This window comes from Xiphophorus couchianus, chromosome 18, assembly GCF_001444195.1.
Source record: "Xiphophorus couchianus chromosome 18, X_couchianus-1.0, whole genome shotgun sequence".
Classification (NCBI taxonomy): Eukaryota; Metazoa; Chordata; class Actinopteri; order Cyprinodontiformes; family Poeciliidae; genus Xiphophorus; species Xiphophorus couchianus.
The window spans coordinates 13,382,035-13,454,123 of record NC_040245.1 but is presented as its reverse complement, the minus strand read 5'-3'; the positions used below and the strand labels follow the sequence as shown (position 1 = coordinate 13,454,123).

At 38.7% G+C, this 72,089-nt stretch overlaps 1 protein-coding gene across 6 annotated transcripts; it reads right to left on the bottom strand.

Moving 5' to 3' along the window:
- Window positions 1-25,285: 25,285 nt before the first annotated feature.
- ets1 (v-ets avian erythroblastosis virus E26 oncogene homolog 1) lies at window positions 25,286-68,605 on the bottom strand. 6 transcript variants are annotated; one of them, XM_028045511.1, is made up of 10 exons: window positions 68,503-68,605; window positions 67,197-67,298; window positions 63,078-63,225; window positions 38,871-38,990; window positions 38,148-38,348; window positions 37,800-37,877; window positions 37,227-37,424; window positions 34,364-34,624; window positions 30,019-30,137; window positions 25,286-28,282 (listed from the first exon to the last, which is right to left on the bottom strand). In XM_028045511.1, exons 2-10 carry the CDS (start codon window positions 67,263-67,265, stop codon window positions 28,067-28,069), a joined length of 1,410 nt encoding a protein of 469 aa, XP_027901312.1. In that variant the 5' UTR covers window positions 67,266-67,298; window positions 68,503-68,605; the 3' UTR covers window positions 25,286-28,066. The 6 variants fall into 6 exon arrangements, with proteins under 6 accessions (XP_027901312.1, XP_027901311.1, XP_027901309.1 ...); XM_028045508.1 differs by having other exon boundaries at window positions 28,067-28,282; window positions 37,227-37,472; XM_028045509.1 differs by having other exon boundaries at window positions 28,067-28,282; window positions 37,227-37,472; window positions 67,197-67,273.
- Between the last annotated feature and the right edge of the window lie 3,484 nt (window positions 68,606-72,089).

Here is a 72,089-nt window from a genome sequence, read left to right as displayed (position 1 = left end):
AAAGACTAAATAATTAAACCTTGCAATTCATCTTCTCTCTTTGATTTTTACATAAGTATAACTTAATCTATACCTTTAAATGATCATTGATCTCAACTTTTAATGATTTTCTTTTGTTCAGCAAATGTCATAAATATCTTTGATTAGTAATGCATACAAATAAATAAATAATCCTATGCTAAATTCTAAAACCACCTGAAAAGGCATGTTTTCATTTTCTTTCTGAATAACTTTTCTCTAACTTTTTCATGTCACCCAGGGCCCATTATTTATCAGTTTATAAAGATCCGGGCTGGTGATGTGCATTTGCTTCTGATTGCAGAACAATCTGTGAGTTCCTCTTCTGATCTTCTCCCAAGAGGGACCTTTTTATAGTTTAACAGGAACCAAGCCTCCCTTGTGTATTGCATTCATCTGTGCGAATAACACAGTTTTCTTCATAATTTATCTCTGTTATTTTCTCTCTCTGTTTTATGTTCCTCACGCAGAGTAATCAGTGGCCAGAAGGAGGGGGAGTGGGCTCTTTTTGAGACGATGGTTAGGCAAAGACTTGAAAACTAGAACACAATGATACTTTCCATGTTGAATTCTTCTGTAAAATTCCGTCCATACACAGCTATTACAATTTGGTACCATGTTGTTTGTTTTCAAAAACTGTGGCCATCCATATTTGGATGAGCGATTGAAAATTTACAATGCATTTTCACACTAACATGCAAACAATCTCCACAACTATGGGCATTACAAATGAATGGGTGGCCATTTATGCTTACCTCATTTTGTTAAATCTATGGGAGGATGTGATGTAAAAGGTGACCTGGAGAGGCAAAAACATTGTATAGAGGGAGTCTCATGAGAGTCTGGTTGACAATGGATCAAAATGAGCCTAAGAACAATGGAACAAAAGTTACCAACAACATTCACAGCATCAACCAGATGCTAGTGTGAGAAAAGGGCTGTTGGAGTTTGATTATTTAGACCTTTAAGCTGTTGGGGAATGACTACAGCCCACCTGGACATTACAAAGACTCATCATACAGAGATGGGAGGCTAAACTCTAACTTTTGGGCTCTTATCTCATTCCGACATCTGTTTGCACTAGGTCTTCCAGATGTTTCCTGCTTGGCTTCTGCTGATTCTTAGTAGAGCCAAGGGCTTGTGCACTTGCCTGTCCTCCCAGCTAAGTGCTGCTGCTAGACCTTTGGGTCCCATTAAATGTGCTTACCTAAGGCCCCACACTGATAGTAACTTGGCGACAAGGCTAAATCATGCTACAAATGTCATCATCTGTGGGAGAGGCCAGTTATTTTTAATGCAGGGCAAGTGGTTTGACCTTCAAAAAGTACAAATGGGGGATATTTGTTTTTTGTCTGAGAAATCTCTTTGCCAAAAGTTATTATTTTCACTTTATTGCCGTGTTTTGTACAAATGAGAAAAATGTGACAATCAGCCAATCAATGTTTGGTCAGTAAAGCCTACGTGACATTTCCCACTGCTAATTCAGAAGCGCATGTAATTGTCTTTGTTCTGTTTAACAAGTAATTTGGCTGACTGCCTAAATCATCGTTGTTCTAAGTGCAAGTCCAGACTGAACTCTGGAAAATTACTTCATCGCTATATTGTTGTAATATTACAGACAAAACCACCGGAGCCCAGACACGTACGCAGGGGTGGTTATTATGCTTCAAAGTAGCATCATCAGCACTATTGAACCCATGCTATGGAAGCAGCCTCAACCTGAAATCTGATTTGATTCTAAAAATTGTAAAGGGGCAGTATTATATTCCATTTACAGCTGTTACTGTAAGTAAGTTATTACTAAAATGATATATAGAAGTTTAGCTAAGGATTGCAGCTCCATGGAACTTTTTGTGTAAATTGTGGGCGCTTTGTGGTAGCAAGTGCTTAGGCAACCCTGAGTGGCTGCCACGCAAGACTCAAGTATTTCTCAAACAAGAATAAAAGAATCAAAGCAACACTCAAGGTTTGTTTTTGATGAGGGAATACAATTATGACATGATATAAAGCTAAAAAAATAAAATTATATAATTTTATTGATTTTTAGAAACCCATTTAAAAACCAATAAAGTATCTCACCTACGGTATACAACCCACAAAGTTGATTTTTTTATGCCGTCATTTTCTAAGCTAGTTGGCACTAATAAACTTTACTTCACATACCAGGTTAGTTGATATGTTTCTTAGACATAAGTCAGTGTATTGCTGCCAGATACTTCAAGACAAGTTTTAAAATACAAAATGTGGAAGCTGATATCTCGAGGTTTCTTACATAAAAAAAGTTTAACTTTCGGTGAGACAGATCTCTAAAATTTACCATTAAAGTATCTTGAAAGAGACTGAACTTCATCCACAAGATTGTCCACATATAGAGGATTTACCATGTCTGCACAAACCTCAGCCATTACTTAGTTCATAACATCTTGGACTTTACATGGGAGGAACTCAAAGCTGTCCCTTGGGTTATCCAGTGAACAGATGCATAGCTAAGCTGCATTCCAGCTTGAAAGGTTTAGACCAAGAGTTTTTTTTTGCTCTGAAGGTAAGTTCAGTATTGGAGTATAAGTTTCAACAAAGTACCACAATACTGCATTTAAGCTGAAATGCAGTATTGTGATCCAAATGATCCTCACTTTGCTTGCTTGACATACATTGTTAAAATATAAATAACCAATGTGACTAAAACACATCTAAACAAAAGGGGAGTGCACTAATGTTAGCAATAATATAATGCAATAATGTAATAATGTAATGTAACTAGTGTTTTTCATGAGACCATGAAAAACACTAGTATCATTAACACATTCATCAGTATGCCACCTTTATCCCTCCCTCCACCCTCGCCCCACCATCAACATGTTTATGTACAGTATGAGAATATAAATATTAATTAGTAAATGTTTTAGACAATTTCATTATACCCTAGAGATTGTTTTTACAAGATTGCAGTAAATGTTTGTGAAAATACTAATACATTGTGGTTTTCTACACTGAAAGGTTTTGCATTGACACTTATAACAGACTGTGGTATTAAATGCCGCAGCCTGACAAATTTAGACTTTTGCTACCTATCACACAGTTCATATAACATTTGATAGAACCACACAATAAGTACTAATTACCTAAGTAAAGAAAGTGAAACTTTGGCATAACATAATTTGACAGCAATATTTGTTGACATAGTTTGTGCTGTCAACACTGATAAAAGCACATCATTTAACTGAATAAAATGCATCTACAAATGTAGCTTTGAATTTCATTGATAACATTGGTGGCAGAAGAAAGAAATATAAAAGGATTGTATCTCAACAATGCAGAGACCAGTTGTTTTCTACTGTTAGATAACAGTAGGAGACAGACTCCTGCAAGCAGTCAAGTAGCTCCGTCATCTCTGACAGCAGTGGAGACTGGCTGCTTATCTTCTGTCTCATCCTCGTAATTCCTGATATAGTTCTTTTCCCAACTCTCCATCAAGCCCTACATCAAATTAAATCATTCTAAAACTGGTCATAATCCCATTCCTTAAAGATTTCTTCCTTCTTTATATGCTTCTTGTCTTACACAAGAAGGATACGTGCAAGAAGCCTGTTCTTATCTAAATGGTCTTCTTATTTAATAACACGTTTTTTGACTGTATCACCATTAGCAAACCTAACTACTAATTCTGAGCATAAAAACAACACCTGCATTGCAAGATCTTAGAAGGTGATGCAAAATTTCCTTTTAGGAAAACCATTACATTATATATTATGCAACAAACATTGCAGATACATTGTTTGATAGTTTGATATATGTGTCACTGTTCTCCACCCTCACATACAAACAAACCCAGTTTAAACATTGTGGTATGTGCACATACGTCCCTACTGTTGACTTCAAGATTTGCAATTAATTTCAAGTGAAAACCTATTTTAGAGTGAAAACTCTATAGAAATTTGTTATAACGTTGGTGTAGATGTTTTCACTTTTAAGTCATGGGTGTGAAAGTTTTGCATAGCTCTTCTCTTCTTGGGTTTTGTGGGTTTTCTTACTTGCGTTGCTGTGATACCAAGTTACTTTATGTCACATTTTCCAGTGTACTCATTTGAATCAGTTTCAAAAGAAAGAGAACTTTGCAGTCACTAGAGAAATACCCTGAATGTACCTGTTCAGTGTGCAAAGATCTGAGGGGATGTAACACTTTGACCACAAAAACAACAAAGAAGAAAGAAATAGACCCATTATCAGTTCAGATTTATTATGAATGCACACCAACACCGGATGTGTTACTATGTTGAAAATTTTGGCAGATATTTATTGGTTTTAAGAAAACAAGATCCATTTAATGTCCTCCTACATTTCATTTGAAATATGAAGATCTGAGCTTATTTATGGGTTGTACTGCCAAAATATCTGATTCTTTCCAGACCGTTTGGCACAAGGTTTTGTGAAGTGCCCTACAGATGGGTTTTTTATTCACCTTATCTGTCTTTTTAAATTTCTTGTATTTTTCTTTCATAAAATTCTTTGGCTTAGTCTTTAAAAAAAAAAGAAAAAAAAGGGAAAAGGAAATGCATCAGATCTGTAGTGGTGCACACCATATCTCTGGCCTCATAAATTATACATTCCTCAAAGTAACAGGAAGAAGAGGCCTAAAAGGGTGTATCCTCCAGGTTTCCTGTTAGGTTAACCTATTGGGTCTAGGGTATTCTACATTGCCAGCAAATAATTTGACCCCCTGTTACCTCACTGTTTGAAATGAATGAGGTAATAGAATAGAACAGAAATATTCTTTGTTGTCCCACACTGGGTACATTCTGGTGTAACAGTAGCATTGAGATGTAGGTTCATACAAAAAATCGAAAAGTATTAGAACGCTTATATAAAACTATCCATCCATTTTCTGTACACCCTTGTCCGTTGTGGGGTCAAGGGGTGCTGGTGCCTATCTCCAGCAAACTTTTCGGGCGAGAGGCGGGGTACACCCTGGACAGGTCACCAGTCTGTCGTAATATATAAAACTAAATTAACAATAATAATAATAAAATGCATACGATTATAATATCATAACGTACTGTGCAATTTGTCAGAAATAGAAATATCTTACTCATAATCCAAGAGATGTGTAACTAATACTATGTAATGTACTAACATCTTTGAAATCCATAAATTCTATTCCAGCAAATAAATCCAACCAATGTACATAAACTTAGTATTCTACAGTAAAAAATAAATTTCATTAACAGAGAAGACTTTCATCTTTTTTTTTCATTGGTGAGCTGCTGGTTTCACTCAGTCACAGATTAATAGCTTAGTGTTTCATCACTTTATTAGGTCAGTTTTCCTATCATGTTCCTGCTTTGAGAAGTTTTTCTCCTAAAAACAATATGAGGCTTTCAAGGCACAGAGTCATATCTGAAATTCAAGCTTTCAGCTGTAAAATAGAAGAAGTAAAGATTCTCTGTGTTTCCTTGTCTGTTAATCTTTTTATGTTAATCATTTGTCTTACGTACACAGCATCTATATCAAAACCATATTACATACAGTAGATATCATGTGATATCTATATCATTTTATATCATAACAATAGATCAGATATGGTGGTATAGATCATTATTTCTCAGTGGTATAACTGTTTTGACTCAACATTGCTGCATTTCAGGTAAACTTCTTAATCTAACACTGGGGACGAAATTAAACTCCTTACACTGCTCATCATTTGGCAGCAAACCAGTATTGGTTGTGCTGGACAGACTCACTGAAGCCTCTGGCAGTTGTAGTGCGTACAGCTACAGCTACCCCAGTCAGGGTTCCAACAGTGAAAGATGCTACACTAAACTGGAAGCAAAGAAAGTCCAATTCACATGAGAAAGGGAGAAAAAACTACTCACCACCGATTCTTCAAATAGGATTAACTGATATGTGGGACTAAACATATCTTTGATGTAAACTTACAAGCTTCTGTTAATTTTAACAATTATTTGGAAAGTGTCCATGGACTGACTTTTTGATTTTCTGAGGCTATTGCTGTTTGTATGGTTGTCAGAGCATTGGTTCTAGGCCTTTGAACTCAAAAACGCAACCCCCCGTCTGCATCCCTCAACTCTCTTTGGTGCCTTTTTACAGATAAAATGCTCAGATAGGACATGTTGAAAGGATGTTTCCAATTTGACTTGTGCCATCCCTTTCAGCCTCCTCCCCCATCATGTTTCTCGCTATCTCCCTATGTCTGCCTCCCTGTCTGCCCCGCTGCATGTGTCAGACAAATGATTAATTCTCCACAATAGAGGGTGAGCCCAAGAGAGTGGGAAATATAAAAGGTGAACAAATAAATCATCTTGTTATTCATTCGTATGTAAATAAATACATCTGAAAGAAACACACACTGTGCCAACAAATACAAGCATTGACCTTATGACATTCACAGATGCTCTACAATAATCTCTTGCTCACCTCTTTGTGCCACTAATTTATTAACAGCTCCTACGTGCAAATTCATGGGATGACTCTAGGGATACTCATTTTGTTTTATTTGCTGTCTGAATACATGCTAACAGCATCATCTAAACAAAACAAACAAACAAATAAAACCGTTTTTTAAAAATATCGGAGGTAATTTGTACATGGCTACTAACCTGAAACACAAATATTACTTATACAAAGTGTATGAATTTTAAACTTATTCAGGGTCACTGATGCTTTATGAAATTGAAAACAGATTTTTCTTTAATCTTTACTATTAGAGAATGTCATCACACAAATATGTCAAGAGGGAAAGTATTATGTACTTTTAGGCACATGGTGTCATTTTATATCACATTTTAGTAACTATATTACCCTCAGCAGCCTGCAGTTTAGCAGGGGAGACCCACTCCATTCCATTTGCACTTTGCAATGGAATCAAACATAAGCAAAGATGCTGGTGGTTCAGTTCTGGATTAAATATTATGCAAATGTAGTTTTTTATGTTGTTCAATGTTTGTTTTTTTTAGCCAAAACTGTTGTACAAGGATAAAATACCTGTTTGATTATACAGCCTCCGTGTCCTATTTAATGATAAATAAGGTGGATAAAATAATATTTAAGGGACATCCTCGATATGTTGTTTTGCTCTTCTTGTTTTAAATGTATTTGAAGTATCAGAATGGGACTCTGTACTTTCCAAAATTTCCCAAATTCAACGGACTCAGACAAAAAAAAGGAGATCTGATCAGGGAATCTCTACCCCCAAATAGCTGCAAAAGGAAATTCAAAGATTTCTCAAACATGCATGGAGCAAGAATCAAAACAACTCTCCTATATTTTTAATTAGAAAAAGACATCATAATATCATATAAAGCCCAAAAATTAATTTTACATAATGCCGCCCTACACCCCTTGTTAAGAATTCCACTAGACACTATTGAAAGACGAAACAACAAATACTTTTACAGTTCCTGTCATTATTTTCTATTCTAGATTCATAATTCTGCTTTTCCAACTCCAGTTGACGCTCTGATTATTACTCATTATTTCAACCTATGTGTGACTGTAATGAAAGCCTTTTGTGCAATTTTGTTGCTGTGAAGGTTGTGTCAGTTATTTATAACAAGGCATGAAATGCTGGAATAATAAAGATTCATGTTGCTGTAAGTTGTAGGCAATTAGAAACGCCTAGCAAAATTTGCAGTTAACTGTTATTTATCTTTCTCTCCAATTTGGTGATTTTTCAAAGAAAAATAAATAAATAAATAAATAGGAAAGAAAAAATAGATAAAAGAAGAACCATTAACAAAATAAAAACAAATAAAACATTTAGTTTGTTTTCCAGCTTCCTCACTAAACTTTGTATAGGAAGTAAAACACAAGGTAGCAATTACATTGTATATTCATGCCCAGTTTTGTTGTCAACGAACGAATCCTAGACAGACTTCTAGTAAATATCAGGGTCAATGTAGAGACACAAAGGAAAAATGAAAACATTTGGATTGGTGGAGGATGGTGGAGTACCCTGAGAAAACCAGAGAACATTTTGCTATGACAGAGTTGTATTTCACACCACACATTCTGCAGGTTAGTTCTTATTGGTTTTAATGAGCCACACCATCTTGCATTACCTTGTCATCTGGATGTACTCAAGCAGAAATGTAGCTCCTTGATAAAAAAAAAACAAAACGTGCTACTTCCTGATTTTTATGGTGGGTGACAGACCTATGTTGTAGTCAGAGGTGGCTTTTGTAATGATGACTTTATCTGAAACTGACTGTAGCGGAAACTGTAACACAAGCTCTTACAGAAAAATAAGAAAACACAATACTTTTCTTTAAAGTGCAGTTATCCTTCCAAAGTCCCATCCAGTTGATGTATTGACAACTGTCTTGTAAAGTAAGTGTATTGTGACAGCCTTGTTTTGAAGGTGCTTTAAAGTTTACACAGTGACTGCATGTTTGAAAATCCTCTTTAGAAATAGGCAGGAATGGTTCTTGAGCTGTCCTGTTAAGTCAGGGAGTTGATCGCCATCAATTTTTAAATTGTATATGTGGCAACATTTGAGGCACTGGCTTAATTCTGCATTGATTACAAAGTATCTTAAGCATAGTTTGTTATTTCTAAACAGTTATTTCTGAAAAAGTAAACAAATAAGTTTCTTGCTGAGACAAGACAATGGTAATCAGTCTTCTACTAAGCAGCCTTGTAAACATCTCACTATTTAGTTTTTAGAAAGTAGACAGGTTTTAATTCTCTACCAGTCAGATTATTATGTTTATGTCTAATGTATATTAGAGTAAGCTCTGCCACCTGACCTGTATGGTGAGCGGCAAACCAATACTGTGGTTAAAGGTGCCTAATGACTGTTGCTGATATTAAGCAGCGAATATCTAAAGATGCTTTTGAGAAAGGCGTCCTTTTCTCAAAAGCATGCCAAAGGGCATGTTTGTGGTGTAGGTGGAGACGTGCTCTTTGAAGATGTTTATTGTTCTTTTAGACCATCTCATAGATCATATATGATCTATGAGATCATAGATCATATATGCTGGCCAGTATCTCTATTGAGATACTGGCCAGCATTCATCATCAGTAGGCGCTTAATTTTGCATTTATATGATCTCAGTCGTATTGGATTCTCCTTCTCAGTGCTAGTTAATTTGGGGGGATTTTTTTTTTTAAAATCACAGTTAGGTAGCCATAGACTTATACATGCATCTTTACCTTTCAAAATTTACTTAATGGCCTAAAACAAAAAGCAAATTCAGACAGAATCTGTTTGTGAGCTAATACTATAGCACTGCTTCTGTCATGTTCTGTGTTTTCTGTGTATTTATTTAGAGTTTTCTGTGTCCCCGAGTCTTCGTGTTGTCCTGTCTTCCCCTTGATTGTTTCCCAGGTGTGTCTCGTTTCTGTGATTACCCTCCCGTGTATTTAATGTCACCTGTGTCTCAGCGTCTCTGTTGGGTCCTCGTCTAATGTGCGTTCAGTCCTCCGTGTTATCCAGTCGTTTTAACGGTTGCTACCGGCGTCGAGCCCTGGCTTCCGCTCGGCCGTGCTGCCCGTTGCTGGACTGTGTTTTTCTTTATTAAAATCACTTATTCATCTTACCTGGGTCTACAGCGTCTGCCTCACCACCTCACACACCGCACCGATTCATGACAGCTTCTAAATTTGTTTGCAATACATGTAAATTAGCAGAGCATTGCAAAGTCCTCTAACTGCTTTTGTGCATATGCTTTCAATTTTCTGTTTTATCTATCTTTATTTACCCCAGTATGATCTTTAAAAATTAAAAAATAAATGTGTAAATAAAAAAATAGATATTAAAAAATATTTGACAAACTGGACAAAATAAATATATTTTGGTATAAAACTCATTCTATTCGGGAAGATGTCTTTTTGTTTTTTCTTTGATCTGTTGACACAAATATTGTTTTCAAGAAAAACAATTGTGTGAAAAAGTACAAAGAACTAGGTGTATTTAGCAATATTTAGGGTATTACAAGGAAAAACAACTTTCACGATAGAATTGGGATGCTTGCAAAACTGTAATTAATGCCTCATTAAGTAAAATGCATTGTGTTAAATAAGAAATAAGTTCAGAGTTGAAAACAAAATAAAATGTTAAAGCTAACTTTACCGAATTTCTTTGTATACAAAACATAGAACAATTTATGCATTTATAATGTGCTATTCTGATATAATTAGGTCAAGGGGAATTTCAATGTGGTTAGGACAGAAAAACTGAAAGATGTTCTAAGTTAGGTAACCCAAATCTAACTGCAATCTGTGTGTGCAACAATGATTCTGTTTATTATAAATTGTGTAGATACCATTGTTGCAGCTGAATAAGGCTGATGCACATTTTAAGCTCGTCTTTAACCTAGTCTTCTGGTCACAGCTAGTCTGACCAAATTAATTAGTATATATCTGCAACAAAAGTTTGATGAATCTTTTTAGCCTTATGGATGTCTGCCATGAAAATAAGCACTTAATTTGCTAGCTAGGATTTAAAAAATGCAGCTGCACAAAAAGTATAATCTAACAAAATTCATTATGAAAGTTCTGTTATAAATTACTTTTGAGGAAAGAAACCCTTAAGCCTTTTATTCAGCCTGTATATCCATCAATCAAAAAATAAACTACTACCGCTATTTAGTTAAAATAACATTTCACCTCTTTGATGTAAGTTTCTTTTTTAATTCACCAAGGTTCATTTAAACATGCAATGTGCTGTTTTCATCTGAGCAATTGTTTCAAGGAGGTTTGTGGTACATAGCCGTTACAGTGCTGATATTTTAGTTCAAACTAGCTGAAGGCGTTCGAGCCTTGCGGGTGCAGCAAAAAATTACTTCTGGGGTGGAGTTTCTGATAAAGGTGGTTTCCTGTATATGCTTCTTTTAGTGTGGGCGTGTGTGTGTGTGTGTGCGTGTGTGTGTGAGAGAGAGAGAGAGAGAGAGATCTATTGAAAAAAAAGCAGTCCAAGCTAAACACAGAGTGGAAAGAATTGTCAAATCAGCAAAGTATGAAGTATCTTCTTGGTCATTCCAGTCTATGCGTGCTTATATAGGGGTGTGTGTGTGTGTGTGTGTGTGTGTGTATGTTGGCCTGGCCATAAATGGGAGTACATGTGCAAGCTGATATAATTGTGCGACCACTCCACCGTCAGTGCTTTGTGTTTGCGACCATACAGCAAGTTGCTAATTTTTGCCTGGTCAATGACCCTCAAAGCAAACCGGTTTCCTCCATCCCCTTCTGCTCACCAAGGCTTATCGCTGTTGCCTCTGCCACCCACTCTTTCTCATCAGCGATAGTGGGGGGGAAGACTGAGTGTGCAGAAGCTGAAAGTGTGACAAGAAACACACATTTCTGCTTCCATTTCGCAACAATTTCAGAGGTAACACTGTCTTCATCTAATGCAATAAGTCAATTTTGAAACTACCTCCAATGATCATTGTTTGTTTCACATTTATAACATTGAAGTGATTTGATTTGACTGTGCATGCTAGGAGACAGTTAGCAATGAAAAAGTAATTTTTTGCTTCGGAACAATGATGTACTCATGATTAAACACCGGTTTCAAACTATGTGCGTACATGATTAAGTGAGGTTTTGTTGATTGCAGGAGAGGATTAGTTCCTTAAGCTAATGGCAATGTTGTTTCAGATATGCACAAAGTATTGGATACATGTTGTTCCTGGTTGGTTTGTACAACTGTTATTGGTTTGTAATTCCTTATTTGCCAGTGTAATTGCACATTTCTTCCGTTCAAAGAGTTGGAGCAAAAAAATAGAGAAATGTTTGATGATTCCCCTTTGCACAACCTTTTGAGATCACTATAGTCCTTGGTCTTCTTATATACATTCTGCTCCTCGGATAACATAAAGGTTTCTAGTCAACATACCTTTTCTGTTCTCCCTAGTCAGTCACTCATGGTTTTGCCCGCAGAACTCCATTCGTCCATGACTATTCTTGCAATAGCCATGAGGGGGGCTAATCTCTATCAACCTTGGTAACTCCTGGGAAGGTTCTGGAGGTTTAAAAAATCCCACCCGGCTCGAGTCCATAGAAAATGTGTCCAAACCTGATGCCACATGAATAAACTCGTATCAGAGGCCAAAACCCAAAGTAAACTCAACAAAGGAGTTTACTTTGTTGAGTGCCACATGCACTGCACTCCATGAAGCCAGTAAAGAGTGTGCAAAACAGGGGTAATAGATTCATGTCTCCCTGCTTTTTTCAGCAAAATGTCCTCAAGTTAAATGTTTACACATCATTATAATGGGTAAAAACATGAGTGGAAAGTGATCGAAAATAATCTTTACTTTTTGTAAGACTAAGGTTTGATATAAATGAAGACCAAGAACAGTTTTATAAATGAGAATCTACCAGTATATTTTATCCCAATAAAGGAGAAATCAGACCATCTGATGTAAAAATTAACGCATATTTTGACTGGGTTAAGAGTGTTTGTAACACAATCAAAAAACGCTGGTGCGCCTGAATGTAAAAGGTCGATTTAAGTTTCCTTTCTTGTATGTCAATATGAATACAGTGAACCCCTGCCTATTTGTAGTTCAGTATTCACACATTCACCTATTCGGTAGAATGTAAATCCAAATTATTAGCAGAGTTTTTCATGGACCATACTTAAAATATTAAAAAGAAAATCTAGCTTGGGAAGGTCTGACCTAGATGCAGAGCTATTTGTTTGGTCTTTGCAAAGCAGCCAATCCAGGAGTTCCAGTCATAATTTTATCACTAATTGGCTGTACCCAAAAGAGCATAGTTAAGGAAAACTGTGGATGTTCTTCTGTACTAGTGCAAGACAGTTTTCACTGTGTGTATTAATGCATACTACAGCATATTTTCTGTTAAAATAAAATTTTAAAAAGGCAGAAGTGTTTTAAAGGGAGTCTCAAGAATTCCCAGATTTCTCCTATTTGCACTATTTGTTTTAATAGCATTAAGAGCCATAGTTACATTAGACTGTACATAACAATGATTTTGAAGAAATGTTAAATTATTATCTATAAAGAATAAAGCTCAGTAATGAAACCCTAAAACAAATTCAAATGACCTTTAGATTTTACTAAACTGTGACCTACCCATAACTGTTTCTCTGTGATTTTTTAAAAATTAATCTAACTGTAAGGGAAAACTAATTGGAAAAAAAGTGAACAAGATACTTGATCTGCAAAATAAAACTAAAAGAAGCCCTTTAATATATGGACTGGAGTTTAGTGGTTAAATTAGCGGTATTCCTGTGATAGTTTACATGCAAAACAAAACATTGCTAGTTTTCCACTTGTAATAAGCTGAAGTAAACAGCGCAAAATCTTCAGTTAAACAACACCTCTCTTAGGACGCAGGCTGTAATGCTAAAATGTAAGCATGAGGTCCACATGCTGCACAGGCATGTTCAGTTGTTAATGTTACGCACTCATCTGATGAATTATTAGAAATTGTTGACTTCAGCTCACATTGCTCTCAAAGCGTAAACTCTCCAAAAAACAAAACAAAAAAAAGCATCTACACAAATGTATTTCCCCAAACCTCCATACGATTTCACAGTGAAAATTTAACTAAAAGTCATGAGCCTTGCCACTTTAAGAATTTCTCCTTTGACCCCCATTCTTACTTCCACTGCTGAGTCTGTGACTACAGGGGGAGATGGTGAGAACAGTGGGCTGCAGTCTTTCCCAGCCACAACCCAGAAGATTGGAGCAAGGAGCCCACCTCTCGCCTCAGCCCCCCACCGGCCCCCAGTGATGTGGGAAAAGGCCGGGAGGGTGTCCCACTGAGTGTGCTGAGGCGGCTGTCCCATGGCTCCAAACCTATCACTGCAGTCCTGTCAGCGGCAGCATTAGTCAGGCCAAGCCAAGGTTGTTAAAGATAGCTTGCCTTGTGAGCATTTGCCATGTTGTTTCACCTTGCCTTAGCCCAAACAGAAATGCCACACAAGTAGCACTGGGAATCAGTGAGGTTGAGCTGCACTAGTCAGACAGGATTTCTTGCTTTAAAAAGAAAATAATTGTGAGTTCCTGTCATAAATATGTTGTTATGTTGCATCTCTTTTCACTTTTGTGATTGTAAAACTCCTGCTGCTTTATGATGTAACCTCATGGCTAAGATTTAAGAATTAGATGTCCAGAGGGAGCAAAAGCAGCTAGACTCAGGCTAGTTCTCTTGTATCAGTGATAAAGAGCAGAAGGGTCTGTGAAGTGTCAAACCCTATAACAATCCAAACACAGGCACAAGCACATGCACACGCATACACTGATAAAGCAACTTTGCACAACTCCAAAGATAAGTTGTCCAAAGCAGGAGGGAAACGAAAGTTACTTGCTAGGGATGCAAAAACTATGTGTAATTATTCTAGGACATGTCTATGCTCCATGTTCTTGCCATGGCCGTGTGAAGGACAATGCACCACCTCTCACCGAGTTTGTGCTCTTCCAACCAGCCTGTTGCACTGATTCAGCTTCCATTTGTGAAGGAGGAGATCTTTGCATGGGAAACTCTGTGATCTGAGGCATGCTTGCCTCCTGCAGCGTGTGAACAACCACCATCACTCCTTCATTTTCCCTACACTCTCCGTACACCCTCCTTTGCATCTCTACCAAATGTGACATTATGTTTTTTCTCTCATGATCTTTCAGCTTTATTGTTTCAGTAAAGAAATGACTGCTGGTAGCCACCTTGTACTTGTTCATCAACAGAGCTCTGAGGACTGTGACAGAGAAAAGGATGCTTGGGAAAACGTCCACGTGAAATTTGACTCTCATGTTCCTTATGCAAAAGCAGCATATCAAGGGCAGCAACATAAGCAAGGAGTGAGACAGGCAGTGTGTAATATGGCAATGGGAGTTGGTTTGTGGTTAAGTGAACAAGATATTTTTTGGTACACTGTCACATGACCATACCAGGAACACGCAAAGTAAGGGGAAAAAAGGAACACCAAGTGTTTTGTAATGGTAAAGTATTACTGTTGCAGAGTCACAGTAAACATATGATCACAAGGCAACCACAGACCATTTTTAGCCATATGTAAATATGAGTGAGATGTAAATAACCGGTGGTTTCCAGAAGATTCGCTGCTTGTTTAAAATTGCTGAGCTGATGTTGTTCTTTGGGTATGATTAAAGCAGAAGTAATGTGCATTGCAACATCATTTATACACATGAAACTCATTTAAATTCTGTCACATTACAACAACCACAAACCATGATGTACATTGTTATATATGTATGTATGTATGTATGTATGTATGTATATCTCAGAGGTCGTGCTAGACTTTTTTATTCTCTGTATTCTCGACCGACAGCATTAAAAAAATCGGTCATTTACTATTTTTACCCGTAAAGGTACATTAACATTTAGCCACATTTTTTAGTTTAGTTAATATTAACCTAGTTGAACCGTGAATCCAGATCCCATAACACATAAAGCAAATGAACTCATCTAACCTGTTCTCCGTGACAAAAAACACTGACTGTGGCCGAAATAACTCATAATAAATGAAATTAAACGACTTCACTTAAATTACCAGCACTTCTCCCGCTGGGGTCTGAAGGCACAGCCTCACAAATTTCTCCTGGTCGCATCTACAAAGAAATCTGCTCTAGTTCATCGGTCAGTTGGATCTGTCTGATCCAAACCAATCAATTGAACTTTTTTTTTACCCTGTGCGCGGTCCGGGCATGCGCTCTTACGATGATTTATTTATTTATTTTATTTTATTTTATTTTATTTTTGTGCGTAGTTTCGCTTTCCCGAAACGGACAGATGTTACGCCTGCCGCGCTGCTTCTTGCGCAGAGGGCGGAGGAGCTGCGTCAGCATTGGTTGTGCAGCGCACTGAGCGTGTTACGGTCTAATCAACTTCTGCCCCTTTATTTATTTCCTCAATATAAACTACCGGTTCCTCTGTTTAGACTATAAATGAATAAGTTCAACGTTGCATTCTCTTTAGTTTTCTCTGTTCTGTATGTGACGGAGACTGAAATTAAACGCGCCATTTCAACCAAAGGTTTGGAATGCATTTCTGAACCAGACGCTCCAAAGCATTAGGTCCATAACTCTTCAACACGCTGTCAGCTTCCGGTCAGAAAGTCGCATTTAGTTCAGTGTTCATGAGATGATATTCAGAAAGGATTTTTTTATTGAATGATTTCAGTTGCCACTGCGATGAACTCTTGGCGTAAAGTCTATAATGTCTGCCTCTGTGCACCAGTCAAGGGTGTGAATTAGATCCTGTCAAATGACCGACAGCTTCAAATTTCCCCTTCCTTTAAAAAAATAACCGGTCAAATACGGAAAATATTCCATTAACCTCTGATATATATATACATGCAAAGACTTTACCGTTGGCTTACTCTAGCTAAAATGGACAATATGTCTCCCCCTTTTTTTTTTAGCAGAACAGATGTTTGACCTTCAAAACACACCCAACGCTGTCATGACATGCCATTTATCTCATGTAAAGAAACCAAACTTAAAGATCACTCCTCCCAACATTTTGTTTTATTCCACAGTAGGTTAAAAGGAACAAGAGAAATACTGGCAATTGGGGGCTGAACAAACTAAGCCACTTGGTGCATGATATGAATGTTATGGAACAGACAGTTAATATAGAAATTTACAAAAAGATGTGTAATTCAGGCCTGTACATATTGCTTGAATTCATTGTTTATAACCTACTGTGTGGTGATGATGAAAAAGTGGAACTTCTGCTTTTTTAATCTCTTAAGCTCCTCTGTTCTTAAAAATCATGTGTTGTCAAACATTGAGGATGAATTTGATCTTTTTCTTGCACTCTCACCCCAAGGTTGAAGTTTTTTCAAGTCGCTAATCTCCTCCCTCTATCCACAATGGTTTCAATATTTCTTGTGATTTGTCGTGTTATCTTCTCCTTCTTTTTTTTCTAGAGCCACTTTCTGCATGAGTACAGAGTGGATCTGCTCTTCTCTTTTCTTGAGCCAGCTCTCATGGGTCATGGTTTTTAGGAAATGTTTGGAAAGAGTAAAGGCACTGACATACATCAACAAGAATAGTTCATTAACGTCACACACAGGTTTCTGCATGGATTTTAAGTTTCTGTTCTTTCCTCAAAAACTCTTTTTCACAAGTACCACAGGTTGAAACAATAATACTCACTGGTGGCCTGTGTGGAGAAATAATCATATTTTTCTAGTTTCAGTATGATAATAACATATTTTTCCTTTCGTTTTTGTTTTCAGTTTATTTGGTGAAAATCACAATTAGTGGTTTAAAACAGTTACCCAAAATCTATTATAAATAAGCAAAAACATGGCATGCATGTGATGAGGCATCATCAGGCAGTTCTCATGACTCAGTGCAAACAATGCGACAGCTGGAGCTGATTCTGTTCTCTACATGGAATTAAATCACCTCTTTAATGCAACTAAAACATACTTCAAAAACTTTGACCTGAGTGAGGAAGAATAAAGAAATGAAAGTTTAAAATATCCCAAAGTAACTCATGTTACAAATATAAGTCAAAAATAAGAGCAGATTGAAACACCATTCTTTATTTATTATTCTTTTTCTTTCCATGTACTCTTTAAACATTTTGTGCGAGGAAAACTTAGCCGTGCCAGGGATTTAATGGAAACTGAGCAGACAGCTACATAAAAGCTGAGAATTATTATAATTTGTCTCATGATTTTAATCTATGCAATTGACCACAACTGCCAGGCTTTGATATGAAATCACCTCTTCCCAAGTTTTTTTTTCCTTTTCTTTTGCTGTTCTTCACTTTAGGGTATAATTTTGCAAACATTTTCCATGATTATGCTGGATATCAAAAGGTTTGCTTTTTGTCACAGCACTGTCACTTCAATAATACACACAACATGTGAAAAATAGAAAATTCTTAACATTTAATTGAGTGGAAAAACATTCCCATGATCATTTGCAACAGAATGTATTAGAAAGAAAAACATTTATACTCTGTAATAGTTATTACAGTGCTTTGCTAAGATATTTTTCACATTTCAACATGTTTCAAACAGGCTATAAGGTCTTAGGATTGTATGTATTAACCAACTAAAAAGTTGGTTAATGCAACTTTTTGTATTAACAAAATTCTTTACTCAATATCTGAAAAAAGTGTGTAAAGAAAAGAAATGTACAGTATTTATTAGCAATGTTTTTCTCAAACAAACACAATCAATTAAGATCAGAATTTAGGAAAGGATTACAGAGGCAGTACAATGAAACACAAGAACTTTCTTCTGGAGGGGCACAAGACAGATTTATTGGTGATGTTTGACCCACATTTGTGTTTTAAGGCCAGGAGGCTCTACTGCTCTGTAAATTAGGATGTGCCCAGCTGGAGCTGGACCATGAAGTCAAAGGTCAAAGGGAGGCAGCTTGAAAACAGGCAGCCACCAATAATAACTATATCTGCTTTGGAGGCAGGCATTCTTGTATGAAAAGCAATTTTCCGAAATAATTTTCACTCTGTTGATGAGCGCCCGTGAGACGGGGTCTACAAAATATTTTGAATTATTTGTATTATTTTGTGCTTGCTGGCTCTGTTTTATTTCTATCTGGGTTTAAATTTGTTTGTGGCAAACATTCACACATAGACCCAGTTTCTTTTTCCACAGAACTAAACACACTAACTCCTAAATTCAACCAGCACTGTACTCTCCAAGTTATTTCTCCCATAATTGTTTTGCCATGGGGGCCAAAACCTCTGGAACAATTTGCTGGCAGAAACAACACAGGCACCATAACTAATTGCAAGGCAAAAGCTGTAGTTGCTATCACTTACATTATGAGATTTACTTTGGTTGCAGTGCAAAATTGTGCTCATTTCCCAATGTCTGTAGACAGGACCTGCTATACTGAAAGTCATTAATAACAACAGTAATGACCAAATAGCATGACCAAAATAGGTGGGCAAAATGGTTAGCGAAAAAAAGTAAAACACACAAGTGCAACTTGCACAGGCACTTGTGGTAAAGCATGTTGACCTTTTGTAATAGTTTCTCATGAACATGGTGGCTTGAAGTGTGAGAGCAGCAGTTAAAGCACGTACGCTGTTTAAGCTTTCGCCTACTGACTTTGCTGACATTCACTCCAGTCAGATTTCATTCAGAAACTAAATAACAGTGAAGCATGTTTTGTGATACTGCTAATGCTAATTTCACCATGGCGCATTTAATTGTCATTTACAGGTCAAAAGTTTGTAAAACAGTTATCCTGACAAAGTATTTATACCCCTTCAAGCTTTTCACATTTTGTCCTGTACAAAACTCAAACATTAATAGATTTCACTGTGAATTTTTGTAACCCATGCTGCAACGTGACATAGTTATGACCACTCTTTATTCCTGGGCAGATTGTGAGCAGGACATACACTGTATATGAGCATAATTGACAGTGCAAAGACACACCTTTACGATTTAATTTTTTGGTTTTGTATTTCTGCAGTCGGCATAGGACCAGAGGGAGAATATAGAGAAATATGATTGCTTTTCACAGATTATATGCCTCATATTAGGAAATAGAGACAGTTTTAAGAAACATGTAAAAGACATATCGTTGTAAAAGTTACCTACAGCAGCTTCAACAGACAAAAAAAAGTAGTACTGAACTGTGAAGAGGAAGAACAATGATTCTTTCTTTCAACCATTTCAAATGAATACAAATCCAAAAAGTGTGGCATTCATATGTTTTCAGCCCATTTTACCCCTAAAGAAAAGTGCAAGCAATTGCTTTGAAACCAACCGAGTCATAAACAGAGTCCACTTGGGTTTAATTTAACCTCTCTGGAGGAGCTGCAGAGATCCACAGTTCAGGCCGAAGAATCAACAGTTACTTGTCGAAAGGAGGAAGATTAGCAGTGCTTGCTAACAAATGATGCTGTCATTGCATATGACTGTGGAATTGTATTTCTGCTTCCTGCATATTGAGCTGTTAGCATGTCATGTTAGTCATGAGATTCTACAGTCTACAGTCAGAAGTTTCTAAAGATTTGTTACAAGACTCTTATTGAAGATCTATTCTTCCCACTACATAACTCTCCACAGCAACTCTTTGAAGATATTTGGATGACGTGAGTTACAACATTTAATTTCCCTTTGGAATAAAGAGTATTTTTGAATTCAATTGAATAATGTGATAATGTTATCCATTATAAGGGAAAAGGAAAGTAGTCAGATTTGAAAATTGCACTTCTGGAAGAAATTCTTAGAGACTGAGGACAACCTATACAATGATATGGCTTTGATCAAACCACATTTATTTGCAAGAATGGGTTCACTCAGAGTCCAATTCACAAAAACTTCTCATCCAATATTAGATTGTTTGAAAGGAGGAATTCAAGAAAATGTACATCTCTAGATGTGCCAAGCTTGTAAAGATCTGTAACCCTTCCTAGTTTGGCACATCTGAAAGGTGCTTCTACAAAGTATCATTTATTTGAGTTTGAGTATAAATTAAGGTCACACTTTTGAGATTTTTTTTTGCTAAATATTTTAATCATATTCTATCCACTTCACAACTATTTATTGCTTTATTTTGCTCACTCACAATATAAACCTGTACATCTGATTTTCATGTAAGTCTAGGTCACACAGCAGGAAAAAAAAGGCAAAGCAGTGACTCTCGTTGATTGAAAGCAGATGCTGCTGAAAGCCAAGACGAAGAAGAAAATGTTTCGGAAAATTCTCAGGGCTCAGCCGTCCTTTTCTGGGTTCTGGTCCGGGTGGGCCAATCACGGCACAGCCCCCACAGGTCTTAGTTGTAAATGAAGCTCTTCCATTGGACAAGGACAAAAACGTGGGCGTTAGGAGCAGATGTCCTGGGAAAGTTGTTGAATCCCACTTGACTCAAAGTGAAATAAAAGTGAAAACATCTACTTGTTTAACTGGACAGTAACCAAAGGCTGTTTTAATCCGGCTCACACTGTTTCTCCCTTATGCTGCCATGCCTGTTCAAAACGAGGTTGCGTCTGAATGCTGCAGCTGTGGATATTGAATTACATCTTGAATGAATTGGCTTTTAAAGAGTTTTTTGGCTTCTTTACAAGACCCAAGAATATTACAAGCTCACTTAAAGATTCTTCTCTTTTCTGCTGTCTGTCATCTCACTTGGAGACAGTGTTTGAAATGAAAGTCTTTCAGCACCTCAACACCTTTGCCATCTCTCACCACTCGTCTCCTCATCCCTTCACACCTCGAAACCCTCCACTGCTCCTTTGCTCCTTTTCACCTCCTAACCTTCACCCTCCCACATTCAGCTTTCTATTCCATCTCTCATCTCTCTTTGTCTCCAAAATTCTTGCTCGCGCCCCCGCCCCCATCATCTGCTCTCTGATTCAGTCTCACTCTAGTTTGCATGTGGCCTCACCTGCTCACAAAGCATCATCACTCTCCTCTATTCTATGGTTCTATTTCCTATTCACAGAAACAGTACAACACAAATCAATCATCTTTTCCTAATGGAAAGTCCACATTAACATGAGAGGACACTCCATTTCCGCCCAAGAATGCCAGGTCGAATGGTACCCGAACTCCAGCCAATGTAGATCCAGGGGCCAGCAGGCACTCTCATTTCGGGTGGGATAGTAAGGTGATGCAGTGTGGTCCAGGGGTGGCTCAGGAAGTCAATGGTGTATTAAGTGAGGATGTGACAGCGGCAATAAAAATGCAAATTAGCAGCCAAAGCAGGAGATGCCCTGAATCTGCCCTCTATAAACCTGGATAATACAACCACCACACCTGCCAAGACAAGTAGTTCAACACTTTGTAGACACAACAATACCATAAATGCCACAGAAAAAGAGAAAGAGTGGGTATGACTATACAGAGACCGCGCTTTGAAATAACACTTTTTACAAATTCCTGATGAGCTTGTAAATAGTCTGTTTAGTTTGTAGTGGGTTCAACAGGAAAATCCTTGTGTCTTATGTAAAAGGATGGGTTCATTAAATCTCTTATGAGTTTTTTTATGCACTTTAGGACTCTTTAGGACAGCTATGGCCAATTCTAGTCCTTAGTGGGTCAGTGTCCTGCTTGTTTCAGATGCTATATACACACACCTGACTAGTGCATGAGGACAACTCAGATTCTAGAGTTCCCCAATAAGATCCATTTTCCTATGGGTCAGTTTGCAAAGTCCTTGTTGGACTAGTCCCTATAAAAACAGTTCCAAATTTCCAAAACTGAAAAGACCATTTATGTGTGTATCTTATACCGAATTAAACACTAAAAAGTAGACCTTACAATGATTACTAATGAAGTGAATGCTTTATTCTAGAAATTATTAGATCTTGTGAATTCTTCATAGAATCTTAAGTATACTGCATACTTAAATATGTTTGTGCTTTTTAATAAGTAACAGATACTTTAAAACACCACTTAAAGTAGCTTAACAATGATAAATGTTATTTTGAGAAATTATTAAATTATTTGAATTGGGTGTGTACATTGCCCACTTCTGACCTAGGAACCCAAACAAGTGGGTCAGATTTGCATTTAATATGCTACTATTATTTTCAGTTAGAATAAAAATAAAAAACAAACTATAATTATAACGTTATATGATGGATTGCCACAAAAACATTGAAACCAGCTGCTCATTAAACATTTATTATTTTCAAACCTGACCTCAATTTCAATGAGAGCAAAACACCTCTGATGCATACCTTAATTCCAGACATAATATTTGGTTTGACAGAAATTGGGGCAAGCCAACAACACCATTATACATTAGTTTTATTAAGGGAACTGCTATTTTGTTAAATATGCCAGTTTCCTAACCAAGGAGTTTTCAGTTAACATGGTATAAAGTGCATTTTTTCAATTCAGTTCAATTCAATTCAATCCAATCCAATAAGTTTTTCTTCACTCAAATTCTATTTTATTTGGTGAATAAAAAAGGGCTAATGGAGTGTATGAAAACTCAATGGATGTAGGTTTTGAAGTCAGATTAAAGAAATCTGTCTAGTTAATAAACACGAAGAAAAAAAAAACAGATTATTTGCTCCTTTCAAACTCGGTACACATTTGAGAGTAATGCTAAACCAAACTCTTAATCCCCTGACATCACTGGAGTCTAAATTGACCCTACCCTCCTTAAGGGCCTTCTGAGACACGTTGTCCATATTTCACAACATGTCTGCGTAATGGAACCACAGACTTTGTCTCTTGTGCGTCACAAAGATAGTCTTTTGATGAGTAGGACAGTAATTTAAGGCAGTGAAAATAGATGTACTCCTGTTCCCTGAATAAGAGTGTAAGGCCCTGAATTTTAACCTGTATTCCTTTACAATATGGTTACAGTAAGTTTTGTCTGTTCAAGTGGTGCTATACATACAGAAAACATACATAACTTGGGAAGACCCTTTCGCTAAATATTTAACTTTGAAATCTGACAAACGAGATGCAGTCAGCCATCCGGAGGTCTGTGGATGGATGAACATGGAGGAGGATCCTTTTGGACGGAGCTCAAGATGTTATCTGTAATTTTTCTGTGACTGTCAGTTGTGACTGTTCTCACTTTCTGCTTAGACTTCCTCTGCTCTTTGCAGCCCTCCATCTTAAAGCTCTTGTTAAATTGGTGGAAGATTTAAGCGCGGCTACAAAGGCAGACAGGGTGGGGATGTGGATTCTTCATGACCCAGCTTTGAATCTGTGTTTGGATGTGGAGCTGGTGGGCATGAGTGGTATCACAATGGACTGTTAGAGCTCGCACTGTCTGGAAGGGTATTTTAAAACCTGCCCAACAGTTATGTCTGGTTTCAATCATCAGCCCAGTCAGAGCGAGGAGGTGGAATAGGAGAAGAACCACCTGGTAACCTCAGCGTACCCTCAGCCAAGAAAAGAACTGAGAAGAGAATATTGGGAATGAAGGCAACACTGTTGTTCTAATATACATACACACATAGAATACTGAATTAATTAATATATTTTCTGAAGTATGTGAACTTGTCTTTAACTAAACACACATCTTAGTCTTTAAAATATTGACTCTGCTTTGTCCTTTTCATTCATAACAAAGATACGGTGATCTGAATCTCGACTATTCTAATGTGTTTCTACTCGGCTGCAGAAGGGCCAAAACATCTGTGCAGTCTGAGGCAGCAGGCCATGGCTCTGCATGTTTTCTATCTTTGGTGGAATTTATATGAGGGGTTGCTAGAACATGAATGAGTCCCAATGTGTCGGCTTCATTTTTTACATGACCTTATCAACACGTAAGAAACACTTGTTAAAACTGGGACACTCTGCGGTCGGCTTATGTTTCAAAATCGTCCTACAGAACTCTGGAGCCACAGCTTCAGCTGGTTCAAGTTATTACTATTGTGCTTCTTGTTACAATGATATGTTCTGGTTGGAACCTCGAATGTTCAAATTTATAATGGATATATCTGACAGACATCTGATAAATCTGCAAACAAGTACAACCATCACAAAATAAATTGAAATGGATAGAGAAGAAAAAGTGAACATATTTCTAAAATACTAATGAGTTTGAACAAGAATAGCTTAAGAAAAGGCATTTTTATTGTCACGAAGACACCCAACCCATTGAACACAACTGCCAGATTTGTGGGTAGCACAAAGTGAAGAATTGCCAACTTAGTGACAAAGTCTGTATATTTAGTGAGTTTTCAAACACTTTTCAAAAAAAGTAACAAGCAACAAAGCTAACAACTTTATCTTATTTAATATTTTTAGAGACACTGATGTGAAACTATACAATTAAAAAAAAGAAACACCAGTTAAAGGGACATTTGGTCCATCAGCTTGTCCCCACTAAACCAGTATAATAAAATTGATAAGAGGTCTCCTTATTTTCATCCATAATCATATTGTTGTGCCACCTCTCTCAAAGAACCTAAATTGGATCTCAGCAGGTGCCTTGGATATTACTGATGGGGAACAACAGCTGTTGTTCAGCCTGGAAGTCTACCTTTGGACTGGCCAGTAGTCAGTAAATCAGGAGGAGAAAGAAGGGTGAGACATGCATTAAATGGTCTGAAGCCAGGAATAACAATCACATCAAGGACTACAGCCTCGGCACATGACTTCATCAACTGAGTTGCCCAGGGCCCTATTTGATATTATCTTAAAGTTGATGCACCATAAATTGATTCAAAACTAAAACTTACAAGATCGTTTTCAAATGCACACACTTTCACACTGTATGTAAGATAATGTAGATACAGCATATGTCAAAAATAATCTCATTCCCCAAAAAAACACCTGATCGCAAAGTTCCAAACCTTGCCTATGCAAGATGAATGACGAATAAATTAAATAACACACCACACAGAATGCTAAAGTCTTTCTTCACATATATTTTATAACATTTTGAAGTACATTAAGTACATTTTAGAAATAGAAGCTACAGTTTATAAAACCTTTCCAGCAGAAATCATTGATGGGCCAGCATCAGCCTTTTTTTCCTCAAGCAGACAGGACTATTTTCGATATAAAAAAGAACAAAAAAACAAAACAGACAATTGGAAATAAAATCCGCTACATTATTTTTGTCCTGCGCTACCTTTAAATTCCCATGAAAGCACCAGCTGTCTGCGTCTCTCGTCTTTTATAAAATATAAATTATTGAAAAATATTCAAATGTTTGTGAACTAAATACAATAAAAATGATCTCATAACAAAAATACAAAGACACTATAAAATATACAGAAAAGAATAACATCCATAAAAAAACAATAAGGCTTTCCTTCTAAAATCCATTTTGAGATATGCATATGCCACAAAATATTGGTGTGTATGTTCTTGTCACTGCTAACACAAGTCCTGCAGTAGATTGTAGTCTCCCACATTGAACAACAGAATGGTTCCTGACAAAACACATTTTAAAAAAAATATTAACATTATAGGCATTAAAGTTGTCCTTTGTTATGAACATCATGGCAAAAAAAAAACAAAAAAAAAAACACAAAATAATAAACACCGTTTTGAAACAACATGTAGAAAGAAAATAACATACAGTGCAGTTTAATACATTTTTAGGATCCAATTCTCTGTTGTAACAGCAACACAGGTTTGAGAGTCAGTGCTTGATATCGGAGCTTTTTACCAGTTAGACAAGAAGAACAAATACAGCATCTCTTCTCTGCACTCAGTGGGGAAACCCGAAATGGCAAAGACTTTGTCCAAAAACTGTCTGCTTAACAAATATAAAAATAATTTTAAAAAAAAGATAAAAGACAACACTTTCCAAATACATGAGAAATTTCTGCTCTGTGTCAAACGTTGTAGACACCCAAAGCACCGTAGCCAAAAGACCTCACGAGTTTTGGTTATTATTCCTGCTTTGTCTCCTGATTATTTGTGTAATCCGGGTCTCAGTAAAGCATTATGAAATACAATCTGTACAAATAGACATCTCTAAAGCTATTTTCATCCATATGGGTAACATTCAGCCACTGTAAACAATAACATAGTATTTTAGGATAATATTCAACTTTGGCATTTCCCAGTGTACCGACACTGTTCCCATTGTTTGGGGAGGAAACCGCTGCCAATTTGCCTAAAATGTAGCCAGTGAATTGTTATAAATGTGCTCTTAGAATACGACACTCTCTGAGACATATATTATTTTGATCATTGATAAAAACGCACATAAACTACAATCTGAATAGTCTGCCATCAGCCATGCAAGAGCCACACAAATCAGCTTGTGTCCCTTCTGTTGTCTAAGTGATAATTCACCTGCACTATCCATGTACTTCTTTCCATGACCTTCATTCATAACAAACAGGTTCCCATTCTCTAAAGTCCACATTTGTCTATTACCTTTCTGTTTTCTTTCATTATACCTTCACACTACTCTAGTTACTTTCTTATGGACAAAATGTTCTGCATAACAAACAAAAATTGACCCACATTTGACATTCTTATGGTTATGTAAAAACCCGCCAATCACTATAATAACCTTTACAGGACAGACAGACAGGACCATTAAAACATCATTAAAATGATTGGTTGATGTGGACAGTGAACTGACAAGATTGTTCATCTAATTTGCACCAACGTCTACTGATTCTCCCCACATAGATTGTCTACAGTTTGCTAATACTGGAGGCATTATGCAAAAATGCATACGTTTCAGTCACAGAATGTGTCCCTAACAAGATGTCGACATGTACATAAAGGTGAAAGCGTCAGTTTCAAAAGTAACGGCTTCTTTCGGTTGTCTTGCAGACCTCTTTGGGTATGAGTAATCTTCAACAGGCTCTTCAAACCTGACAGCGCACAGGGCCAGTGTGTCTATAGTGTTGTCTGACTCAAATCGGCACATTTCTGCTATGGGCTCCATGAGAACAGAACAGTGTAACTTGGCATTCAATGATGAAGTCTAATTTGAAACACTTAAAGACAAAAATACTCTGCCCAGTAATCGGACTGGTGGACTTAAATTGGGTGCTCTAACAATATAATACTGGCACAAGCATATGGTCCTCAAACATCAAATCCTACATTACACTTTTTTGGTCCTTGCTGAAAACACTCTCCTTGCAGGAGAGAAACAGTGATAATGGTTGTAAATATCAGTTCAGTTTTGACATTTTGGCAACTGTTATCTCAGCAGAAACCTTTCACCTGCTTGTTGCTTACCTCAAAAATGAAACAAGTTACTTTAAAAAGGCTCCTTCTCGACTTCGTTCATTCACACCTTGTATCGCAGAGCTCTCGCCTCCCCCTCTTTGCTACTTAAACAGAACACAAGATAACCTGATAATTCTACCCAGTAGCATCTCATTTACCTTGAGCTGCTAAATAATACCAGTATTATGTCAGATGCGCGCACAATCCCACACTCACTCACACATTCATGCACACTCGTCAATTCCAACAGGTTGTGAATACAGGTTTTTTTTGGCTTCTGCCTTCCTTTTGAAACGTGGTCTCAAAGACTGGAGCTCAAATCCAACAAAGACCACACCGAGTCATTAAAAACTTTTCGGTCCCCCCAGAAAAATGGATAATCAACTCTTATCAAACAGTTAAGACAACTTTATGAGCTTCAGTCCCAGTAGCTCAACTTTTGTCCTAAGTTTGTTTTTGCTCTTTTCACCAGTTCTGCTTTCACTCGTCTATATCAGGCTTTACGTCCAACATTGCGTGCAGCTCTTCGGGTGTGTAGCCCAGCAAGCTTTTCAAGTCACAGACAAAGCGGTAGACATAGCGCTTCCCAGATGTCTTGTGGATGATATTCTTGTCATAATAATAGCGCAGGCCACGGCTTAGTTTCTCATAATTCATCTTGGGTTTGTTTTTCCTTTTGCCCCACCTCCGGGCAACCTGCACAGAGAGAACGAAAGAGCACATCAAAATAAAAATAAAAATTAAAATGACTTATGTAAAAAAAGTTCAGATTTTGCTACCTTACAATCACAAATCTCTGTATTTGATAAAGATTTTATATGATAGATCGACACAAGGTAGCACATCATTGTAAAATGGAAGAAAAACTACATACTGTTCTCAATTGCTTTTTACAAGTAAAATTACTAGAAGCTGGAAAAAAAAGAGATCATTGCACTGAACCCCATTGAAAACCTTATGGTTATTCCACCAAGTATTGATTTATGAACTCTTCCTTAGTATTGTTGGCACTAAATTAATATAAACTTGTTTTGTTTTTACATTATTTGAGGTCTGAAAGCACTGCATCTTTTCATCATTATAACCATTTCATTTTTTCTGCAAATAAATACTAAATTTTTGCTTGGAATTTTGGAGACATGTTGTCAGTGGTTCACAGAATAAAAAAACAAGGTCAATTTTACTCAGAAATATACTTATAAAAAGTAAAATCATAAAAACTGATCATTTTAAGTGGTCTCTTAATTTTTTCCAGAGTTGTATTTTTTATTGTGATAACCATAAATATGTTACATGGTAAATAACGACCTTAACTAGTAAACTCCCTAGTATATACAGCCCAGTTGTATGTAATTTAACATGGCTGACTATCTAAGCTGCCAAAGGAAAGGAAACATTAATTAGAGAAAAGCTGGGAGAGCACTTATCAGTTTTCCAGAATAGCAAAATATGGAAAAACTCTCTCTGGTCACATAAAACCAAAGTTAGAAATGCAGTAAGTTACAGAAAAACAATACTGCATAGCCCTAAAGAAACCACCCTGTTGGGTATCTTGTGGAGTGGTAGCATAATCCTGAGTGTGTCATTTTTTCTAATGTGAGAGAGGAAGCTGGTCAGAGTTAATGGGAAGATTGGCGGAACTAAGGGAAAATAGACTGGCTGCAAAAAGTCTAGCTTACAGGCAGATATATCACATAATGTCTTGGGATTGGGTTTTTGTTAATAATTTTGAAAACTATGAATGATCCCTGCGGGCTGCACAGTGGCGCAGTTGGTAGCACTGTTGCCTTGCAGCAAGAAGGTCCTGGGTTCGATTCCCGGCCGGGGTCTTTCTGCATGGAGTTTGCATGTTCTCCCTGTGCATGCGTGGGTTCTCTCCGGGTACTCCGGCTTCCTCCCTAGGTTAATTGGTCTATCTAAATTCTCCCTAGGGGTGTGTGTTGTGTGTGAATGGTTGTTTGTCCTGTATGTCTCTGTGTTGCTCTGCGACAGACTGGCGACCTGTCCAGGGTGAACCCCGCCTCCCGCCTGGAACGTAGCTGGAGATAGGCACCAGCAACCCTCCCGACCCCATTAGGGACAAGGGTGAACGGAAAATGGATGGATGGATGGATGAACGATCCCTTCCAGTTTACAAATATGTAGAGTTTTGTGTAGGTCTGTCATAAAATCCCAGTTAAATCCAGTTGATTTAACTGGAATTGTCATGTGACAAAACATGAAAAAGAACTTTTGCCAGGTACTATAAAGTATATACTGTATTTAAATAGTATATACTCATGGTAGACCAGCCTAAATACCATGCTACATAATTACTGAAGTCAGAAACAATAGGGAACTGTTTTCACAAAGAAGATATCTTTTTCATCTGGCCAAACACTTAGGACCTCCCATCTCGTGTGCCAGTGACCAACAGGGTCACAGCCTCTCACCTCATCTGGGTCAGAGAGCTTAAACTCCCAGCCGTCGCCTGTCCAGCTGATGAAGGACTGGCAGGACTTGTCGGTCAGCAACTCCAGGAGAAACTGCCACAGCTGGATGGGGCCACTGCCTGTGGAACAGATGTGAGAGCATGTTTGAAGGAGGCGTTTTGTTTAGGCAGCTTACTTGGAGAGAAGGCATTGTTTGTGCTGATGCTGGCTGGTGTGAGGAATTACTGAGGTAAGTGTTAGCTCAGGCCAAAGGAGATCTGGCTTAAGGGAACATTGCCAAGTTCTGAAGTTTATCAACTGGTTTAAGTTATTAAAACTCTGCAGTATAGATAACAATGCCCTGCATCCATAGAATGGTAATGCTGCATACAAACCAAGGTCTTAAGGAACAGTTGTGGGTATAACTTGCTTTCAGAGATTTCGCAACTTACTGCAGTACAAGATACACTCACCAGGAAAGAAGAAAAAAATAACTGATTTTAAGGTCAACCAGAATGCCACATGTAACACGGTCCAGTCCTAAATATGAAACTGTTAAATATTCATGCCAATTATTCACTTAGGTCTGAAGAGGGACAAAGTAAACCTTCTGATCTGGGTCAGGCTGAAGGAAAGCAGTGGAACCAAATGTCCTCCTAAATACAACAGTCTCATTCATCATGTATTCCCTTGTCTGCCAGTACAGCGTACAGTATGTGAATCTAGAGTCTGTGTCTGTATGAGTTCCTTACTGATGAAATCATCATTTTAAAAAAGAGGCGCTGCCTCTGGGCTTCTGCAGCACATCTAACGACTTACAACCAGTGCCTCAAGAAGAGAACAGCTCCAAAGCCTCATGTATACTACAATATGGTTGTATTTTTTAAGAAAAAGGACTAAAATAGTAACCCAATAAAACATATTTTAAACACTAATACAGAAGTTTGTATCACTTGATGGAAAAAGGTGGAAAGGCAGATCAAAGAGGATAAAAAAAAGGTTTTGTCTATGAACTAGATTCACTGCGCTACACTTTGATCGTGTGGTTTTCTTTACATAGAAGAACGCGCCCACTTTTGAGGCTCGCATGTTGAAATCACACCTGCCTGTGCAGCATGCGCCGCCTCAGCAGTTTAGCTATACTCACCTATCTGTCTCACTCTCTGTGACTCGCGAGTGCCTAAGAAAAAAAACCGTATGTGCCCTTACACAACACAAAACCAAAGCTTTCAGTGAAACAGACGCGTGGGCCGAAAGCTTGAAATGGCATTTCGTGGAGCTTTTTATAAAACTCCTGCTGGGACTGAAGAGGGTGCAGAACAAACAGCCACTTTGGTTTTAGAAAGTGGCTTCTTTGCAACAGTCTCTGTCTTTCAGGCCCGAAATGTTCAAAATTGAGCTGAAGTCAGCCCGCATACATGGGTGATACCGGCCTGCTGTGCTTTCAGAGGCGATCCATTCCAAAAAAAAAAAAAAGTTTCCAAAAATATGTTGCTCTCTTCATGTACAAAGAGCTTCATTGAAAAAGCATACACTGTGGCAAAAGGGTATAGGCTTTCATTTGCAGCAATCTTTAGCATGCAATTAATGGTATACCACATGTGCCATGAAACCCTCTTAAATGTCATGAGGACGCCAGTGTCCTCATGGACCCAGTAACAAACATGTAAGCGTTTTGCGGCTGACAGTTAAGGGGTTAAATATCTGCAGCTAAGACAGAAACAGGAACACTGATAGACGAATGGAGCTTTTTACTAATGTCATTTTTGGTTATTAGTAAAACTATTAGCAAGACTAATTCATTGTTTAATTAAATGTCATATTAATTTATTGCAAGAAAAAAAAATGTCTTTCAGCAGAGAAAGAAAAAGATCCACATATTATCAGTATTACAATTTTGAGGGTTTAGCAGTTTTTAAAGCTGCCTGGTGTTAGAGTAGACAGAGGTGTAAATATCAAGCTCTCACAGGAAACCTGCAAAGATGACAACTGGAGCTTCACTTATCACTCAGCAGCCTTATCTGACTCCCTGTCCTCGCTTTAAGTGTCACCTGTCACACCGGGACAGGAAACCACGCAGAGCAACTTGTCGAGTTATCATAAACGCTGTTTTGGAAATGTTTCTGAGCTTGTTTAATCTAAATTTAAGCTTCAATTTTCTTTATATTTTCTATTTTTTTCTAACTCATCCCCGGGAAGTTATTGTGGTAAACAATTAACAATTTTCAAGTCATATAATGGTAATGGCATAATAATGCAAGGACATATTCCCAAAAATCAATAAACTTTAAATTCTAATGAACATTTAACACTGGAAGACATTTTTAATATCAAAACTAAATAAACAAAACAACAGAAGCAACAAATAAAAGAAATCATGAAGTCTGTAAACAAAAGTATCGTTGAAAAAAGAGGTAGTAGATAGAGAGAGAGAAAGAGAAACGCAATAAATCATGCAAATGGAAATTATTGAGTTTTAATTTGTCATGTGTTAAATTGATTTACTTCTTATTGCGACAGGATTATGTGTGCATTGTGGTCAGAAAGGGATGGAGATGGTCATCATCAGTACTCAGGTAGCTTGTGGTTTTTAAATAATGTTCAGCTCTGGCAAAAACAATGCATTCCACACAATTTCAGTTCAGATAAAATGTCCCCCTTTTTTGGACCGTGCTCTGCAAATCAGAGATGATTTTGCATGAAAATTCCAGTAAATCAGTAGTTTGTAAATTCTCAGACCAGGTTCTCTGAGACACACAACTCTGCCAAATTCAAATTGACTAAATCTCATTTCTGATACCTTATTTGAACTTCAGCAAGTGGAGATTTCTAAACTCTCTTGGTTGCTGCCAGAAAATTGCTGAGCAGGCGTCTCTAAAACAGTTGGTTGTTGAATGTACTTTCACCTTGCATTCTACTATAAAGCTGATGAAAGCTTTTTTCTTCAGGTTGAAATGACACTACAACACATTGCACCTGAAACAGAACCTGCATGACAAATATTTTAGCAACAATTATTTTGTTAATTGTACTTTTTGTAAAGACAAGTGATTATGCCAAAAAAGCCAAACCCTTTTGCAAAGGTTTTTGTTTTGTTTTTTTTAGCAGTTTGCCATTTTGGTCAAAAAGGGTGCAGGGAGCATCGTGGAACTCTAATGGTTCTAGAGGAGCTGCATCTTCTCTTTGTTATTTGATTATAAATCCATTAGAAGATCTTTCCAGCATCATTACAAATGAATGACTCATTGTTCCACAAGTGGCTTTTGAACTAATAACCATGCACATGAAGAATTAACTTGTGCATACCGACTTTGGGTCCGTCTAATGAGATCTCGTGTATGTATTGTTTGTGACGTTAGAAAAATTTGCTGGGATTTTCCCTTTTTTTATTACAAACAGTGGTGCACTCTTGTGACTATAATTTTAAGCAAGACGGAAAAAGTCCCGGTGCAGTGTCTGCACTGCAAGCCATCAACAGTCTTCAAAATTTTGCTTTACAGAGGAACAAATGAGAAAACCGGTTCAAGACTTCTCCTCAGGTATTATGAAATCAACATTGAGATTAAATCAACCCAATGACAGCTCCAAACAAAAACAATGATAAAACATTTATCTTGCCACACACATCAGGTTAACAATTCAAGGCAACAGCAGCAGAATTTAAACCAAAACCTGAAACAGATGCAGAAATAGTGCATTTGCTTTAGAGGTTTGCGAGTATCTTAACATCTTAGTGAACCTGAAGAGCGTACGTCAAGCAGCTTTTTCGAGCATGTATGAGTGCGAAGATGCCTCAATAAGATGAAGAGATAATTTTGCTGTAGTGCTACGAGCAAGGGCAGGCATAATTTCTTTTTTTTTTCACCACCGTTGCTAGGACGACCTGGAAAAATAGGTTTAGATGCGGGCTGCAGATACCAATGAGGTAGATGAGAAGTGAAGGTAGAACAAGAGGGTGAGAAAGAAAAATAGAGAGCAAAGAAGAAGGAGGAGGAGGCAGGAGCAAAATCTATTTTGTTTTCTTTGATCTGCGTAACTTGGGCAACTTGGGTAAAAGCTGTTTCTCTTTTTCTATTCTAAAAGTGGTGCAAATACAAAACTCCCACACGTGGGACTTTTGCAGAGCATCAACAAGTGTGTTACAGCTGTGCAGTGAAACTAAAAGGAGCAACAGCTTTTCTCACTTGAAGTCTGGCGATGGCATAAAGGCACTACCTATAAAGCTATCATTTTAATTGAAAAATGTAATTATTTTTGTGTCATTTTCTAAACACTCTAGTTTGAAGCTTAACTTTCCAAGTGTCCCCGAAAAACTTTTCAAGCAATGAAATTGTCCCATTTGATGTTTGACTTCTGGTCGTCTTACCTGTGTATCCTGCCAGCGCTGCCGCTGGGATGACGGGCTTATCCTTGCTGAGGTCAGAGCGCTCCCTCACGTAGTCTTTGAAGGTGCCCTTGGGCTTGTGGCCATGCAAGGCAGTGGGGTAGTCTTCCGAGTCAAAGCTGTCATAGGATGGTACCCGCTGCAGGCTGCTGAATGAGGACTGGCTGCTCCACGACTGGGTCAGTCGGTCGCAGCTTTCAAAGCTATCGATGCTCTCGAAGGAGTCCTGGCCACCGAGCTTACCTGGAAGGACATTGGAACAATGGGGAAAAAAGATTTGTTATTAAGGACGACCGTTAACTTTACTACAATGGGAGACTTTAAAGCAATATAATATACATTTGTATTTTTTCTTGTATGAAGTCTTTGAAAAAGGCTTAATAAAAGCAAAATAAATGTCAGATTTCTTGGACAGCATGTGTGAAGAGCAATTTCAAAATCTGGAAACAGATTCTCAGTTGGATTTTGATCCAAACTAACAACTAAATATACAATAATTTAAACCATTACATTAGCTCTGGCTGCATGTTCAGGGTCATTCTTATTCCGACTTTTCTGCTTTGCAGCAGTGCTCTGTAAGATGTTTGGAATATTGTCTTATCCCACAACTGTGATTTAAGCATCTCCACAACTTTACTCCCAACTTTACTCTCATGTGTATCTTGGTAATTTACTAATGTCCATTCCATCTACAGCTATATCTGCACTGGGATTAAATTATACACCTGTTTATTAGTTAGGATGCAACTTGCCTTCAGAAGAAAATTGGCTACAGTGTATTTTATTTAAAATTGAAAATCATGCATTTCCCCAATGATGTACTACTTTTGTGTTGGTGTATTACATGAATGACACCGAAGGTTAAAATGTAAAAAAGCTCACGGTGAAAGAATACTTTTGCATAAAAGAATTTCTGATTTCAGTGTTTTAATGCAATAACTGGAAAATAGCCAACTTATGAGCAAAAATTATAAAAGGGACAAATAAAACACTCTAGAAGTAAAACCTTTGTGTGCCACTAAGCCATACAGTTCTGCCACTCTCTCCATTTCACACCCCATTTCGCTTTTACAACCACCATTTGGATTTGATTCTAAATGTAAGACAATCCCACAAACTGTCTTGCTATTTTTGGCCCTGGGAAAGATAAGCGGCGTCTTTGAATGGTAAGTCATTAACAAATGACAGATAATGCAATGCCTCAACCAATGCAGAGATCTTCAGCTGGTAAAATTGAAGCCACATGTGGATATCAGCCGGGATACAAAGCACTTTCCCACGTCGAGCAAGCACAACACAATGCTTGAGAGTGCGGTATGTGTGTTGCGTGAAGATTGAACCTTAAATCTTGCAGGCAAACGCTTAAACGACTAAAAGGGAGGTGGGAGGGCGTTCAATGGTGTACATGGCAGATGCTATTCATTTATACAGCTGGGGATTTGTGAGAAGAAAAGCCTCTCTCTTCATGGCTTAAAATGTAAACCACGATGCTAAGTCCTCTGTAAACTATCACTTGGGAGAGAAAACAAGCCTGCACATTTTAAAAAAAGCAAACTGTTTCATGAGAAAACCCCTTGCTTGCTAACCGAGGATGACACTTCTATCTCCTTACGCAGAACATAGAAACTGAATCGAGGAAAAGAGGCCAAGAAAAACAAGACAGAAAAAAACGTCCTTCTTTAAGGTTACACCACTTGAACTGCTTTACATAAGGGACAAGCGGTAAGCAGAGAACACATTGTGGCTTTGGTTCGTGTATCACTCTGACAAAAACAATAGGCTTTTCTTTTTTTCCCAACCTAGTCTAGAGTATGTGAGGCAGGTTTGCATGAACCACAAACCAACCAGAGGGCCTGCTTTTCTTCTCTTCTAATGCGTACACACTGATGTGGCATGACAAGATTCTGGTAGCTTCAGCACAATCACACGCAGGCCGACACCCACAGACACCTCCAACGTTTGCACACACCCACACAAACACATGCATGCACCTATGGGTAGATTTAGTAACTCAGGTTAAAATAAATATTCAGTTTGGCATGGATGTTTGCTACTTTCAATGACTGAAAGAATTTACCTGGGATAAGGGAAATGTTTTGCAAAGCCATTCAAAACATTTGAACTTTTTCACATATTTTCCTGTTACACAAACTAATCAATTTTGTTTGACAGACCAACATAAAACTGTGTCAAATTAGAAAGTGGAAGAATAATAGTGGTTTTTAAAATTTTTAGGATCTGAAAACTTACTTCTCATAAGTTTTTGGATATGGTTATGGTGATTTCAGGATTATGTTCAGTGTTAGGCATTTGCTACAGATATGGCTTTGCATGTATTAGAATAGAACTCTACTCTAAACTATTTTGGAACTGTATGCTTAACCTGTCTGCTGTGTTGTTTGGTTTTTATGATGCTGTTTGTTCACTAACATTTGTAACAAGTGTTTGAGGCATTTATAGAACAGTTGGGTTTATTCTGAGACAGCATTACTTTGCAATTTATTTGTGGTTTTATTGCTGTAATGCCTGGCTTGGAGATCAATAAAGGAACATCCTATCTTGAATCTGAAGGCATTTGAATTAGATTTTACTTCAAAGTATCACAGTAAAAGAGGTTGAATACAAGTGTATGTCACACTTCATATTTTTTTATTTTGAGCAAATATGTTGAAAACATTTTACTATGTTCTTTCCACTTCAGAGCTACACACTATTATGTGCTGGTCTACCTAAAAAAATCTTAGTAACATACAATAAAGTTTGTGCTTGTAACGTCGCAAAATGAGGAAATACGTAAAGGGTATGAATACTTTTGCAAAGCACTATATCATATATGGCTCCTCACCTCGACTGAGGCGTCCCACACACATATTGTCGGGGGACACCACTTCCTGCTTGACAGAGAAATAGTCGCCCTGCATGGAGTTGAGGGCTGTGTCTCGTAGGATGATCCCGGGGTATTCACTTTCATACTTGAGTGTGAGCAGTTCCTCAGAGCTGATGGGATGAAGCGTCTGATATGACTCCGTGATGAAGCCCGGTTCTGAGTATTCAGAAGGAGGGACACACTGAGCATGCTCAATACCATAGCCTGAAAACACAGAGGCAAGTTAATGGGGATAGCAAGAGCAAAACATAAAACAGAAGGATAAAAGAAGCAAAGGGTAGTACAGTCAGCATTCCTCTCGTGTTGAAATGATACAAAAAATGCTCAAATTATACATTTTCTGAATCACTTAATGCACAAACCCTAACCCTATGCAGAACCTAAATTTAGAGTTATTTACAATGTTAATGTGGATTAATGCATTACTGAATTGTTTGCATTCACAAAGCTGATTCACTTTCAATCATTTCTTACGCATGCATATTTGGCAATTAGAGAGCACAACTGACAATGATTGTGATGAGTACTTACTGACAAAATAGTCTGAGGTATAACGGGATTCCTGGAAGTTGGAGGTCAGTCCATTGATGGGGAAATGCTTTGTATCCTCTTCATAAAAAATGGATAGAGAATAAGCATCAGTGACCTCATCATTGATTTTTTTGTCTTTTTTTTTCTATCGTGTAACTGCATCCAGCATGATCAAAAATTTATGCCTTGAGCCAAAATGTGTCTTCCTGTTTGGCTCCTGTTACTAAAGTAATTGCCACAAAAATCCTCAGTCAGAAAAAATAAAATCAGCCTGTTTTTTTTTTTTTTTTTCATACAGCAAATACAGAAAAAAGATTTGTTTTTTCATTTAGATTACTGTAGCATTACCTTTCTGGAGCATTTCTAAATGTTCCCAAAGGATGTCGCCTACAAAGTCAGGTGCTAAGTCCAAGAAGCGCTCCTTCCCCATCGCACACAGGTTGGCACCATTCATACCAAATTTCTCAAAGTCGACGTTCTTCAGGCTGAACTCATTTACGGTCCATGCAAGCCATTCAGCCACATGGTTTTCTGTCCACTGTCTGGGATCTGCAGAGCAATAAATAGCTGATGATTGGTATATTTGCTGTGAAACTCATTCAAAAGTGCAAATACAGACATTCATCTAAACCAGTGATTGATTCAATAGAGTGGACTTATACTTTCTGGTTTTGTGCTTACTAACTGCACAGTGTCACAAAGAACGTAGAGGAGGAAAGGAACATAAACAACAGTGGTAATGAAAATTTGAAAAAAAAAAAAGTTGTCAGTTATTGTGGGATTACATTGCAATACTGTCAGCAAGGCTGATTGCAAACAGCATGAATTCTGTTTGTGGTTGCCTGGGTTTATAGGCAAACACATCATTTTCCACCCGTTCAAGAAGAAAAGTCTGCTTACACAATAATGCGTGGAGTAGGAATAGATTTTTCTTCTTTTTTTGTCATTTTTGAGGAATGCATTAAATTAAGTTTTAGGGGTGAACAAAACATGCGTTTGAAGTGATTTTCATAGTCTAAGACCCAAGTTAGAAAATTAAATTTCCACAAATGAGCAACTGACAGTCTTTACCTTTGGGAATACCCAGCCTTTGCTGTTCTTTTGTGAAGCCGCTGAAGGTGGCTTTCAGAGCCTGGGACATCATCTCTTTACTTCCTGGAGTCAAAAGGGGGACGTCTCCACACTCTGGATCTGCAAAACACAATACATAAAATATGCTTTTATTTGAAAAAGTGATGCACAAACAACTTAATACAACCAACACAAGAAATGGAGTGAATCGCTATACTTTATGAAAAGAAACTTGATCGAACAGAAAAAATTAAATTAGATAAAAAGAGGAGGCTATGGCTGTTTCCAGGAAAAAAAGCAAGAAATCACTGAGAAACAAGTTTTATATGTTGTGGTGTGGATTAACAATATTCTGCCACAACAGACCCTGATTTGTACAAAAGAACTTTTGAAATTGAGACAAATTTATTTACAAACTCCTCACACCCAAACTTCTCCCCTGTTTGCACACACTGGGTGGGAGCTCGATGCCTGGTGCCCATCAGCGACACTGTGACCCCTACCACATCGCCCTGACATAGTGAGACTACTGTCGCGAGACCAAGCATGGGGTCAAACATTCTGACAGGTCAAGGGTCACAGGATGGGGTGATGATGTCACAGAGGCTGCTGGTGGGTGGCTCGGAAAGCAGAGGGGCTGGGCTGTCTCGAGGGTTGCAGTGACAACACTGCGTTTACTGTTCTCCGCTCACTGCCAGTGGGCACCCAGCAGGGAACAGAGCTGCCTTTGATGGCTTTAAACAGAGCCTGATGACTTGCACTCATCTAATTAGATTGACCAAGCTGCAGAAGTGTGGGATAAAGGGGGTGAAGCAGGGGATGTGATGAGCAAAGAAAGGCAAAAAGACCTCAAGGCTAAAAGCACTGGAAAAAGACCTAAAAAAAAAAAAACTCAAAACTTTTTTAGCAGACAGTGCAACCCTCTAACTAATCATTCAATCTGCAAAGAGCCCACAGGCATTTACAAAATAAGCCCACATCTAGCATAATCTTTAGCGTGCAGTGTATTAGATAACACTGAATTTACAGACCATAATGCAGTGTCTAGGGTGTAGTATATTCACAGCAAAGGGTTTTCAGATCTCAACTTTTGTGACTTTTATCTCCTCATTTCATCTTTCTATTCTGTTAAAAATCACTCATCTCATCACTTCAGGCAAATTGGTATGAGAGAAAACTGTGTCATTAGCCAGCATAGAACCACCGTTCGTTGAGCCCAGATGTCTTGGCATCTCCACCGTCGGGTGGTTTTATCTGCCAAGCAGAGCTCAGCTCACGCTTGTTTTCACCACTCACTGACGTCTCGACCTTGTCTGGAATGCACAGCAGCTGTCCCTCTTTCACCCATGTAATCAGTGTCTGTCTGGCTGTTAGTAAAAAGTTGGGCTCACTCTGTTGTTCTTGTCCCTGTTCAAAAGGGACCTGGGACAAAGGATGGTTTTTTTGGTTGTTCACTTAAATCCAACTATGCCAGTCTTAACATGTTTCTCTCTTTTGCAGAAATAAAAAGTTTCATAGGAAAAAAATAAATAAATAGGAATGGATTGGAATCTGGTATCAATGTATACCATGATTTATTATTGGGATGCAAAAAAAAGGAGCCGAAGTAGTGAAGGTTTTCCTCGGCTGAATGGAGCAAAGTGTATGGTAGTTTTGCCCTTCCTCTTCTTGTTGCTGAACATCTTGGGGGATGAGGGAAAAAAGGTTTCTGTATTTTTCTTGCTTATCTGAGGAACGCATCCAAATTGCAAAGTAATACTAGTTATACTTGTGTTATAAGGATTAGTAAGACAAACAGCCTTACAATAAGTGTAAAAATCAATGTGTTGAAAACTGCAAGTATGAATAATTGCAGTTTTCAAACCTTACTGGAGTATTCCATACTCTGCAGGAAGTCTTTAAAACATTTATTGAGAACAAAAAAAACAACAACTTTTTTTGCTTTTACAATTTGTGGACAAAAAACAGTGGAAGAGACATGGAAAGGAACCAGGTAGGGTACCATTCATGCAAGAACCGCCACTGTGCAAGAATCCGTTACCAGCCAATGCAGTCTTAAAATAACGCAAAAATATTTTTTAAAGTACATCATTGCACATACAATTCAACTTCACAGTTCCATAATAAAAACAAGACCTTAGCAAGTTCTGGATAATTCATGTCAACTAGCCTTCTATCAAACATATTTTCCTTTTAAGAGGCCTTAGCAGAGCAGATACTCTCATGTTGCAAACGGCTCAGACAGTCTGTGCTTTGATGTGAAGGCAGAGGCAAAATGTGGCAGTTTATTTGAGCTGGATGGAGTGGAGTTTGTCTGCACTTTCGAACCGTTTGAGTCCTCTCCCTCCCAGTCGCTTTTATCAGCCCGGCTGCTGTGCGTGCTCGCCCACGCAAAATGAAACCTACTTTAGCACTAAATCCTCCATCAAAAGACACTAAACACCATAGAGTATAAGTGATGTTGGGTTTATAAGGAAGAAAAGTATGAGAGAAGTGTGAGAATCATGAATACAAACAAAATTAAACTGTGAAATGCAAGTTTTGTTGTTTTTTTATAACATGTTCTTTTTGTTTACATACATTTGAAGAATTAGCTTTATTACTTTTAAAAGCTTAAACTGTAAATACATATGTACATCAAGAAAATATGCTTCCTGCATATTTAGAAAATGCACAGTTCTGTTTTATTTCTGTATAAAGCATGAAAAGGAGGGCAGAACAATATTGAAAGACAAACTCTAAATGCAAAAGTAAAGTGATAATAGAGCAGTCTGCATGGCGAATGATCCATACGAAAGTTATCCATGGCAGCGCTAATGTATAATACGAATCCATTAGTAGGAAAGAGGCGAGCTCGGACCTAGACGATCTCTAGTAAATGATGAAGTTCTGATACAATTTCAATGCCTGCGAGTCCCATTAGATGCAACATGGTCAGTGCGCGCAGAGCCTTAAAGCATCCACAAGTCATCACTTTCCACATTAGACAGTGTGGGTTTGTCCGCAAAATGAGTCCCATCCACTTAGCTCACGAATTGTGGGAGAGGGTGTAAATCATGAGCCAACATTAAGGCATTCACATTTCACCAACAAGGCTTAGAAAGAAAGGGTGCCTACAGTGGAAAAATGAACTGGAGGCAATTTCTACTAATGATGCATGATGAATAATAAGTTAATCTATTCTAAGAATCACCAAATGAGAGTGGTGTTTTATATAGACATGCAGTAAAAGGTATTGATTTGCTACTCATGTCATTATGACTGGGACAACTTCCATGGGCCCATACGCTCCTGTTACATTACCACACTAAAACAACAAATCTGCCTGACACCTTTTAGCAGACATGGATACACTAAATTACCAGCCATCTTTGTCTGTATTCTGGGTTATGGATGAGAATTTAGGATTGTTGTGGCTCAGACTGAAGTTGATAAGGCATCGATAGGCATGACCAGGTAGGGCAGGGCAGGACTGAGTAAGATAGAAAGATTGCATCTTGAATGGCTGAGGGGAAGCTGAGCTGGGGGAGAATGACTCACCAGCTTGTAAAATGAGCCCACCATGGGATAAGAGAACCAGTGGTGGGCTAAAAGCAATTGAGAAAGAGTCAAACAATTGAATGGGAGGATTCATAAAGATCCCCTCGCTCTTCTCTTCATCTCTCGGGTGACATCACAGTGGGACCGGAGCCATCTCCCAGCCTCTGGCAGAGGATCAGTTCATTCATGAAGCCTGTGCTGCTGCCTCCACTCACAATGATGCAATGATACATAGAGAGCAGGCAACCAGACCCTATAAATAAGGGACAATATGCTTACTATCATGTGACTGGGCTATATATAGCCTAAGAGAGTTAAGTGGGTATGTGTCAGGGTGGGAAATAGAAAGTGGACAGTGAAAAAAACGTGAGAACGGTGTCTAAAAGGCTATTCAAAGGGATCTCTATAATGTGAAAGAGTCCATTTTCTGTGGTTAAGCTGCAACTTCCTGTGGGGATTGGGGTGAGTTGTGAGTTCAGGTGAGGGTCATTTTACAGTCACTGCCAAGGATTTCCTGGATATCCCAACATGCAGGAAGCCGCAACAGCAACACATAAAGGTGCAGAAAAAAAAGACAGAGGTTTGAGTCGATCAGACAAGACCTTATACTGCAATTGGTTTTCTGAGGCGGTCTACTCTACCTTCAATTGAACAGGGCTGGAAAGTGCTAACCAAGAGTGCCTTTGATGAAGATCCATATCTAGAACACCAATCTGGGAACAAGAGGTCATAGACCCTACTAGTATGAAGAGGGTCCATTCACCAGTGCAGGGTGATAAAGTGGCTACTGAGCGCTGTAGTCAAGTAAGAGGGGGAATAAGGGCCGGCTGTCTGATTTTAACAGGGCTTTTTGTTCAGTTAGCCAAGCTGTTTTCGATTTTCTATTTCAAAACTAAAAGACCAGGAATAGACGTGTAGGCAATGTGAAGAAGCCAGCCCAGACCCAGACTAAAACTTGCTTCAAAGCAGGACAATGATAGGCTAAGGCAATCCAAACCAGGAAAATCCCACCATCGTAGGCACCAGCACTGAAACACTAGTTTTATTCTACCATCATAACCACTGGCTTCTGGCTGCCCTCCCTGAAACACAAGCCTGCTGTGATGTTAGGGAGCTGTGAGAGATAGGACTGCTATTGCCGACATCTGTCTTTGGCCATCACAGTAAGAGCTGCCCAGGACCATCGCTGCCACAGACACATTGGCAACTGAAGCAGACATTAATAATTGAAATTGTGATGCATGCAATCATGTATAGGAGCTACACATTGCTTAATTAGAAATTTGCTTTAAACAGAGAGCATCTCCCAGATCCATACTGAACTGCCTTGAAAAAACAGCAGAACTTTAGATATGCCTCAAGTATTCAGGATTAGGCAATAGTTATGAATCTATTGCAAATACCTATTGCAAAAGTCTTAAGTTCTCCTTTAGTTCTAGGAGAAAAATGATAGTCAATATGGAAAAGATCTTAAAAGTGACTTAACAAAACTGACTATGATAATATATTGCCCTGGTCCAGGTTTCTAGGAAAAATAAAACTGCCAGACAAGCACAATAATGGAAATGGTAGGTGGTGGTAGTGCAGTCCTATATAGGCAAGCTACCCCAGGACCGACATCCCTCATTGGCTGTGTCCATCCCTGTTATAAACAGACATGGGATGCTCTGGAGGAACTGTTTAGGCATTAAACCAAACACACGACATATCTGACAAACAGTTTACTCTCCACGTTTAATTTTTTCCAACAAAACAGTGCCTGTCCCATTTTTAGTCCAGAGCAATGCATTCCACAGCCAGGTTTCTGATACAAGAGTGAATCATGTAAAACACTATAAAGCTCTGAATTCATGCTCACTGATGCCTTTACAATCAACCATTCTTTTGGTGCATATACATTTCAAAAAGCCTGGATCTAATTATACAGTACACCATGCATACATTAGAGGTTGTATGGTCTGCAGATGGACACTTGATAAATAAATTCCCACTAGACCACACTGTTTTCATGTTGCATGCCTCACATTCCACCTCTGTTTTACAATCGCTAATGTGCTTCTCACAGCTTTCTTGTTTTCCTCTAATGTGACCAAAAATGACTTGTGGTCTAAGCGGCAAAATGGTTTCAGCTCTGGATGATGAACTACTCTTCTATTTTAAGCTCAGTGTCGCCTCCATGGCTAATAGGAGCGTAAAACATGTACAAAAAAGTTGTCACGTCCCTTTATCTTAATAAGATAAGGAATGCGCAACACCTCAAACTTCACTGATTAAGAAGACGTAAACCAGAATTTGATATCATGAAATGTTAGTGTTTTACAAGATGAGATGGAATTGATTTCCAGCATGTGGGTAACAGTGTAGTTATGTAAACTCTCACACAAACTGACTTCTTTATCTGCCACTCTCCAGTTCTCTGCCTTTCTCTTAACACCACAAATCAAAACACACAGATGGGTTGTGACTCATTTCATCAAAGACTGACTGGACTTCAGGGATAGCGTGCTGCTTCATTAGACTATGTGACTGGTCATGAGAATAGCAATGACCATATCTTGTAAAATTCCATGCAGTGACTCACAATTTGCCCAGCACTACCTTGTAACCTTGTATAAAAAAATCAAAAGCTGTGCAACAGCACATGGAGTTTGTATAAATCAGGATATAAATAGTCAAATAAAAGTGATTTATTTTATATAAGAAAAACAAATGCTGATTTGACAATGAAAAAAGACAGATTGGTAAAAATTAAGTAATGACTCCAGTTTATGCTGCAGTGTCTCAAATGAAGACTTTAAACCTGTACCCAATTTCCAGTTCCATAGAATTATTAAAGTCCAGGTTATCATAAGGAATGAGAAATGTACCAATATTGAAGAGTGCACCAGCCTAAAAAACACAACCTTTCCATATCGTTTTGATTGGGTCAGTCATTCAATTAATATACCTTTCATGCTGTAAGCCTAATACACATAGAGTCTGTGGCTGTACCCCATTTATTCAGCTAATTACAGAACCAGACACAGACACAAAAAACAGCTGGCGTGCAGTAAAAAAGAAAAAAAAAAGCTAAGAAAATCTGGAGCATATGGTTTTAAAAATAAATTGTGATATGGCCTCATTGTGGACAGTTAGACACCTGTGTTGAAACAAACATTTTAGGTGCATTTATTTTGGATCTCTTTTTATTATTATTATTATTATTTTTTTTTTCACTGGGGAAACATTGTTCCAGAAAGGGGATGCATAAGACACACATAGTGTAAAACAAAGAAGGGGGTAAAGTAGAAAGCACTCAAGCCAATGTCTAGACTTTAAATTTTGTATCGAACTATGCCAGAATGGGTTCGGTAAGGCTGGTAATGTAAAGAGGCATGAGGGGGTAGCAAAAACTGTTCAAGCACAGTCAAACAGACTCACCATCGGAGAGCCAGTGGCGTGTGGTGCAGCAGGCGTCTAGTGCCGTGACTCAGGGATTACACGCTAGGAATGACTGGGGATGGGACGAAGTACGCTCACTAGGAACTCACAGTATCCCACATCAAGGAGTCGTGAGAAAAACTCATGTGGCCAACAGAAAGAAATGGAAACATTGGGGGGAGGTGGGAGAGAGGGGGCGGATCGCTTGAGGACTAGTGGGTGGGTAATTGACTATAGAGTTACAAAAAAACTCGTTTGTGCTAGACTTCCCCTACCCAAGTAATATATTTTTTATTTGGTTTGGTTTTTTTTATTTTTTTGTGAAAAGTGAGTCAATAAGATGGTGTAGGCAGAAGGCTTCCAGGAGATGCACTATATTTGGATTACTGTTCATTCAGACCATTTACTGCTATCAAACTGACCACACCTTGGCTGTTCTTTAAACCTTAAGATCCTGACTCTACATATGTTTATTATTTAGTAGAGTGCTGTATCTGCTACTGACACGCCTTTCTTTATGACTAAGCTTTATAAGCAAAAATTAAGGCGTGTAGTCACTAGAGAAGCATTGTGAAAGGACCTACGCAGCACACGGTTTTATGACAGATAACAGACTCAGTCAAGAAGCAATGAATGAAGCACTAACTAAATAGAGGGAATAACCTATTTCATAGATTTAATGTACAGCATGATAAGTAAAGAAAGACAAGGTCATTGTGGAAAAGCACAGACCTCCACTTCATGCTGGCCGGCACAGGGAGGCCAATTGTCAAAGTTAGCACATTCAAAACAGAAGGTCAAAACACAGTCTGGTCAAAGACTGTCTGATACAATTTTGGTGGTGTAATGAACTGATTTGAACAACTAAGGTTTGATTTTTGCAACCACATCAGCCTCAGCTTCACTTAAAATAAAGGAAATTATTTGCACTGCTTGGTGAGATTCACAGACAGAACACATGAAGAAGGGTTAGGATCACCCAAACAGTGTTTACACAGCTGCTAACAAGCCACACACCCTCAAATATTGCCATATATTACACTGTGCCACTGTAGTAGCGTTGACACAATACATGATAATAAAAATGGAACCTTATGCAACTCTCTGTCCTTGCTCCATAAAGCCGCAAAATGGGAATCTCCACAGAAAAGAAAGTCTGACGTAGTCCTGGAAATTATCTCTGTGGCATGGCTTGTATGTGCTTGTACTGCATGTGGCTGGCATGGAAGTAGATGCCATATAAGGCCTTGCTATATGAGCATCAGTGCTGCACTGCGTTGATCAGATAAAAGTGAGCCTCCCTTCAAGGTCTCTCCATGCGTCCATGCATGCCACCCAGCAGGGCATGCTCGGAAGCATTCCAGTCAGCCACTGAACCCCGAATTTCAGGTCTTATGAAACCAAGCAATCAAGTGGGAGAAAGCTGAAAAGTATGTCTCATCCTGTAAATGATTGGCAAGTCTTTTCATTAGCAACTGTATGAAATTTTGCTTGATTGTGCTGTACTCCTACAGAATACAGACCATCTTTTCAACGCCATCTCTGGAAAGCTAAGTTTTGTTATGGCTACACAAAGCTGTCAGTAGCAAAATATCATGGTCTGAGTAACCATGAAAAAAAAGTGTACTTTGCTGGGAATTACTCACTGTAGAGCTAGGGAGGAGGGGTGAGGGACAGCATAAGAGCTTGGGGAAACATTAGAAGCTGTGTTTGGTTGTACCTCTGACCCTGACGTTGTGTGAGCGCTTTGAAAGAAATTACCTCAGCTGGAGGGTGAGGACAGCCCCACGAAAGCCGACACTGGCATCACTTCCGTCACAAAAGAAAACAAATAGTATAGTAAGGTGGGCTGGAAACAGCCTAAGCATGATAGCAGGGTAAAAACATAAACACATATACCGTAAACTATGTTGATGCAGGTGTTTCGGAGAAAAGGTGACCGCTGCAGTTCTAACAGAGCAACAAAAAGTTCAGCAGAAACTTCCACTGCTTCTCAGTGGCAGTCCAGCACACCCTTTTAAAAAAATAAATAAATAAATAATTTAAATTCTGCCACTTGAACTCATCCTTACATTTTTTAGAAGCTTAAGGCTGAACTTGCCTTCAACTATGTTGCCGTAGACACTGGGAGTACATTTATCTTGTAAGCATAGTAACACCAAAAAGTAAACACAACTGTATATGTGGAGGCAGTTGGAGCAGTTTCACTTGGGTTTTGAACTCCTCCTTCGCAGGCTTGCTATGACCCGAGTGCACCGAAGTGAGAGTAAGAGGGGCCGAGCATTGTGAAATGGTTTTGCAAGATAGTGCTACGCTCTGGCAACATAACCACGCCTGTCAGCACATTTTTTGTGTTTGCAACGTATATGTGTTTTTAGGCTTTGCTCGGCAGGTATTGACAGCAGGGAGAAGCTGGTTATTGCGGTGAATCACTGCTCCTTTAGTCGGTCAACTCTGGCAATTAGTGTCAGATTTCCATAATGCATCGCTACTAGCTTGCTGCTCAGCTAACAGGACTCAAAATGCCACCTGAGGTGTGAACGGGCAGGGAAACTGATGTAGAAAAAAAGTGTAAAATGCAAATCAGTCAAACAAAAACTTTAAGAAGTGAAACCATACAATGTTTTAAAATCCAAAACGGCTCAAAACTGCGGCCAAACTCATCACTACTGCTTGTATAATCCCTCCAGTGAGCCAAGAGCTGGAGAGGCAAGCCTCAGCAGTGCAGATTCATCACCTCAGCCTGCCTCTCCTTTCGTCTGGATACTCTGTTTCAGCCTCTTAGGAGAAGGAGGAGGAGGTGAAGGTAGGGAGGACAGAAGAAAGGGAGGCAATGGAGAGAGGGGTTATTAGGGACCACTGATTGTCTCCAAGGTGAAAAGTCAAAGCTCTTCCCTGCGCGACATGGGATATGTAGAGATGGATAGGAGAAGAAGGGAATAAGTTGCACAACATAATCTAAAAGTACATAACTATGAACTAAATATGAGCAATGTCTCAATTAGAGCTCTAAGAATTCAGAATGGAAAAAAGTAAGATACACAAAAATGCAATGTTTCATTAACATATCACAGGTGATTTGTTATCACGTTTAAACTTATTTTAATCATAAGTAACTGATGCAAAGTGTTCGTAAAACTTTAAGATAATAGGGAATGCACGTTTAGGCTAATGTAAAGTTCATAGCCCAATGCATTCAATAACAATGACGTGAAACACGCATACAGTACGGTACAGCCTATTGCATGACTGTGAAGCCTCAGGCGTGACAGCATTTTTCTTTGCGTGTTCTCCAATATTGAGCAACAAAACAGTCTTGGTACATTAAAGGCGTTCAGGACGTTTTGTCCCCCCACTTTTAGCGCGTCTAATTGGTAAGAATGAACGCTGTGGTTTACTCATCAACGTAATCTGTCACCGGCCGGGTCGCCTTAGCTACGAGAAAAACGTCTAAGGAGTGATGTTAGTCCCGTGTTGACTGTCAAAGCGCTTAATAGGAGGAAGAGTTGTCTTACTCACCGTCCATCTTTTCAGCCTTAATGATCGTTAACGTCGGTTTCATATCGACAGCTGCCGTCATGATCATCAGATCAGCGTGGCTTGAAACAAAAAAAAAAATGCCGCGTTCCTTTTTTTTATTTTAACAGCTCCAAAAGAGGGTGGAAAAACTCAATAAGTGGGTAAAATCTTCTCCTCCTTTGGCGAATCTAATTCTATTCTCCTCACACTACAACACGATTAAGATTCTTTTACTCTAACTTATCTCGTTGTCTCTCTCACCGATGCATACACTCCCTCTTTTCCTCGTTCTTTCTTACTCACTCACTCACTCCTTCCTCTCTATCTCTAGCCATGGGCGTTACATATTGCACAGACCCGGAGCGCTACGACTGTCGAAGGGGGCGGTGTTTGAGGGGTTGACTTGCCAGTTGATTCACAATTCAATTACTATGTCCCACTCTTACTATCCCACCCTCCCACGTACACACACACAAAGACCCAATCACACCTCCTCATTTTGTAGTGTGAAAATACTCTTGCCAAGACCACAGAACGTAATTAAATGTATTACTCGTTCCCGAAATTTCCTCTTTTTCCAAGAATATGAAAACAGTTTGAAACGTGGGGCTCCATGTCGAGTGCCTTGAATAAGTTATTCATTATTTAGGCAAATCATTTTTAAACGACAGTACACAGAGTTTATTAAAAGGCTTTAATGCTTGGTTTTTTGAGCCATGATGTTTGGAGTCTGACTTCAGTAGAAACAAACTTCACAACTGCTGAAGGCCCTGGGGTCACTGAGACCATGTGAACTAACATGTCAGTTGTATTGTAAAAAAAAAAAAAAAGAAAAGCTTAATTTTGTCCTTTATTTATTGAAATTTATAATTCATTTATCCATTGTTAATAATAAGAATTCCAATTTATAATAAGAACCACAACTTTCATTGTTGGGAAATCATTGCATGCATGTTGTGAATGGTTGTACAACTCTGCAAGTATGTGGTTCTTGCAAATGCTACATTTGTTTACAAATGAAAGCAAATGTACAAATGTAATGTAAATGTACAAATGTAATGTCAGTCCTAACATTACATTTCTGACATGGCAAAGATGCCATAGTAACTGACATTACTATGGCAGGACTGACATTACTGTCACATTACTGACATTGCAGTCAAATATAGGTAAGGCTGATTGTAAAATTGTTAACAACTTGCACCTCATCACAAATAATGTTTATCAAAATAGTTCTTTATTTTAGTAAGGAATCATAGTTACTTTAACTTCATTGGTCACCCAAAGTGCATACTAGTACTCCTTCTTGCAGAAAACTGTTTTAGGGCGATGTTTCGCCGCCCACAGGTCTTGCAACTCTGAGGAGACAACATTATTACTCATATTAAAAACCGACACTTTGTCTCTAAATGGGAGCAAAAATAACACAGTAAATGGCCACAATGTAGTTACTCTCCACTGTGTTGTAAGCTTTATTCTTGCTAAAATTGTGACTGAAAACTAAATAATTTACATGGGTAAAATAGAAAAAGAATTCATGTTAAAGTATAGTTTCTTTCATTCAAAACATCTCTTTAAAGTCTTGGGCAGGCCCAGCCTTCCCCATAACTCACCCCCATAAACACTTCAGAGTATTTCCTGTTCACCTCATACGGATCAATAAAACCTGCCATGTCTATTTACTTCACATTACTGAATCAGTTAAAAGTGCCTAAAATGCAACTTCGCAAATAGATGCACACATCCATCTAGGTAAAGTTTAAAAATAGTCTAGTCTTTCTAACTTTTATTTTAATCTAACAATAAAATCTGCCAAAACAGGGCTGCTGTCACCATGATCATCAATGAAAATCCAGTTTCCTAAGGTAAACTGGGTGCTCTAGTTCTAATTTAGCCCCTTTTTATGAAGTTTTGTGCTTTCATATTGACAGTAATCAGGAACAATGGTCATGTCTTGCTGGAAATTAAATCAAAATCTTGTTCTGCCACTGAAAATGAACAATGACAAGAGAAAGATTGGGCTCTCCAGCCACAGTAAGTCTGTGCACAAGGCTCTGCCATTAGGGGCTATCTCCCATGGCAACAGAAACTCTAATAACAGATTCTAATATTATTGCTTTTAACAACAACAAGAAAATTGAATGTACAGGATAGACAAGGAATGATGCAAGTACTATCTATCTGACGTTCATTACTGAAATAATCTACATGGTTTCTACATAAGGTTCCTATTTTCTAAGCAACCAACCTCATTGTGACTGACAGCTTCCCCATTATTACAATACCTGTGCATGTGCCTTATGCATGTATTTCTAAATGGGATGATCTGGAAAGAGACAGGGGAGCCAGGATTATTGATCACATATGGATTTTTAAACTGGTGGTACTTCACTGGCTCCATTAGCCGCCCCGTATCAGGTTTCATTGGCATGATAGCAGTCTCATCTGAGAGGAGCACTAGTGGATTCTGTATTGAGAAGAGCTGCCTCACCAGAGGGGCTGAGGGTGAAAAAGAATGGAACAGTACCTCTCAATTCACATCAGCTAGCCTGACCATCACTCGCTTGCTCTTTCTGACTGAACCTCTTTGTTTTCTGTTAATGAACTCCCTTCATTTCTGTTCTTAGAAGGACATCCTGGGTTCCTTTGTGCCTGAGGGCAGCCATTTAAGGTTTAATGGCATTGCTGACTAACATTGAGTCTGGAGTCACTGTAGGACATTTTACTTTGGGCGTTCTTTTGGTTTTACTTACCGAAATCAGTTTAACTGCAGCAAAAAGCCAATTTAATTTCATTATCCGTTTTGCTCATTTTGTCCTTTTGCAAAAGGTTATAACAACTGATTCAGCATAAAATATAACAGTATAAAAGTAAACTACTTTTATCACAAATCCATTCTTTAGACCATAATTGATGTTATTAATGAGATATTTCAGGATATTTGAGGTGAGGCACTGGCAAAAGGTTAACCCTCCTGTTATGTTAGTTTCTAGGGTACAGCAAAAATGTCCGTGGGTCAATTTGACCCGGGGAGTGTTTAATCATGCAATAGTGTCAGAAACCAAAAAATTCCTCCAAAACATTTTTGTATCTGATTATTAACTCCAATACTAATCATTTCAATCAATATTTGTGCAATGATGTTTTTTTATTTCTCACAAATAAAGGATCAATGATGACAACTTACTCATTTGGACATAAACAATTTAATTTACATTTTTAATTTTTAAACCTAGACACAAAAAAACTATAATTTCCTTGAAATTGATCTTTGGTAAAAAAAAAATTTATATTACACTTTTATTTTTTTTAATGGGTGATCTTGAATTTGAGACACACATAATGTTCAGGGTCAAATTGACCCGCTGATTAAAATCCCGATAAATGAGTCATGCAGAGAGTATTTATGTTTTCCTCCACTTCTGCTGAATATCTACTCAGTGTGGGTGGAGTTTGTCTATGGGAACAGAAAAGATTCCCGTCGAAAGTTGCATGAACACCAGCTTTCTCGCAGTTTCCTAGTGAAGTAAAGAAAATAGTGAGAAAGTGGGCTTGTGTGTGTCAGGGTGTGCATGTAGGGGTGTGTTTGTGTGTGTGTATGGTGAAATATGGTTCATTGCTGCAAGGAAACATATAGAATTGGAAATTTTTTAATCTTTTTTTGCACTTTAACCTGACTGCCAGGTCAAATTGACCCGAACAGTATCTATGTAAAAAGTAGACGTAGGGGTTGGTACAAATGTGTAAAATTTATATGTAGAGTGCACCTATTAAGACAAACAGAAAAAGTTTCATGCAAAAAAAAATACTTCCAATATTTGAAAAAATGTTTTAAACTTCAAAATGGGTCAATTTGACCCGGAACATAACAGGAGGGTAAAAGCAGTTAACAGCGTACCAAAAGCAGTTTTTATTTATAAAACCAAATTATTTGCCGTCTAAAGGATGAAAGACTAGTCCAAGAGGAGCCAAAACTAAAACAGAGTTTTACCATCTTAAAACACTTTCAAACCCAAAATTCTCAAGTTTATTCTAATTCTATTTAATGAACCTTTAACACTTTGTCATCTTTGCATAGAATTAAACAACTAATTCATTTGTAGTTAGGGGTAAAGTAGTAACCTTTATAGCAGTAAATGTGAATGTCATTTTGATGATTATTCGACTGATTTACTCATCCATCTGGGAGTTATCCTGCATTGGATTTGTCCTTAAAATCATAGTTGAAAATTATGTTGTACCAAGTGTGTTCAAGTTGAGCTGAAAAACCAATGAGAGTCTGCAGTTGATTAGTTTCTAACTAGTATTAGCAATGCAAACCCCTTGCAATTTATTTCTCTTCATGTTATCTGAACAACAGGAACGTGCGGTCAGAGGAGGCAGAGCCTCACCTGTGATCATGGGAAAATAATATGATAAAATAATTTATATTGCTATTTTCACCCTGTGGTTTGTACTATAAAGTACCTATTTTTCATCTAGCTTAACAAATTCTGATAATTTGTTCTTCAAAAATCGCTGAATTTTCGCATTTTCCCATTCAAATGCTCAGAAGCGCAGCCGGTGAGGCAGCAGCGAGCTGAGCCTCACCTGGGATTGCGCAACCTCTCGCTAACTGCACTGGCTGCCATTCTATGGGAGCATGCTCCTCCTTTCTGTACGTCACCAATAAAATAACTAAAAGACATTTAATGTATGAACTGATGTTCTAGAATTTAGCTTATGTATATAATGTACAGTGTTTTTTGTCACCAATTGTGTGTGTAACGTGTTTTGTGTGCTGAGAAGTACGGTGGCCGACAGGTGCAAATGCGCAGCAAAAGAGAAAACATGCAAACAAACAAAAAACACGCGCACAAATTAAATGCGGCAAGCAAAAAGCGAATGAAATGCAGCAAACAAAAAGAGAGACGCAAACAAAAAAGAAGACACCCCCGAATGAAATGCAGCAAACAAAAAGAGACGCAAACAAAAAAGAAGACACCCCCGAATGAAATGCAGCAAACAAAAAAGAAAACACCCCCGAATGAAATGCAGCAAACAAAAAGTGTTGAAAACGGAAGTGCTCCAGACCACTAGGGGGAGTCAAAGAAAATAGTATTCATTTCTATGGGACCAGATGCAAGATTCAGAGAAAGAAATTTGAAAGAAAGTAAAGGTACGTATTACTATATTTCTTTTCAGATACGCCGTCTTTTATAATATTATAGAATAACAGAATAATTTATGGGTAGCGTGATAGACTTTGTGTCAGTCATACCGTTCTGGGCTCGGTCTCGACTCTTTGACTCCCCCTAGTGGTCTGGAGCACTTCCGTTTTCAACACTTTTTGTTTGCTGCATTTCATTCGGGGGTGTCTTCTTTTTTGTTTGCGTCTCTCTTTTTGTTTGCTGCATTTCATTCGGGGGTGTCTTCTTTTTTGTTTGCGTCTCTCTTTTTGTTTGCTGCATTTCATTCGCTTTTTGCTTGCCGCATTTAATTTGTGCGCGTGTTTTTTGTTTGTTTGCATGTTTTCTCTTTTGCTGCGCATTTGCACCTGTGGGCCACCGTAGAGAAGCGATCAGAAACGGCAGAGAACAGATTCGAGGTGAGGCAGGCAGTTCTCTTGCCTCATGGCAGGGGGCGCTCATGATCCCAGACATTGTGACTCCACAACTGCAGAGTAAGAGACAGTAACAGCAAGCTAGGCATACAGTAAAGTCAAATGCAGCGATATATTTTTAGTTTTCTCCTCGTACCACAGCAATCACTTATTTGTGTGGGAAATATTTCAGTGTTTTTTTTTTTTTGGTGGGGGGGCGGTTATTATTTGCTATGGCAACGAGTCTGCGCACACCTGCGCTGATACAGAGGGAGAAAGAAGTGGTTTTGAGTTGTACTTTAATGGTTTTTACCCTTTGCTCTGGAGCACAGCACGAAATTAATAATATCTACATGTCCAAGTTTGATTGAGTTAACGGAATTATTCTACGGCGGCAGCGCGGCTATGCATGACAGTCTTTTTGTCCGCATGCGCGAAATTTCCTTATGTAAACAATAACATGCAGGTGGTCTACATATCTGATTATAATTAAGTCAGTGCCTCACCAGCTATGAACGTCTTTTTGGGTAAGTGACAATTTCAAGTTTAATACAACAGTATTGCATTATAAACTGCAATGATGATTTTGAGATCTGATAAATTATGCTTGACTAGCCCTAAGCGTCATCCTGCGGAGTAATCAATCTGGATTTAGACTGAACGAAGACACCAAGTTGGTTATCTAGGGCAAGTGAGATATTAAGTGATTATATTCTTTAAACAGAACCTGTTTCATGCAATAATCTCAGATCCAATGACACTATAAACCCCTCATCTTTTGTTATTCCCAATGAATAGCAAAAGGGAAATATGCTCTTTATTATGAGGGGGGAAATAAGGAGCACAATCAACACTGGTTAAACACACAACAGCCAATTTTATATTAGTATAGGAAGTTTTTGTTCTAAGCAACTATTGTTAAAACAAACTGTGTCTTTTCCTGTCTAGTCAATGTGATTGTTAATTGTCTTCCAGTTAGAAAACAGACTTCCAGTGTGTGTACTAGACCTGTCTCCGATCAAAGAAGTTTGGTTTCAGCATTTCCTATCTTCACCTGGCAAATGCTGTTTCCATGGTTTTGACAGTTAGCAGGCTTCACTCATTTGTGCTGCAGCGCAGCAGCCACCGGCTAAAGCAGTTCTCTCTCTCTCTCATTGCTGCTTTCTGCCGCTACTGGCTGTCTCTCATTGGCACATCTGCGTTGCCTGCCTGTCTGTAATCCTTAGATGTAACCGTTGCACCTGCTGCTTTTCACAGAGTTAACGGAAAGGTTATTCGATTTAGAGCAATCCGTACAGCTGTCAAGTGATATTTGTGTTTGATGTTGGCACCCTCCTAGCAGGTTGCAAGGGTTAGTTCTGCTCAAAGTCTTTTGAGTTCTTTTCTCCCCACCGCCCTTCCTTTCTGTAAGACTGCTAAATGGTGATCCATATATAGGATTAAACTGAAACATGTCTCAGACAAAAGATAGAGTATGACGTGATGTGTTCGGTATGGCATGTGAATAGACATCATTTAGCATGTCATCAATCAGCCACTCATTTATAGCCACTCAAGCATGCACACAGACGGGTGATGGACACACACACCCCGACACACACTCATAGGGACAAAGAGAAAGAGGGCAGACAGTCAAACAGTAAAACAGTGGGGTCCTTGTGGCCGCTGTCTGGCAGCTCAGTCACAGCTCTATCTGTAGTGGGCTGCTGTGTGAAGGTGCCACAGGCTGGATGCACTCCTGCTGAGATCAGACACTCAGTTGAGAAAAGAGCCCTACACATGTGAGCGTGTGGCTGTGCTCGTGTACATCTCTTCCCTAGACCTCACATTCCAAACTATCTTCCGATAGCATGCGAGGGTGAGCGTGTCTGCTACTGAATAATGTGCATGTAAGTGCACTGGGAAAGTAGCGGGGGCCTCCCTGAACAAAGGCTCAGCTCTTTTCTGAACAATTAGCTTCGCTAAAAAGGACATCTCTTCCTCCATTAGTGGCACCACGTGCCCCCCATCACTCCATTGTGCTGATAATTCAATTATCCCCACCCCCCTCTGAGGCTCTTTGCCTCCCAGACTTCCCTCTCCCTGTCTTCCCCTCCCTCCTCACTTTTAGAAGCACACTTTGAGAAGAGCCTCGTCTACCTCAGAGCTAGAGGGTTATTTGGGAAGTATTTGTTTTTAATTTATTGTCCATTACAGTCAACAGTAACTCTCAAAGACATGGTACTATAAATCAGGCATACAGTAGCAGAATAGAAGCAGCTGATCTTGTTTTTGATAAACTGTCTTATTCCATTTGATAGATGACCTCAAGCTACCAGGGACTAATCTGGAGTCTTTTATGGAACAAATTTGTATTCACACAAATTCACACATATTCACAGAAACAATTTTTAAGTCACCCTCATTACACATAGTAGAGAATATCATCATGCCTTACGATTCATTCAAACAAAGGGGGAATCTCTCTAAGGCCTTATTAAAGTACCACCTTTCCTGATGAGCTGGCATCTGTTGCATCATGTCCCATCAATGATTGCGTAGCTTTTGGAACTGTGTGTTCTCTAGCTAAGCTCTGCAATGAGTCATTGCATTAGCAGAGGGAACTTACCACACAATACTTCCTAGAAATAAAACTTGCGGTACTCTGGAAAAGGGAAGACAGAATATGGCCTGTTTGGATGATTTTACAGAAAGAGTACATATTTAACACACCACTATATATTTTGTAAAACTGAAGTCAGTCTAGCAAAGCCTCACCCACTTGCATTTTGCTTCTTCAGGTAAAGAAAACAATTTCAAAGAAGCAACTGTTGACAAATATTGTGACTGTTTTAATCATTTGGAGACTCATATTGTTATTGAATGACTTCTTCTGTGTTGCTTCCCTATGTTGAGGTTTTCTCTCTCAACTGCAGTCAATTACATCACCTTAAAACTACTGTAGTTGTAGTTTGCTCATAATTAAAACCAATATAGGCTGATCCCATCCTTGCTGTCAGCCATAGCAAACAGTTTGTGACTTTTTGCAAACTAGATGTTAGATAGTAACTGCTAGCAACTTTTAATGAAAGCAGTAAAATTGTAATGAAAATAATGTGTCTGATTTAATTCAGCCTCGAGCCTCCAATTAGAATTAATCAGTTGGGTTGGATCGAGCTTGGACACAATGCCTGTGTTTGGTCTGAATTGGGTTAGATTTTTTAAAGTAACCTGATCACAGATTTCTGCTTCAGATATGGATCAAGAGAACGTTGTGAGGCTTGGAGTTCAGACCCCAGCAGGTGAAGCGCTCACAATTTAGCTGAGTTGTTTCATATTATCGTTTATACAGTATTGGGATCACAGTAAGTGGCGGAGAAAAAGATCGGTCATAAATAAATTCATTAAAACGTTTTTGTCAAAACAAATCTCATATTTTTACTTTTTTACAAAATATTGTTCATCTGAATCAGGAACTGGTTGTATTGCTGTATTCTTATTTTTCATTGCACAAGTTTTAAAGAAAAAAATAAAATCAGACTTAAAGAGGTAGGTCAGTCTTTCAGGCAGCGTTCATGACTAACACAGTCGCTAATCATTAGCAAAAGCAAACAGAAAAAATATGATTAGCTCATGACTTATTATTAACAAAATCACAGGAAATGGGTTGTAAAAGGAAAATGAGGAAAGGCTTTCTTTGATGTGTTACTTCTCTGAGCCTGTTTCAAGGAGGATAAGGATCCAGTGTAATGCTGCTTTACTAAATTCCACTTCTCACTCAGCAAACCCTAAAGCTAAAATCTACAAATGTTCCAGCTGGTAGAAACAGATTGTCTCTTTCCTCTGTTAATTGACTAGTCTGGGTGTTTACATCACACTGTGTGGTTCAAATATAGGACCAAGGAGCTATCCAACCCATTCCTCCACAGTTGTCTGTTGGTTTTCCGCGTTTCCACTCTTGTTTTGTTACATTGTTAGAGGGGGAAGTGTGCACTGGTCTGATTAGCATCACTGTTTCCTCCTTTCCCATAACCCCCCGGACCCCAGCAGGCTGCCTGTTTACTTTTAGAAATAAAAAATGGGCCTGCGCCCGTGAGGACGTCCCCCTCATCAGAGACGGGGCCCCCCTTTCCTCCCTCTTTCCCTCCACTCCTCTCCCCACCATCACCACCGCCAGAGCTCCACATCTCAGATCCTCCTCCTCTTCAATTCTCCTCCAACTGTCACTGTTGCAGTCCTGTGTCTTATCCCATTTCCTTATCCATCCTCGCTCCTAAAACTGTATTCCTCCCTCTCCCTTTTGCTCGATCCCCCACAAGTCCCCTCCTATTCCGACTGTCCAGCTGTCAAATCATATCAAATAAAACGCAGGCCAATGGTCCCTGAGAGGCAGATCACAGCTGTGGCTCCATGCACTAAATGTGAGTGCATGTTTAAATGTACACTGAACTCACAAGTGCCTGGGAGTGGATGCGTGTACTATCTGTGTGTGGGGGTGTGTGTGTGTTTCTGCTTTACTGAATGGAAGGATGCTGTAATACAATACTTGCCAGAGTGCAGGGTGTGAATTTAATGAATGAATACATAGAGTGTGCATCACTGGATGATGTTAGCAGGATGTACGCATATATGTAGGATATATCTGCGCCTGGATTTCAGTGAGACTGCACAGACAAACACACTTCATCTTCTTTTCTTTCATTCTTGTCTTCCCTTGCAGACACATATAAATAATTTCCAAAGTGGGAAGTTACAGCAGGTTCCCTTGGTGTAAGTGTTGGATGGTTGAAGAGTGGAGCTGTATAAACAGCACTATGGCATGGCTGTCGTCAGGAAGGAGTGTGTGTGACATTGGGCTCAGGGCCAAACATACAAAGTTTCTTTTTTCTTCTTTTTTCAACTTCTAACTCCGCCCCCCCTTTTCCCATCTGTTATGAACTGCTTCTTTCTCACACTGTCACATTTCATTTTACAAACACTTAATCTATTTGCAACGAGAAAAATAATATTAGATCCAAAATGTTAAACCTTTTAAGTAAAAGACCAACATGTTACGTGGAATCAAAACTATTCATGCATACATGTTCTGAGGCACGTATGCTGAAAGCTGCAAAAACACTTTGTCTCCTTGAAGACATGTTCTTTGGGCAAGACAAGGTGCTGTTAAATGTTTACATTTAAAGAGAGATTCGAACAGTTCAGCTTAGTTTGAATAAAACATGTGGGACTTGTAAGAATAATTTACTGTTTATTTTAATATTTGTGGTAGAGAGGGCAACATTAAAGTTATTCAGTTTAATTAACTTCTGTTTCATTTTTGATTGATGAATTTAGACTCTAAATTCATCCACCCTCTAAATTTTAGAGGAACCAGTCAGTCATTAGTTTCCTTACACAAAACATACAACAATGCACATAATTACTGCTAAAAACATGAGCAAAACTCTAATACACTGTTGCTGCAATTATTTAACAGTGAGCTTGGAGATCTTTTGGTCTGCCCTCTAATTTCTTGCAAAACTATTCATACCTTTTGAACCTCTTCCCATTTTGATCTGTTACAACACATTTTATGTGGTTTCGGTGTGAATGATCAGCATCATATCAGTATCAAATTATTCAAGCAGAAGGAAAAAGAATAGTTTTCAAACTGCATTTTGATTCAGCCCCCATATTACTCAGGTACTCCTTAAATAATAGCCAGTGCAATCAATTGGTCTTGCCAAGTCAACCTAGATAGGCAACTTAGTCTACCTGTGTGTAATTTAAACCTCATTAAGAATGCAGGTGTTTTGTTACCTAAAATATATGTTAAATAACATATGTGAACAAATAGCATTATGAAGACCAAGGAACACAGAAGGTCAGGGATATGGTTTAAAACAGGGTTACATTATATAGCGGTATATAAATAATATCTCAAGCTCTGAACATGTTATACCAATTTGTTGGTTCAATTTGTACAGTTTGTAATGTGACAGGTTGGGGAAGGAGAAGTCAAGACACTTGGAGGAGCAGTAATGATCCACAGTTTGGCTTGGAGCTTGTGTCGATAAGACAACTATTAGTCGTGCAAAAAAAAAAAAAAAGCCATTGCTGAAAGAATGCAGTAAGACGTCCTACTTGAAGCGTGCCAAAGATCATAGGGAACAAACAAGACATGTGGAAGAAGATGCTCTGCTCAGATAAGACTAAAGTTCAGCTTTTTGGCCAACGTGTGCAGATGACTAATGCTGAATGTCACCCTATACACTCCACCTCGTGGTGAAACAGAGGTTGAAGCATCATACTATAGACAAACTTTTCTTCAGCAGGTGCAGGGAAGCTGGTCAGAGTTGGTGATAAGATGGAGCAACACGCATATGGGATAAACATTTAGTAAAAACTAGGCACTGCAGCCGACTTGAGATTGAGGGAGAGGTTCCCCTTTGAGCAGGACAAGAACTCTAAAACTCAATTCCTTTGCCTGGAATGGTTTAGACATGTTTCAGAATTATGTAGTCGAACTCCAGACTGACATACAATTAAAATTTAAACATTCAGTCTATTTATGTATTTATTTATTTATTTATGTATTTATTTTTTACGTTTGAAAACTGTTCTTTGCGTTAAGATAAAACACATTGGAGTTTATAGTTGCATGAAAAAAAAAAACTAAAACCAGTATGAAAACTGTTATCTGGCACTGTATTTGGAAAAAGAAAGAGCTTTTTTAAGAGTTTGAGAGAAATGAGTCAAAGCAACGGCTCAGCATGTGGAGACTGTGTCAGAGGTTTTTAGCTGCTTTTGAGGTTAACAGCAACTCATAACGGCCTGCGCCTGTAGCAGAAACCTCACTAACTCTGTGTGACACCCCTGCGTAGATGTAAATGACTTGAGTATCTCCAGGTGTCTAAAAATGTTTAAAACGTGGTCTGCTTTGATTTGAGTGGCGGACGACAGCAAATAAAAGGTCAACGTACTGCCATTTTTTTCCACTTAGCTGCAATGTTTACGTCAACAGTTTAGTGCTGGGAGGAATGAAGCAAACGCTCCAAAGGAGTGTGTCTCTGGCAACAAACATCAGCAAATCCCATCAAATCCTCACTCCCTCTCATGCAGTCACAAATATGCATACACACACATTTGGTTACTTAGCCCCCCCAACTCCTTCCTCGAACTCAACCTCCCTTCACTACCACCTCTCCTGGGACCAAACTTGAGGCTTGGGAAAAAGATGGCCGCCCTTTGGCCCCCTGTCTTGCCCCCTTGCATCCAGCACAGGGAGGTGACGGAAGAAAGCTTGTGTCCCCCAGGCACCCCACCCTCCTTCCATGGCGTGCATCCCAGTCCACCAGCATCAATCACTTTTGAGGACTACAAGAGGCCAGAGTCAAACACAGGGAAATGCACTGGAAAGAATGTTCTAGCTTAAAATAAAACTGATTTGAAAAACAATTAAATAAAATCTAGAATGAGAGGAGAGGGGACAGTAAATATTCAGGGAATGTCTCTGTCCCCAGAAATACAACAGGAGGGAGACAGGACAAACAGAGGAACTGAAGGGCGAGGGAGGGCGTCTGGTAAAGGCATTGCCCTCAGGGTCGGCATAACCATCGTCCCTTGTGCAGCAGATCAGGAAGAGCAGGCCAAGCTGAGACTTCACATGTGTGTTCAAGTGAAAGTTTGCTTGTGTAGCTAGTTTTGTGGAGAAGGAAATCTGTTTACCTCAGAACTCAGCCGGACTGAATCTTCACATGTTAGATTCAGGATGGAATTTAGGCTTAAGATGAGTTCTGAGTTTACAGGAAACTGTTAAGGTCTCCATGATTTTATTTGTTCACTTATCTTCTCTAAGAAACCAAAGCCACTTTCACAGAACACCTGGATTTATACTGAGAATAAACTCTACACAGATGGAGTCTATCTACATCTTTGACTACCTTTGGAGGTAATTGGCTGCACAGGATTTTATTTAAGAGTATTAGGTAAGGGGATTGACTATGAATGTACAGCACAGAAAGAAGTCTTAAAAACATTATCATTTTCATTTAACAATTATTTGCTGTCTTGTATTGGTTTACCACATTAAATCCCAATAAAATACATTTAATTTAATCATTCTAACATGACAGAATGTGCAAAGTGTAAACATAAAGGATTGAAGGAGCTGTCTCCTTATTTCTTACCTGTGGGACACATGTTATGCCCTTCTGGGACCTCCTGAAGGGCTATTTCATGTGGATGAATTGGCTGTGAGGGGTAAAACTGCTGCTGGGGGTGAACCACACCTGGGAGCTGGTTTTGAGGGCCCATTGCCACTCCTCCACTTTGTCTCTGGAGACAAACAGAGAACACATGTTCCACAGTTAACTTGCATTCATATATGTTTAGTGCTGTATAATTAATCTGCACAGGACAGTTGTTGAAGAACAAATTCTGCTCTCTTTCTAGTGTACACATATATTTTGTTGTTTTGACAGCTGTCAAAATGTACAATAGTTATTAATTTGATTCTGAATGTATCTTATGGCAACATATTTGACATTGTTTTGTTACAATCCATGTGTCATCTTGGAGTTGTCAACCTTAACATAAAGAAATCTGTCTGGTGGCTTTTACTTATAAAGTAAGCTTAGATTTTGAAAGAAGCATTTTTTCTTTGTTTTCATGTACAGATAAGCCTTGCATCTAAATTTGACTCATCGGGTTTATCTTTGCTGTGTGTGTTTTATTTTGTTTATGCAGCAGCTTATCATGGAAACATTCATGCAAGAAGCTGAACCAGATGAAGGGGGAGTCTAAAGTCAGCACTTGACGCAGGAGCCTAAGGAGATACTGGATTCTGTTTGGATACAGAAAGTGCAGGGAGGGAAATAGCCATTAGGCCATTTTAGCTATTTATTTAATTATTATTATTTTTACATTTTGGAATGATAAGTAGAAGACTAATGTAGTCTGTGTTTCCATTTTTAGTATATGGGCATAATACCAAACATGTTTCATGTTTAAACTTCTCCATAACGTGTCTCACTACTGGGACATTTATTTATTTCACGTTTGCAATGCAAGAAAACTAACCACAATGCAAGCCTTCCAAATGTTGTTTGTCATTTATGTGTCTGACAGCCTGGCAGACAGAGTGATCTGATAAGCAGCCTCTGTTTAGGCCAAGCAGCATTTATCATCCAGGTTCACGGATGGCTAATGTGGTCAGAGGATCGGGGAGGGCAGCTCTGAGAGATTTGCATGGAGCGCTGTTATCTTCTATCGAGATTGTCAGCAAGTGGGGTAAGTTAGATAGGCACGGAAGGAGCTACATGGGAGATTTCTAGATTACACAAAGATAGACATGATAAAATCAAACCTGAAATATCTCTTGATCAGTGTGAGTGTAGATCAGCTTTCAAGCAGCAGTTTATGTCAGTTTGAAAACATTTTTTTACCTTAATTTACATACAGAATAGTCCACAGTTCTGTATGTAACTGTATGTAACATTCACAAAAACATTTGTGAATGTTTTGCTACTCCTATCTGCTTTATTTCCATAAAGTACCACAAGTTTTTCTTCTTTTAAATCTAGCCAAATCTTTGGCTAGATTTTCCACTAACAAAGCAATTCTTACATATTTAGCACATTTGTTCATAATTACTAACTGTATTGTGCTTGTTCCAGGTCCACTTCAAGACAGTGTCTTTCTGTAAAGTCTTGTGATTCACGACCCACTGTTCTACCCGTGTCAAACTATTTAGAATCAAACTTGTGTATCTCTATGGAGATACAAAGCTTTGAGAGAGTAACTTTTCAGCATCACCTATTCATGCAACTGGCATTGTAGCATCTCCAGCAGGCCAGACTGACTTGAACTTTAGTGAAAATGCCTAGAACTTCTGGGGCTTGAATGTAGCAATTTGGTGTCAACATTTTGGTTTCATTTTGTTATTCAACAAGTTCTCATTGATATTTTTATTATATTATTATGGTCTCAGTAATTTGTTCCTCACCTTCCTGTATTTACTCACATTTACTGAGCATCGTGTACTCTAATGCTATTATTACTGCCCCTGCAAATTCAAGGTGAGAAGAATACACAAGTTAACAATTCCAAGTTACAAAGTATTCTTCATGAGCCAGTTGGTGCCACTATGCAAATTTGCCTTATGCAAGTCTGAGGTATTATTATGAGTTTTAGATGAGTGGATGTGTGCGTAAGCTTTAACTTAGTTGGATCTGTATTTGGGGATCTTATTTCAAATATTTATGGAAGCCATTCTTAAAATTTCCTGGGTTGGGTAATAAAGACACTACTCAGACACTAACAATACTTTAAAACATCTTACATACTTTAAAGCATTTATATGTGGTAGCATTTTAGGTCCTTGGTAGTAAAAATGAAACACTGAAAGAGTGAGAGACAATTTATAAATGTTGTGCAGGGCAGCTTCACCTCTGTCAGACTCCCCCAGTGCAGCTGTTGTAACAATCCAGTGACTTCCCACCATCAAGGTGTGAATGTGTACCTGAACGGGTGAATGACTGAATGTAGTGTGAAACGCTTTGGGGTACTCTGGACTTGATAAAGTGCTATACAATTGTAGGCCATGTGCCATTTGAAACATTGCATTTGGGCCCATTTTATTGGGATTGAAGCATACCATGAGTGGCCAAATAAAATATAATAGTTTGTAATAATCCTAAAAAAATGTTTTTGTTACCAAAATAACATTACTGAAAGCTCTTTTCTCATAGAAGACAGGTGGAAACTGAGTATATTGTGCCATAAAGAACACTGTGTATATCTTAGAGAAGCAATTACGACTGCAATTTCTTAAACAAAGATTTCAAACTAATCCGTTAATCCGACTTAGTTTCTCCTCTTTCAGGTCAATTGAATTGTAAAAACAAATTTTATTTGTCCCATTGCAACTTAAATCTTTATCTGTTAAATTATGGAATGTTTTATAAATGTTTTGAAATTTAGAAGTTTACATACATTTCCTTAAAATACACTTCTCAAAATACTTTATTAAAATGTTGACCCATTCTTCTTGACAGAACTGTTTTAACTTGAGTCAGGTTTGAGTCAGGTATCTTACTTACACACACCTCTTCAGATGTGCCAATGCATATGCATATCTCAGAAGAATGTATGATGGCTACTTCAATATTGATTTTGTTGTGTTTTAACCAATTTTCTACAAATCTGGTACAATGCTTAAGGTCATTGATATATTGGAAGAACCATTGGTGTCTGACGTGTCACACGTCACAACGATCATGTGTTCTCTCAATTAAAATTCACACAATAAATTATTACAATAAACTTTTGCTAAAAATGCCTAAGCATTTTACAAGTAAAATAAGCTATGAGTTTCCACAACTTATGTTTGTCTCTAGGTCTTTGGGATCCTTCATTGCAAACATGAACTACAACACACATATGGCCTGGTGCTTTTTTTTTTTTGCTAAAATTTATGTAAATTCAAGAGAACAAAGCTGCCAAAGTGACATGGCATCACCTTTCGACCAAGCAACTGTGGTATACAGTCTTCTCAATTTCAAAGGCAAGCCTCACCACCTGAGCCAATTAGGAACTCTGTAGCTGCATCCTTCCGTATTGTCTATCAGACCAGGGAGGGGTTGCCATTTGCATGTAACCTCAGTCTATTATCCTAATGTGCTGGTGCTCTGCATACAAATGGAGGCATTTATTTTGCCGCTCCTTGGCCTTCACCCTTCAAATGCTCACCTGACAGGAATTCAAATGTTCCCACCTACCACTGTCTCTGACTCTGTGTTCGGTGCTCTCATTTCGGAGGTTGGAAGAAGCCTCAGTGCTCTTCCAAACAGATTGATGGCTTTGCAGGGGAAAGGTGTCTGCCGACAGGGATTGTCTGATTGTTTAGAGGCAATGTCAGAGGCCTGCAGGTCTCATGATTTACAATATTACTTGCTAAATAGGAGCGCATGTTGCAGGGTGGTTGTGCAACCTGGGGGGAAAGCTGTCTTATTCAACAACTGTTTCCTAATTGTAAGTGAAATCCTGAGGAACAATCTGCACAAACAGAAACAGTATTATTGCAATGTTGATGGATTAAGCTCTTCAGAAAGTGTGTGCACCTTATGTACTGATGGAATCCAGAATTGCTAAGCACACAGACAGCGACTTCTGCACACATTCTTGCAACGTGAGCTCCTGACATGCGTACACACATGCACCCCCCCCAGACTTCAACCCCACTTTCTGCAAGCCAGCTGCGTGGTAGGTAGCCCTAACACAGACATAATTTACGACGGAGATCCTACCGTTGCGCCCAGACGGTCACGGGGGTGAAGAGCTGGGTAGGAAGAAACTGGATCCATGTAGTAACTCATCACGGACGCTGCGGACAGAAGAAGCAGGGCCTGCTGAATGGATCAACATTCAAACAGCCCAGGCAGGGTGGGATGAGCTATCTGTCACACATTGTTTACACTTGGTGTGTACAATTATGTAGAATTTGCTGTGTCTGTGAGTGGGGTTTTAAGGGAGGGTGAATAGCAAAAGTCTGAACTAGGTCTCAGTCAGCTCCAACCTCAGCTAAACAAAGCTGCTCAGCTTTGTTTAGCTGAAGCTTCAAAAGTTTAAAAATAATACACATATACACATGCATATACAGTATGTATATAACTGGATCTTTATTTAAGTAAATGATGTAAATGATTCCATCCTCTACAAATCTGACAATCCCATCACTTCCCCCTGTCGCTTTCCTTTCCTATTATGCTATCACCTCCTTTCATCAAACTCAAATCTTCTTCCTCCTGCTCTTCCCCCTCCTCCTCTCTTCCCCTTTTCCTCTCCTCCTGCTCCTCCTCAACCCGCTCCCACACATTCTACTTCTCACTTAACTAGATGCGAAGCTGCAGGATTAGTACACTAGAGGGGAAGCGGTGTATACGGGCAGTAGCATTCTGCAACACAGGTCCCCATCTTCCTCACATTCATATGCTAAGCAATTTGGCATTTCTAGTCTGTGTGGCAGCTGCTGACAGACTCCTCAGTGTTCAATGTCTGCAGATGTTCAGCAGCTCAAAAAGAGTCAGATGCGCTTGTTTCAGAGGAGAGGGGTGGGAGGAGGGATGTCCATACACAGAGTGAATAAAACTCAAATCAGTTCTGCCATTCACCTTGTTTTTTTATAAGTTTTTTTTCCTTTTTTTTTTTATCTAGGCAGCCTTCAAAAAAAAAAAAAAAATCACATATATGTGTTAGAAGGTTTGTTGTGTACAGTAGATTTGTTGTTATATATGGGAAATTAGAAAAAAAAAAGTTGAACAGAAAATTCAGTCAATATCTATTTCTTCACACACACACACGCCCACGTACCCCTCCCACCACACACATATATATAAACAAAAAACAAACACATCTACGAAGATATGAAACAAGCAGAAAGTAAACCACCTTAGTTGCAAAAAAAAAAAAAAAAAAAGACCGCTTCACATCAATGCATCAGAATTCCTGTCGGGAGAAACTAAAACTTTACAGGCAGCACTTTTCGTCGCGCCCAGACAAAAGCCTCATTCAGTCAGTCACGTTTAGTTTAAGAGTACAAAACTTCTCACTTACCGATTGTAGTGCGCAAAGTTTCCTGCGAAGCCAGAAGTGCTGGGCAGCTAAGAATGACAGCTGAGCGGCGGACTGCAGAGATGCTGTACCTGCTCGGAGCGAGTCCCGCAGAGGAAGGAATATAATGCACGTTTCAAGTCCCTCCCTCAATCGCACGGTGATTCTCTCCAAATCCTAGTTTTCCTCTGTGTGGAGCAGTCTCTGGACTTTACATGCAGCCAAAGTACAGGTGGAATCTTTCACAACGCCTTGGATAGACGACGGGAGATTACAGATTATTCTGTATTTCTACAGCCCTGCAGCTCCAAAACATTTACAGGTGCACCCCAATAAGTTGTGTAACAAAAAAAACATCAATATGTGCAGTTCTTTTAAAAGTAACCCCTATTCATTACAGATGTTCAGTACACAGGTCTGATCCATTACAAGTATTTATTTCTGTTCATTTTGGTGATAGACATACTTTTCCTTTTCAGTTTTTTTTTTTTTTTATCTAGGCAGATTAAAAAGAAATCTGCCTAGATTATACAAATTTTAACATTGTATGAGGTCAAAGAAAGGATTTCTCTTCAGAAGATTTATGTTGTGGCATCATCATAGATTACACAATCACAAACAAGACACTTGACATAACAGTTGTCCCACAGTCTGACAGCGAGGAAAACCACAAAAGGTAATTTTGAACAAAACTAGCTGAAGTGAAGTTTAGCTTATGAAACCCTCTGGACAGAAAGGGTACACAAGCAACAAAGACGACACTTTATTTTTTGGTCAGCCCATCATGCTTTTGATATTGCCTTGAATCTAGGTGTGTAATAATTGCACCTCAACCTTAGTTTGCACTTTATGAATCTCCACTGAGCTCTGGACTGGAGCTTGCACCGCAATCCTCCCAAGGCTGCAAACACTGAAATTTGGCTAATAGGAAGATAATCCACAAAAGGTCACAACTAAAGAAGCTGTCTGTTCAAATGGAGAAGCACACAAAGATAATAATTGTAAAGTTAAGTGGAAGGCAAAAGTGTATTGAGTGCTATAGAAATATCTCCTGATCAGTGTGAGTGTTAATAAGATAGATGATTAAGGATTTTTTTATTTTTCTTTAGCTAAGGCATGACACTGCTGACATTGCTTTGGGTTAAGGAATGGATTAACACGAGGAATATGACAGTTGTAGCCCACTTCCTGGATACATGGTGGTACCTGCTACTGACTGCAGCCTCCATCCCCTAAAGACTACAGTTTCAAAACAGTTGCCCCCTGCAATTTTTTCCTAACATAGTTTTTCCTTCCACTCAACTTCCCATTGCTTTGTTTGGATACACCATGCTCAGTAGCCAGTTTATATAGTAGCAGTCTTCCACATGATTGCACAGGTAATATATGTAATACATAAATATTGTCACAAAATAACATTGGTGTATTCAAAATACCTAAACTATTGTCTCATTTAATGACACTCCATGCTGAAATAAATTAAAATTCTGAATTCATTCAAATGTACCTCTACCCATTCCCCTTGTTGGAGTTGTTGCCGCTAATCCAAATATTGAACAATTAGCAGTCATTGAATATTCACTTTGACAATGATTTGCAAAAATAATTGTCTTTACTCTATGCTAAAGTGCATTAGACAATGACTCTGCTGTTGGAATCTAACTGGGAAAATAGCAGGAAGGAGCCAGGAAAACATCACACGTAGAGGGTGTGACTGTGACAATGCCTGATCTTCCGGTGATATTCTCATAAAAAAGGCTGCCAGGTGTTTATAAGCAAACCCATGATCCTTTACACATCAGACAGAGTAAAATTAGACATACTTACCATGTATTCCCCTTCATAATAAATAGATTACCTGATGACTGTAGCCTCTTTCAGTAGCCCAAGCCTAAGCGAAAAATGATTCAGTAAGGTTTGAGGAGAATATCAACAAGTTTTAGGCATTGACTTGGCCTGCAGATTCCCCATATCCCAATCCAATTGAACATTATTAGAGATCTGTAAGATGAATAAGACCAATCCATTTAGGCCCAACTTCTTTACAGGACTTAAAGCATCTTCTACTAATATCTTGGAGCCAGACATCCTAGCACACCTTCAGCAATCTAGAGTCCTTGTCTTGATGGGTCATGTTTGTTTTGAAGGCTGACGGGGCTCAGCAAACTATTCGACATATGGTCATAAGGTTACACATGACAATATAACCAAAATATAAACTTCAAGAAACCTCAACCTCAAAATTCTACCACTATGTATCCGCTGTGTCTGCATTTTTTATTTATTGTACATGAATGATTATCTCCATTACCAAGCAACTGGAGTTTTTGCGACGCTGATTACAGCTACAGTAGTAATGTTGGTCACCCTTCTGTGAAATGAGAAGTGAAGTTCCTCCAATGGAGCACAAGATCTTCTTCAACTTGTTGGGATCACTGTTAGTGATAAGAGATCAGCATGTGTATCAGTCTGTTTGCTTATTTATCGCTTTATTTGATTTTTTATTTCCATGCCCCAAGCTTCCAGGGCTTTCCAGTAGAGTGCAATAGCCAATAGTAGAGAACATTATGTCTTTCCCTCTCCCTTTTTTTCTCCCCTCTATCAACTTAACACTCGACACTTGCTGGTGATCTGAAACACCTTGTGGCTCTGTGATAATTCTCTGACCCCAGCGCAGCATTTGTTTGAATTAGAAAGTGCATGGTCCAAACCTCCTGACAACCACTGCTCATAGCATTAAATCTTGAGTCTGGGGGTAAAGAAGTGTGTGTGCCTGAGAGAAGAGCTCAGGAGACATGAGAAGACGGAGGGTCAAGTCCAAGGTGAGAGGCGTAAAGAAGTACCATAAGGGGCTCAGTGGCAGGCTGCATTTTCTCAAGACCTCGTCTGAATCCTTGTGTGCACCATGGGCCTCTGCACTGTGGGGCCCCAGGGGACACAGCTGGGCAACACGTCGAGGGCAAAAGGCGGGGGCATGACTTATTGCCATGTGGAGAGAAAAGCACAGGCTGCATCCCTGTGATGAGACCAAATTGAATAAAAGCAAAGGCTCAATGTGATCCAGATCTTGAAGCCAATGCCCCAGCAATGCTGTTTCAATTAGCTGGCTCAACGGTTCAAAGGCGAGGCCCCCGATACACTTCTGCTCCACATGAAGCCACTATCATCACATTGGCTGTCGTCTTACACCTCCCCATTACGATGTCATATTTTTCTGCACAGTGCCTCTGTCTTTCTGCTGACTGCGTTCATGTTTAACATTAAAAAGATAGTGAGAGCATTACCATTGCAGCTAGCAGAAAGAGTTTAAGGACCTGCCAGACTTTGTGGGCGTCATCATTCCACACTTTCCAAAATCCATCCTTTTTAATAAGCCATGTTTGAATAAACATTATTTATGCCAAGACTTGTCATTAGGTAATAGGTGCCATTTCTAGCACAAAGTCTTGACTTTGCAATGCACAGTGTTGGTTATTTTTTACTTATTTATTTATACAACAGTTTACCATTTTATTTAGGTATGTCACACCCATGCAATTGACAAACAGCTAAGTGAAAGTGGGAGGTCCAAAGTTTAAACTGCCTTGCCT

What these genes read in the sequence shown, in the direction of transcription:
- ets1 (XM_028045508.1), bottom strand. Translation starts at nt 67,265, where the DNA reads ATGAGTTACTACATGGATCCAGTTTCTTCCTACCCAGCTCTTCACCCC. An exon ending in GCATAACATGTGTCCCACAG is followed by an intron (nt 38,991 to 63,077) that starts GTAAGAAATAAG and finishes TGTGTTTTGCAG; the next exon opens with ATCCAGAGTGTGGAGACGTC. An exon ending in TGTGGGACGCCTCAGTCGAG is followed by an intron (nt 34,625 to 37,226) that starts GTGAGGAGCCAT and finishes ATGTCCTTCCAG; the next exon opens with GTAAGCTCGGTGGCCAGGAC.